The 72,089-nt window shown below is 38.6% G+C and overlaps 2 protein-coding genes across 2 annotated transcripts; both read right to left on the reverse strand.

Moving 5' to 3' along the window:
• Positions 1 to 5,388: 5,388 nt before the first annotated feature.
• LOC139742665 (peroxisomal acyl-coenzyme A oxidase 3-like) lies at positions 5,389 to 26,413 on the reverse strand. The gene is made up of 15 exons (XM_071653193.1): positions 25,987 to 26,413; positions 24,893 to 25,123; positions 23,794 to 23,868; positions 18,455 to 18,544; positions 16,348 to 16,580; positions 15,361 to 15,457; positions 14,450 to 14,632; positions 13,785 to 13,907; positions 13,040 to 13,160; positions 12,272 to 12,394; positions 10,935 to 11,045; positions 9,536 to 9,690; positions 8,283 to 8,418; positions 6,695 to 6,849; positions 5,389 to 5,784 (listed from the first exon to the last, which is right to left on the reverse strand). The coding sequence occupies exons 1-15, from the start codon at positions 26,251 to 26,253 to the stop codon at positions 5,665 to 5,667; spliced, it is 2,220 nt and encodes a 739-aa protein (XP_071509294.1). The 5' UTR covers positions 26,254 to 26,413; the 3' UTR covers positions 5,389 to 5,664.
• A 5,258-nt stretch (positions 26,414 to 31,671) lies between these two features.
• Positions 31,672 to 55,841, reverse strand: LOC139742659 (synaptic vesicle 2-related protein-like). Its single transcript, XM_071653187.1, has 16 exons — positions 55,607 to 55,841; positions 54,500 to 54,509; positions 54,439 to 54,454; positions 52,470 to 52,559; positions 48,124 to 48,294; positions 47,271 to 47,395; positions 46,089 to 46,152; positions 44,524 to 44,649; positions 43,310 to 43,441; positions 42,747 to 42,823; positions 37,842 to 37,918; positions 37,432 to 37,530; positions 36,563 to 36,674; positions 34,975 to 35,056; positions 32,927 to 33,016; positions 31,672 to 32,086 (listed from the first exon to the last, which is right to left on the reverse strand). Exons 1-16 carry the CDS (start codon positions 55,839 to 55,841, stop codon positions 31,970 to 31,972), a joined length of 1,623 nt encoding a protein of 540 aa, XP_071509288.1. The 3' UTR covers positions 31,672 to 31,969.
• Positions 55,842 to 72,089: the final 16,248 nt, after the last annotated feature.

Raw genomic sequence — 72,089 nt, forward strand, 5'->3', positions numbered from 1 at the left:
CTGGAAGATTTTGCATATAGATAGCACGAACTGCCCACAGTAGGGCCTATACAAACACTGCTTTTCCTCTGAGAATGGATAAAATAGTTATAAGTTTAGTCTGAAAATTTGTATATAAATGCATGCTTTCATATTCACTGATCATCTCGAATTTTATCATACAGTCATCAATCGTGTACTGTAAATCATTTGTAATTTTGTTTTGTTATGTTCTGTGGAAGAATGAAAATGAAAATGAATTGAACTGAATAATGCAAGATTTGAAACATGCACTGAAAACACCAACTGATGGTCTTTGACACCACATTTCATTTATCGCTTTGTTTTAATCTATTTTATTTTATTTTTTGTGTGTGTGCTTATCTTTCTAATATGAGCCTTGAGCATTCTGTGTAGAGTGGATTTGGTGCATCGATCATGAGTTACATGAGTTTTATTGTCATTATGATAGACTTCAAAAAAATCCTTTGTTAATTCTTCAGAGGTAATATATAGCTTTCATTTCAGCCTTTGGAATCTACAGATGTCAACTCATTTTCTTGGCAGATCCATTTAGCAATTATTTCTAGTTCAAAAAATATGGAATTGTATAGTCTTTTTAGGCTACCAGTGTTTCTAATATGTTGCCAAGTTTTGAAGAAAAAACAAACAAACAAACACAAATACAACTGCTAATAAAAGGAATTTAACTTTTACCTAATGTTTCGAAAAAGCAAAAATATGTGATCACATATAGCACCTGCTAAATTTTCTCCCAAGACAACGTGTACTAGAATAAGTCATCTTGGAAAATGGCTAACAGGAATATATTAATTCTTGTTCATGGATATTTTGAGAGTGACAGAATGATTTTCAAACTTTTCATATACTTGCCCGTCTTCCCCATTTTAGGCATCAATGTATGTTGGATATATATATATATATATATATGATTATATACATAATTATAACTCTGGATCTGGCTTTACAGAGACAGTGTGTGGGAAATGTACCGGTATACACGTACTAAGCAATGTCAGCAGTAAAGCATGCGAATGAGAGGATTCATAGTTGAAAACATTAAGGAGATACATATTATACACACACACATACACACACACACACACACACACACACACACACACACACACACACACACACACACACACACACATATATATATATATACACACACACATACATACACAGGCCTATATATGTATGGCTTGGTGAGCAAAGTCTGACAATTGTTTACACTTAGCCACCAAACATATATTGAATGTCTTTGACTATTAAAAATCATAAGACATCTATCATTTGCAATCAAGAGATGTGCACAGTGAGTCACAGCACATCAAACATACAGACTATCACATAAATCATTACTTGTAGCACTCTATTTTTCATTGCTTCACAACTTTATTAGTCGAGGGACAGTCAAGGCATTAATATTTAACATCTGCTATGCTCCTTTCTTGACAACACTTACTGTAAAACTAGAAACATTCACAGTATGAAACTTTCGCAAATCAGAGCTGACGTCCTTTTTCGCAGCATGAAACTTTCCCAAAATGTCACTGGCATTCAATGCATTGTGTGGACAGAACCTTTCACATCCACTTTACTTTTGCGAACCTTGGCTTCTCGCGAAATTTGTGAAAGTTTCATGCATGCCAGAAATCAATATATGAGGCATAGAGTATATGTACATTATCATACTAATATGAATTTAGGAAAATCAAGACTGAAATCCACACATAGCAAGCTTACATAAAAAAGGTAATTGAAAATACTTTGGTGCAAATTACATACAGTATTTAAACATAGAAGAAAGAGAAAAACTAAGAGCTGCAGTATGGAGGAACACATTCCTTTACGCAAATACATTGGCGAAACTTGGAATATGCATCAACTAATGGTGAGAACACACAAAAAATTAAAACACAACAAACTACTGATACAAATATTCAGCTTGATTGCTATCAAATATCTGACATTGATCTTTCAGCTGCATTACTGATATGACAAGATCATTTTGAGATAAAAACAGACATTTTTAATACTGAAGATTGTGAATGACATGCATACTAATATTAAGATGATGAACTTGAGAGACACCTTCGAAAGCCTGCTTTATCATCCAACATTAGATGGCTCTGGCTTAGGGTTAATTAATCTTCAGTAGCTGTTCACTAGCTTTAAGTCTAGCATCATACATCACTTACCCTCTGTAGACAATTTGTACAACAATGCAATGCTTCTACATTCTTTTCCTTTTCTGTATATTGCAAAGCCTTCGTAAAACAATAACCCTGGACCTCATCAGATACAGTGCTTGTGGTTAACCTTGGGGGGCATTTCATGAAGGTACTTGTCAGATAAAATATCTGACAAGTCAATTATATCCGACAAGTTTTGAGAAATTCTTTAGTCTGATTGGCTGATTTCTCTGAACTTGTCGGATATAATTGACTTGTTGGACATTTTATCCGACAAGTTCCTTCATGAAATGCCTCCCTGATAATACCACAAGCAACAATGCCACAAGCAACAATACCACAAGCAACAATGCCACAAGCAACAATGCTCGCAACAATCAGGGGCTTTTTCAAGCATTTTATTTAGTCTTTGGGACGGTTTAATAAAAGCAATGCACACACACCATTGCCATCCGTCAGTAAAAATATTACTTACTGGATTCAAAAGTTGCAAGAAGCCTGGACAAACTGAAAATCCACATAATCCATCTCTATTTGAAGTCAAAAGACACAGTTGGACATTAACCTGTTGAAGACGAGTTCCGAGCGGAGAATACTCGGGCAGGTGTCAATGGGAAATTTGTGTTATAGCAAAATCAGTCCGTCCTGAACAGTCTCTCATAGACCATTAACCCTAAAATATTATCAGTGCTTTATACAAATAAGTCCCTATAGGCAATAAGGGAGTATACGTTGTGCAATGACAGAAGTGTCATGTTAGCTCACACATACCCTTAAACAAGACCAGATAGCTTTCTTAACCCTGTGCGTGTCCCTGCACCTTGCTCATAACTTTCTGAGCTGTCGTAGTGATGGCACATTGCTCAATTCCTCTGGGGAACTTGGCCTCCATTGCAAAAGTAAGATGGCCCACTCCAGTACAGTATAAGAATGCAACAGTGCCACATATAAGTTTTACTGTGATACAAATTGGAGCATAACAATTACTGGTACATGATTCACATGCTTGCAACAGCTAGGATGTAAACACCTCATTATGATGTATCAGTAAAGACAGCACACTGGTTGCTTTGCTGATCTGAAAATAAAGCACAGTGAGGGACGAATAACACAGAACTGTAAGATATTCATAAATTGGGAGTATAATCTACCACACCTAAAATGTCACACTTATGCACAATCATATGCACACATTCATTTGCTATAACACCTGCATACTCTCCATTCTACAACATATTTCTTCATACCTGAAGAGCATTTTTGAAACTTGAATCTTCACAAGTGTAATTGAGCTGCATAACTGCAATGTTTGGCAAGATACAAGTGAAGAGTTTGGGAAATATTGAAAAGAGGAAAAGATCAAATCATAAGAATTAAAACAAAAGGAATGATTATAGCAGCCTGTGCACATTACTGTTATTGAAACACATAATTTGTGGTCTTTTCGATGCAATTATAAATACAACTACCTCATTTCAGTGCACTCTAAGATTCTACAAGCAAAACTTTCACAAATATATCCACATAATTATCTACTACCTGAAAGCTGCAAAACGTTGCCAGATCATCTGATAATGAGCTTGATTCTAATTTCTCATTGTCTATATTCCTACAGTACTTGCATATATGACAATAAATTGCACCAAAAGTTGGGCAAGAATTTAGGACAATACTGCAGAGTATCACAGCAAGTTTGTTGAGGTTCACGATGATCAATGACTAAGTGAGCATAATTATATCAAGATTGATCCGAAACAGTACCAAGGTACAGTGCACTCCCATTATGATGAACATCGTTATAACGAAATTCCTGTTACAACAAAGTATAAATTCAGGTCGCAACATTATCTGCTCTTTGCATTTCCGTTGTTTATTTGTTCAGTTATAACAAAATTTTGATATAATGCAAGAAAACTGCCGGTCCCCGAGAACTTTGTTTTAACGGGAATCCACTGCAACAGGAAGTTTGGAATCTTGAATTAAAAGACCCTATCATGGTATCTCGTACTGGGTCCTACGTCTCCAAGCAAATTAAGCAATGGCTCTGAATTTCACTTCTAAGCCCTATTAAAAGGCTTTGATGATTCTCCTCATTTAAATCTTTTGGTCTGTTATTCTAAATTTTATGTACATATTTTGGTGCCAAGTAGTGTGCCCAGTAAATATCATTAAATAATTACAGAAACAGCATGAGTTGTGCCTTTCTCACACACTTTGTAGGTATCACATCACTACCACATTGGTATATACATGTATATGAGAACATACTTCTACACTACATGATCATGTTCTTGAAGATGATTTGAGAAACAAGCAGTACAGAATGTGTTGTAGATAATTACAATGATATTAATTGGTTATTAAATATATCAAATATATTTCATAACCAATGAAATTGTCATTTTCAATGACTGATAATCCATTTCAGTAACATAATTACAACTAATACTACCAAGGAGCTTTATAAAACATCTTGATACTACAGTGTACCTATATCTTGTCCATTTTCAATCAACTGCATACATGATAGCTGGAAAACCTCAATACAGCTGACAGTGAACTGAAAATAAAACCATTATTGCATCTTAAAATACATGTAGTTTGAGAACTGTTCATTCAATTTTAGCAAGAATTAGAGTTGATTACATGTGTAAACAAAATACAAGAAACAAACAAATAAGGATTTGGCAAAAGGAATATTGTGGTATAAGATTACATCGCAAACATGCAAAATACTTCAATTTTCATACTTATTAAGCTTTACACTCATCACAAACTCATCAAACATCAAGTAATATTGAAGTTCCTAGAACATAATACAACTGATTCATTAGTAGCTCTGCCACTGTAGATGCCAACTGTCAACCCTGTAGATGTATTTTTACTGGGGTATACATGTCATCAATGTTGTCATCCATACCACGATTATTACTGAATAAGTCTCCATTGTCATCATCATCGTCACCATCACCACCATCATCACCATAATTACACCATTCCATCTGTCCTCTTCCAATGGCATCATTTTAATCATTAACCCATTGAGGACCAGTCCCGAGTATACTCGGGCAAGTGTCTATGGAAAATGCGTGTTGTAGCAAATCATACCGTCCTCAACGGGTTAATATCATTGTTAGATAAGCATCACGTTTGAGACGGTAAATTATTGTCATCTTCATTTTCACTATCGATGCTTCCCATTCCTCATCAACACAAAGCAAAATCATCTCTCCATCAGCAACACAACAGTATCATTTTTACCCCGTTGAGGACGAGTCCCAAGTATACTCAGGCAAGTGTCTATGGAAAATGCATATTGTAGCAAAATTAGCCCGTCCTCAACAGGTTAATCTTCAATACTGCCAATGCTGTTTAACCCTACAATCCCATCCATTTTATTTACACTCTCAACATCATGATCCATTTCAGTTGCATCTTGACCAGTCACACCATCCGCATGCAAAATTCAAAGCTTGGCGGTGGGCAGTGAGCCAATCACAGGCTTATCGAGGAACTCCTTCCACCAATCAGGTCGCTGCAGGCATTCCGGGGTTTGGAGGATAGCATTGTACAGCCGCTTGTAGATCTGTGGGTGAGAGTAACACAAATATATACTCCATCACATTACTGTTGATAGTGTTCAAACCAGAATGACTTCAAGACGCATGCTCACTTGGGATATTTAACCCGTTGAGGACAATTAAGTCCCGAGTATACTCGGGTAATTCATTGTCTATGGGAAATGCATGTTGTAGCAAAATCAGACCGTTCTCAACGGGTTAAAACGAACTCATGAATGCTCTCCCACCATCTGTGGTATTTGCAGTCTTACACAAAATGGATGCACAGTCCCCAGCAATGAAATAGCAATGGGAAAGATTTTTTTCGTGAGCTCATACTTATAAAGAATATCAAATACCATTTATGCTTGATGCTGACATGATATGCAAAACAAAACTTTGTTTCACATAAGAAACAAAGAATTCACAACATGTGATGGTTTATCGAAGTATACAGGCTATTGGTTTTTCTTCAACGCCGACTTTAAAGGGATAGTATAGTACCGGTATTGGTGGAGATGAGGATTGGGCTTTCAACTTTTTGCGAGATACCAAGAAATCACATATGAAATGATACAGAGCATACCATTCTAAAGGGAATTCAAAGTTTGTTAGATGAAAATCGGTTTGAAATGGCTGAAACATCAAAAAACAAAGTAAAACAAAATGATCCTAATAAATGGTGGATCCCACCTTTTAACATGATTTCTCTGTTTTGGTTATCTCAGCCATTTCAAAACCAATTTTCATCTAATAAGCATTGAATCCCTCTTAGAATTACATGCTTTTTAATATTTCACAAGATATTTCTCATTACCTAATGGAAAAATGTTAAAAACCTGAAGTTAGGTATCAACCAAACATATAGATCCCTTTAAGGATTGCACAGAAGACACATACGCGGTAAACACAAATGACACAAGAGCAGCTAATCACCTGTCCATCTGAAGAACCAATGGGAGAGTTGAGGATGAAATCAGTGGGGGCAAGGGCATCGACCAGGGAGACCGCATCGTTCTTCAGGTCACCACACAGCTGGAGGATGGCATCTCGAATGAGACGGGCGGTGGCCGCACCCGAAAAGTAACCACCTGTGAGGATCAAAGTATAGCAGCCAGAAGGGAGGGGTGAATTTGACTCATCTTTAAACCTTTGTGTGCTTTTATAAGCACTGATTGGTACAGAAAACCCTATTGCACTTCACATATTCTCCAAAGTCCCTGGCACAAAAAGGGTGAAGAGTGCTACATTACATCTTGAACTGTACTCCTTTATACTGCTATACAGAAATGAAATGGTTAAAAAACTAGCCATTAAAAAAAAAATAAAAAAATAAATTTCTATCCGAATCTGCATTACTGTTTTAGTTGTTTAGGCTTACTTGTTGCGCAATACTGCCCAAGGGTATACATTATTGACAAATTTAACGCTGACAGATTTTTCATGATTTCATTGCAAGAAACATGACTGAAATAAGATAAACTAAAAGAGCCAAAGAATCAAAAGAAAACAAGAAAGAATATGAAAAAAAAACCTTTCCCTGTAATTCACGTACGTAAGAAGACTTGTGAAGCACTGGCATTTCTCACCAAGTTTCAGTCAATGTACAGCATGTAAAGACAACTTAATTTTGTTATGACAGTTGATGATCTGTTTGCACAAACTGCCAATGAATGGTGCTTACAGATGGTGATGCTTGAAAGGTAACTAACAGGCAATATAATTGTGACCGTGCATCACAAAACGAACAAAAAGTCGCACCCCTTGATTTTACGTGAGACTCACAAAAGGTGAAATGGGTCAACCAAGTCAATCTTAAGTTTTTTCATCAATTCTGAAAGAGCTGCTCCTCTTCTACATAATTTCTAAGTTTGGGATCATAAAGTAAATGGTAAAGTGTGTGTTCAGCAGTTTTTGTACAACCTTTTTTTCATAGAGTAGTGTGATCAGGTATGCTATACAGAGGCCCCTTTTTCATTTCTTGAAAATCCTTGGCACACTATTCACTTTCAACTCTAATAACTTTTGAAGGGATAATGCTACTGCTTGAAAGTTGGTATTAATCATGGACAGAATTTGTTAATGGAGCATCCTTAATTTCAGCCCAATCCAATAATCCCTTCATCGTTAGTGCTCCTGTGATTTACATCCTGTTTGTTGTCCCAATCATTACACAGCAGGCATGGCTTGGTAAGGATAAAGTGCGTGAAGAGATTGACTCTGTAGTTCAGAGCCTCTTTTCTCAGTTCACACTTTTCCAGAGTGTGAGCTTTCTTTCCAATATTTAGATAGGTTAAGAGAGTCCATTTGTTTTGGGTTAAACATCATTTTAAAGCTTAGAGTCTGTTCTTTCAGAATCTGCCCTTAACTAAAAATCCATGTCTGGAGACTTTTTGTTGGTTTTGTGATGCAGGGTCACAATTGGAAAAAAACCCAAAAATGTCTGGATGTTTCCACATGACCTGCAATTCTTCAATGAGTGAAATCATCATGCATGGAGGCAAAATAATGCTAACATACAAACCTTGGTAGAGTGTGGACATGTGTTTCTCAAGGCTCCACAGACCAAACAGACTGCAGAGTTTGGTGAGGACAGCCCTCTGCTCCGGGAGTAGATCGGCGCCCTCAACGTACTGCCAGAACTGATCCAACAGTGTGTGCTACAGTCCAAATGGGGATAGGAAATCATTCATAAGTACTCATTCACATCAAAGTCCAGTGGGATAAAAGTGTTGGAAACCCTTCTCAGTATATAAAGTGTTATATAATGTTGTACTCAAAAGGAATAAAAAACCTCAAAAAGTTGTTGAGAATGTTATAGTATGGAAGTACATGAAATTCACTAAAGTTATCTTTGCACACTCACAAAGGCATAGCTCCTGCACACAAATGATAATGATACATCATCCAACATGAGTGCACTTTAATGGTTCAATTTGACAGGGTCATCCACCAGCTGATGTACACAAATTTAGATGACATTCAGCACAAGCTGGGCAGAGACTGGTCCTCTTGTTAACTTTAGACTCCTATCCAGCCATCTTCTCAGATGGAAAAATGAAACAAACAAACAAACAAACAAATGAACAAACTTCCATTTTGAAAGAGCTGTCATCCATTATGACAGCAAATCAGTGATAAATAAAGAAAACCTATCAGATAATTGATGAGCTTGATACTCTAAACCAATGTTCCATGGGGCTTGATGCTCACCTGAGCTTCAAAGAGGAGAAGAATTGAGCTTGGAATAAACCTCCTGTGTTGACTCACAAGGATGTCATTAACTGAAACAACTTTTGTCAAGCCTTACGAACAGATGTTCTTCACCACTTACAGTACTGGTATGCATTTCCAGCTCAGGGTTCATGTGCTACTTCTGAACATATACAAGATGACGTTCAAAATCTACAGTGTCTTAGCTCTCGTCGGGGTCCCCATGGGGAACACTGTACAGTCTGAATAAGTCTTGTATTCCCTACCCTCAACAGGATAACACTATCTGCATTTTGTATAGCAATTCTGATCACAAAGTTTTGATGGAAACGGTGTACAGGATTATTTTCCCTCAGGGTGAGTATAACAGTAAATAATAAACAGACATTGCCCAGTTTGGCTGCAATTTTATCCAGACCTGCACTTTGACAAAGATGAGGGACAAGGTTTAACTCATTTTCTTGGTGGACTAAATACAAGAATGTACTGCCTACAGCACAGACCCTAACTAACAGCATCTGGTCTAGGTCTTAGGAAGAACTGATGGGGAATATAGGAACAGACCTGCATGTAGACCAGGGCCAGGGAGCGGCAGAAGTAGACCTGAGAGTCGTTCCGGGCGGTGAAGGCATCCTTGCCATTCATCAGTTCATGCTGTACCTTGTGGGAGCTCTCCTGGAGCAGGTACACCACCAGCCAGCGATAGGCATCAATGATCACTGGTGGGGATTTGATTCAAAGAAACAACAATGAAATCAATGAAATATCAAGACTCCTGAAGAAGGCCTAGGACGCCAAAAATTTGAGTCGAGTAAACTCATGCTTTATTGGCCAAAAATGCATTACCAGTTTGTTTCTTCATTTCTTCATGGAGCCAATATGTGAAATCTCAACATGTTTGGACCTAGAATGAAATCAATGAAATATTCATAAAACAATGCTATCATCCACATTGATACACACAAAATCAAATACAGTGGAACATCGTTTTAAAGAGGTTGGATATGTCAAAACCCTCTCATACCACAGTGATTTTGCAGGTCTTGACTCTTCATATTTCATTGTTTTTGTATCCCGTTACAGTGAGAAACATTATAACAAGGTAATTGTTATGATTTTTAGGCACTTGTGCAACAATTTCTTCAGAGAAAAGTGGGCATGAGGGAAGAAGTTGGCACAAGATAAAACAAGGAAATTAGAGAGAGGGGAAAAAAAAACCACCTAGGGTCAACACCAGCCAGGCAAATTGGATTCAAGCAGGAATCAATTTGATAAAATATATATTTTAGCCATTATTAACATTCACAGTGATGTTTACAATGATTAAGATAAATTGTTCATGATTCACGATGAATTCAATTACTGTATACATACGCCAAATATTTCATGAGGTTTTTATTTTCGTAAATTTTGCAAGTCAGGTGCAATTTGTGAATTTAAAGACACACAAAAATTTTGACTCTGATCTCCCCAACATGAATGTGACGTGCACACACGATTCTGTTCAAGACAGCACTCCACAATCGCAAATTTAATCATTCGTGAAATTGTTGAGAAGTCTCCATTCGCAAAAAAATTGACTTGCTATTAAAACATATGGCGTATACCGTATAACCCTTGATTATGCTATCATTCGTGATGTAACCTGGAGTCCATCGTGTTAAGAGTCAAGAGAAAGGTAAACAAGACAGAAGATGATAAGGAGACAAAGTTCATGAGAACAACAGAAAACTAAAGAATCAAAGCAATATTGAGGGGGGAAAAACTCCAAAAATATATGAAGAAAAAGGAGACAAAAAAAAAAAAATTCATGATTACAAAGGGCCTGTAAAAATCTTACTAGACGTAAGGAACAAATAAAGGTTCCTTGCAGAAACTGCTTTTGTATGGTGTGAAAATTCCCCTCTGCTTCATTGAAACGCCCATACCACTACTCAACATCTGTCACTTTGAGGAGTCTCACCTTGGGGTCTGATAACCTCTTCAAGGGTACTTGCTGTGAACCTTTGTTTGATGATGTCAAACATATTGTCCAGAAAGTTCATGGTGCCAACAGGGGAAGAAATGGTCTCTCCTGCAAAAAGATTAAAGGCATGGTATAGTAATATTGTACAGAGATGGTATAAATACTCAATTCAGAGTGATACACACCATTAAAACCAAAACAACAACAACGTATTGGTGGAGATGAGGATTGGGCTTTTAACTTTGTGCGAGATATCAAGAAACCATGTGTGAATTAGTACAGAGCACACCATTCTAAGAGGAATTCAAAGTTTATTTGATGAAAATTGGTTTTGGAATGGCTGAGACATCAAAAACAAAGTAAAACAAAGCGACCGTAATAAACTGTCCCGTGGTCTCACCTTTTATCAGGATTACTCTGGGTATCTCAGCCATTTCAAAACAAATTTTCATCAAATCATCTCTGAATTCCTCTTGGAATTACATGCTCTTTCATATTTCATAACAGGTTTCTCATTATCTCACACAAAAATGTTAGAAACCTGAAGTTAGGTCTCAACCAAAATTATTTGATCCCTTTAAACAGAGAAGGATATAGTGAAGTGACAGAGCAATGCATAATTCAATGCTTCCATGATAGTCTGAAAAGTTACATTCATCGGTCCAACATGTACCATTTACCTTACAAGTGAATTGCAGATTTTTGTATTAAAAGTATAAAAAGCTGTAGGTTGCTGTGCCATCAAGATAATAAGAGGACAGCAAGCTTACTAGTAAAATCATCAGCGTGTCTGCCTTGCAGTCAAGAGGCTATAGGTTAAAGGTCAGGTGAATAGGGTCATGTTCCACTGACGTGTTCCCTCTAGTAAGGGGCAAAAATATCCTGTCCCTCTTATGGAACAGTGATTGCAGCAGGAGTTCTCGCATCTGAGAGAGAGAATTCACATAAACCATCCCACTTTACTCTTTGTGCACACCAGCATTCAAACCTGGAGGTGTTTCATAAAGCTGTTCTTAAGTTATGAACGACTTAAGAACAACTGGAACACATTCTGATGTTCCATACTTACCAGAATTTCAGTAATTCAGCACAAGAACTGATCACCATTCATTCTTAAGTCATTCGTAACTTTAAGAACAGCTTTATGAAACACCCCCTCATGTTATGATTGATTAGATACATTGGAACATGCCATTGGACAATGAAACAAATTCCTTGGTGTCTACATCACTGGGAAAGTAATGGTTAACAGTGAACAGTATAAACTTGGAACGATTTTTCAAAAGGGATAAGATGACTGGGTAATAAAAGAATAATATTAACTGTGAGCTCACCCCTCCGCTTCGCAGCTGACAGGGCGAGCAGGTGGTTGCTGGTCTGTTGCAGCAGGACGTTGTTGTCGCCCTCGTAGGTGCAGGTAGGGTCATTGTCATCACGCAACACTCCAAACCTGTTGACTGTTGATTAATGCACAAGGAACAGATGTCAACATACAGACAAGAAACAGAGAACTTCAAACTACTACAGAAACACACACACTATAAATTAGCAATGTTATTGGATTCATGACATCTGATGAATTATTGATGCATATTGTATTAACTAATAAACTTGAATCTCATGTGTTCATGTAAATGACAGTGCTTATTCACAGTATATCATTGACTGAAATTTTATCTCTGCTAATGGCTGTAGGTTTAAGCATTTAAAAAAGAGATGACCAAAATAGGAGCCTATTATTGATCTAAAAGGCATGATATAGCCCCGGCTTAGATGAGGATTCAGGTTTTAACATTTTGTGAGATAATTACAAATCACTTTAATGAAATATGAAAAAGCATACAATTCTAAGAGGAATTCAAAGTTATTTGATGAAAATAGACTTTGAAATGGCTGAGATATCTACAACAAAGTATTGAGTGGTTCTAAAGGTGGGACCCAATTTTTAATAGAACTTCTTTTTTTTCCGGATATTCCCTTTAATATCATCATAAGCACTTCATATCGCTATTATCATAATTCACCATTAACATCATTATTCCTACTGTTTTTCATATCTTTACTATTGCCATCATTGTCATCATCATCAATGTTTTAATTACCCCAGAGGTACCCATGACCCCCGCAGGCCTCCCTACACTCCTGGATACAGTCCCTGGCTAACCAGCTGCTCATGGGTTTGCTGGCACTGGATAAGGCATGTATCTCCTTTCCTAGCTCTGCCTACAGTCAAGACAATGCAAAACAAAGCAAGAAAAAGGAAAAACACATTTCAAAACCAAAAATATTGAGGCTGGAATAACAAACGTATGAATGGGAAAAAGAAGGACATAATGCCTCAACAAAGTGTGGCAATGTCTAAGATATAGGACAATTTGTTGATCAGTAGTAATAAAAGCAATTCAGTGCAATAATTTCATGAATTTGAAAAATATGCAGAACCCACATTGAATTAAAGAATTAGAACAAGCACTGCCTGTTGGGCGGAAGCTTGGTGGTCTGGTAGATAAAACACATTTTCTGTGAGCAGGAGGTTGTAAGTTCCAATCCTCCCTGAGTATGTATACCCACAATTTTTTCATGGTTACTACAAAAGACAATGCTTAATCTGATACTTATTAATTACATCAGAGAAGGGCAATTTGTCAATATGTTGCAATTTCTAAGAATTTCTGAGACCGCAAGGAATGTTTCTATCCCCCCCCCCCCCAAAAAAAAAAGAACAAACAAAAATGATTCTGAAGCTGAAAACCTCACAAGCCAATCTGGAATTTGAAGCCACAACCTTACACTTCACCCAGGCACTGAACCTGAAGACCTCAGCCCCCACCACACCCATGTTCTCACCTGTCGCTCACTCTGGTCCCCCATCATGAGGGCTACCTGGCACTCCACGAGACCCTCATACAGTCTGTCACAGAAGTAGTGGAGGATGTAGGCTGCTGCAACGTATGGGATGAGTCTCCATTGCTATGGTATACAACAAGTTTATAGAAAGTTGGCATACCATATAATCAGACTTGATCAATGGAAGGAGACACCAGTGTCATACCTGTCCATTTACTTCAGATACAAGCAGCACACTTGAGGCCACAATGCCACAAAGATTACATGGCATACTTTCGTAGACTTAGATTATGTTACTTTTTTCAAGTTTTAGATTTTTTGAGTGATCCACATCTTACAAGCTCCGCTTTCAGGGGATCACTCCTTTCCATCACTACATTTACTTATCGTCACCATTGCAAAGTATGCATTGTTACTATCTTTACATATTCATTCATTCATTTATTTTGTACCGAACTTATGATGCGTACTTCTTCAAATTGTCATCAATTTTATTAATCAAACGTAACTTTATCTTTGTAATACCTTTTGTTGGATTGGAATGAAGCACGATTGAATTGAATTGAATGAAACTAAATTGAACTTAACCCTTTCTTCGTCAGAAACTTTGGACAGTGTGTCCAAAGCTGCACACAAAGCAGACTAAGGGTTAATCCACAGCTCACCTGCATCTGGTACTCGAGCACCGGTAGCTCCTCATCAGGCGTAGGTCCAAACTGCTTGCGGGCGGCCGAGTACCGGACAGCGATAGTGATGGCCAGTTTGATGTTGCCCAGACCAATGGTGGTAATGCCCACACGGCCGGACGAGAGAGCACCAATGGATGCTCCAAATCTCTTGTTGGGATCCTGGGATAATTAAATGTGTACAATGGAAATATATCACATCACTTGCCTGTTTTATGGCCTGGGATTAGCATATCATGCCATATACCCTGTATATAATGATTAACACAAAGAGGAAATTAATGCTTATTATGTAATGGGTGAAGTACGGCAGAAGACACATCATCTACCCTTCATATAAATGAATGAACAAATATACCTCACATTACACAGCCCACTTTCTTGCCTTGGGAAATTCATTCCTATCAAAAAACAAAAAAACAAAAACAAAACAAAAGCATAAAAAAACTTTTGCCCTATTGAGTACATTGGGGAGTGTCTGGTACAACACTCTCACTCTAGGCGCACTCGTCTTTCATCATCCGTTACCTTTACTCAACCACACACGAAAAAACTAGCTGGTGATGCAGCTTTCTCTTCGTCTGCTCCTAGGCTGTGGAATAAGCTCCCTCCTCTTCTCAAATCTTCCCACACTTGATCATTTCAAACAAAACTTGAAGACTTATTTATTTTGATGTCCCTCTATGTGCACTGGACTTATACTGTCACTGCCTGGTATTTTGTATATATTTTATCTCCTATGGCGACCAGGGATGACATGTCATAGCGCTTTGCATCCAGTAGAAAAGGCGCTCTATAAATGTCTATTATTATTATTATTATTATTGTCAGAAGAGTCCATATGAGCTATTAATACCTATATATTTGTAGTTCGCTGCTAGCCATCTTACCTTGAATGGAGTGACGTACTGACCACCCTCCGTAACATCTCCAGTACGATTGATCAGATTCTTCCTGGGGATGCGGACTTTGTGGAAGGAAACAAACCTGCAGCAGAGAATAATAATGATAATTAGACAAATTTCTATAGCGCAGCTACTATGTAAATATACTCTACTGCACTGTGATGTTACAGAGCTCCTGACATTGTCACTGATTTGACACACGAAAAATAGATAACAAATTAATCAAAGGCTTCTGAAAAAAAGATAAGTCTTCAATAAAGATTTGAAGTGATGATGCCTTCCTCAGTTTCTCGGGTAATTTATTCCAAAGTTTTGGAGCAGCACAGCTGAAGGCAGAGGGGGAGTTATCAAGGCATGCAAAGGTCAAGCAAATTCTGAGTGTTTGGTTTAATCAAAATTGAGAGCAAGGACTGATGATTTTCCTGCTAAGCAAGTTAAAATGATTATTAAAGCAAAATAGTTGCCACATAATGTTACAAAAAAGGTGGACAATTTAGAGAGGAGTTGTGACTGGGAAGGATCATGGAAGATTAGAAGCTCCTAATTTCAAGAACAAAATGAGAACAATGAATTATTGCTCGAAAATGCATATCATAAATAAAAACCTTAATCTATCATTTAATCATATGTTATATTGATAGCTTTACTGTGTTCTAAATTTCATCCAGAATAGTCATAACAGTGACAATCTTAACTTCAAACTCCATAAAAAGTAGAGTCGATGAGTCCATATTATTGTACTCAACATCATGAAAAACATCATTCATGTTCAGTCTGCCCCAACTACATAAATCTACCTAACCCGTTGTGGACGGACTGATTTTGCTACAACACTCATTTCCCATAGACACCCGTTGAGGATTCATCCTCAACGGGTTAATGATGACATCAATGGACTCTGAATATGATCACAAAACTTAATACACAAACACACAAACAAACAAACACACACACACACAAGCAAATCATTACCCGTTATCCAATCCATGCAGCCCAATTTTCTCCCCCAGGTCCCCCACAAAGACGCCAGGGAGGGGCAGGAGGGTCTTGGGGTCCCGGAGGGGGACCACAAAGGAGTTGAGTCCGTGACAGGTGCCATCGTGGGTGTAGAGCTGGGCGTATAGGATGCAGTGGGTGGCCTGTTTACCCAACAGCCCCACCCACACCTTAGCTGCCTCAATGTCTGGTGTGTTAATTACAAACTCCTGCCAGGTTGGATGAGGGGGTAAGGTAAGAAAGAAGGGGAGGTTGGTGGGATCAGAAAGAAGGGTAGGGGAACAAACATAGACGGTATAAATTCATCAATCCACTGGGGTAATCCCTGAGTTTTGGCACTATTTACAGTCAATCTAGATGGAATAACAAGGTTAAAAGCATGCAAGATTACCAGGCTCTAACTTTTACCATATTGCGATCTAAGCATTATACGTAAATCATAACACAGCTGTGGTATCTGGTCTAAAGGCTGGAGGAAATGCTGCAAATTCAATAACAATTTTCTGCAGCATTCTTACTGAATGTGTTGTGTATTATGTGATCATGTTGCAAATACAATGGACTAATTTAGGGACCTATTGAAAGAGAGGCCATTTTATTACAAATCAGAGTACTACTCTTATGTGGCAATATATTTATATATACACACACACAAAGAAAAAAAAAACACATTAGGTATCTACATCAGAATACTGTATGTTTAATCACAAGGTAAATATAGAAGTGAGAAACTAAACATGTGATTGTGGGTCTACACATATTTTAAACAGATGAACTTGTTAAAGCTTTAAACAGGGCATCTTTATTCCAAACTCTGTCTTGAAAACATAGGAGTACTTCTTAACAAGGATTGCTAATTAACCAAACTATATTTCTTTACTGTACATAATGTGTTATGTACAGTGTGCCTGTACCAGGGGCGGATCCAGGAATTCTGTAAAGGGGGGGCGTGACTAATATTTCTGGTGCCACTTCCGAGTTTCATTTCATTGTTTTTCTTTTTATTTCTTTTGTTTTTTACGAAAAATAAAGGGGGGGGGGGCGTGCGCCGGTTGCGCCCCCCTCTGGATCCGCCACTGCTGTACCGATATGAAGGTTTAGATTTCATCAATATCGGATCTAGCTAAATATGCACCACATGTCAAGTTCAAATTTCAAATCAAACTTGGGAGCAGTTGTAAGATCTTTTCAACTCCTGAGGCGAATGTTCTTTCAAAATAACTGACGAACTCTGAGCATCAAACAGTGCTGCAAATATGTTAATAGCCATCCAGTGTTTGAAGTTGTGATAACCTTGTTGGATAAAAAAAAAAAAAAACGGCCTTTATGCTTACACTGCTGGAACAGAACTGATATAAACACATAATTATACTTTGTACTCTGAGCATGATAGACACCTTCCCAAGATAATGGCCTGACTTGTCTCTCAAACTTTATTCAATCTGAAGGTCTTTTATGCTCGCACAAGCAGTCTAAGAAATGACTTATGTTCAGCATCCTCTTGTTTTGCAAGTCAAATTTAAACTTTTCTCGCAAGACGTTTCATGTAACATATGGAAATTTATACAAACTTGAGGGTACTGGTATTCTACATTCTTCAAAAAAAAAAAAATGTTGTATGAGACATTTTCAAATCCAAATGTTCAGCTTGTCAGCATGAAGGACAGATAAAGCTCACTGTGTATTATTACATGAATTCCCCAACAATTTATTTCATTTAATAAATGATTTTGCAGACATAAAGTCACTGGAAAAGTAAACCCCTCACAATCACAAACTCAATCAAAGTACAGCTGCTAAAACATGGCCTAAAAATTATCAGTCACTGGTGCTATCAAAGTATTCAAACTACCTGGACGCAACTTCAGAAAAGAGAATTTTGAAAAAAACAAACAAACAAAAAACATTCGACATGATAGAATGCTTACAAAATTGTGAAAACTTTAATTCCATCTTTCGGTATCTAGCTGGAAGTAACTTATCATTCCATATCTAAAACTGAGATGCCATGGGTAGCAGTGCAAACTAAGAGTAGTAAAAAAAAAACAGCAACACTTGACTTGATCTCTGTTTTCAATCTTACCTGAGTACTGGGGTCATAGGTCGCGGTTGTCCTCATGGCACGAGTGTTGGAGCCATGGGCCAGCTCAGTGAGAGCGAAGCAGCCCATAATCTGGTCAAAGGTCACACACGTACATGTATGATGTGGGATTAGATCAGTGTTAATCTCAATGAATGCTTTTTCATTTGTTAGAGGACTGTGATCAGAACTGGATCTAGTAATTCACCATTATTACCTTGTTCTTTCTACTGCAGACTCTGTTCATTGCTTGATTCAATGCCCATCTAACTCACAGAGGTAATTCCAGGAGCAAGTGGACATATAGTTCTTATCTGTTTGTTTGTTTGTTTATGCTTTTTACAGGAGAAGCCGTCAGATATCAGTTCTAGGACAGGCTGATCATTCAATTCCCAGGATATTTTTTGGTCTCTGCATCAGTGAAATTATGAAAGCATAAAATCACTGTGTAACCAGAATATTCTAGGTGAAAGAACAACAGCTTTGATATAAAATCTTAAATTGTGAGACAGTTCTTGAAACAATATCTCATTTTTCTTGATTACCTGCTTTTGACACAAACTATGATACAAACATACCTTCTCTCAGCAGATCTTGAACAGAAAATTCATCTAGACAGCTTTAAGGTGGATTTACATGTATAAATCTTTAAGAGGCTTTAGCAGCCCAAGCCCCCAACTCCCAAAACAAAATATCAGAAAAGAGAATGAGGTGTTTAGAGAGAGTGAAGACAATTTTGGAGAGACAGATCAAACACAGGCATCAAACATGATAGATCACAAAAGGCCTTATTCGCAGTTTTGTCAAGAATTATTAAAATTTCTGAACATTCTTGTTCAAATATTGTGAAATTTAGCCATCTAATATAAATCATATGCATATACTACTTACTAGCTTTGTGCAATCCTAATATATTTCAGTGAATGTATCACACATCTTTTTGTTTAATGTTTGTCATACCAATGTCTGTTTACATGAATTGTCTTATAAATCAAAGTTCATTCGAGTAAACATTCAAGAAACTGTAAACATCCAAATCTTTTGGGACAAACAATGCCCAATTTACCACTATCTCAGAAAGGCTCATCATAAGTAGTATTTTTTTAATACATATACACCAAATATGGTCATCGAAACATTTTGGGCTGACTCTCACATACTCACTAAAATTCGCATGATATTTGGTGATTACATGTCCAAAAGTATGAGAGTTAAAAAGAAAAAGCCATGAAATGCCACTAAGGTAACTTTTTAATTTAAGGTAATCTATTCTTGTTTAATGGGATGGAGGGAAACAACAACAACAACAACAACAAAGACCTGGGGAATGCTACATGAATCTGGTTGCGTAATCAATAATGCATTGCTACTCTATTAAAGAGATTTCTGAAGTATATCAAGTCCTTCTGCTCTTCAAACACGCATGACTAGAAAGATTGTCAACCCTTAAAAAGATACCTAGATAGATGAATTCACTCTGATTTGTTTTCATATTCTTGTATGTATCATAGTACGTAAACTACAGCAGCCATTCGTCTTACAAAAAAGTTCACTATCATATATGTATTGGACTATAAAAACCCTGGAAAACAAGGAAAAAAGTTCACCAATATAAATGTACACACTGTATGTCTGGCAAGGTCACAGAACTTACAACGTAAAACTCAATTGAATGAAAAGTTTGAGTAAACAATGGTGACGTTATGCCACAGACAAGCTCTGGTAACAACCAGTCTCTGGGATAAAAATGGGATGTTCATATCATATTCCCTTATTGACATGTGACATCAGTGAGTTATACACCGACAGCAGTCTGCATCATAAGTCACTAAGTACCGACAGATGCATCTCAAACTGAGGTTAAGGAACTCTCAAAAGTTTATTCATTGCAGAGAGCGGGGAGGTGTGACAGAGAAGAGTATGTATTGTATGACGAAAGCACACACTATTAGGTAAAACTTCCCTCCTCTTCCTCCTCCTCCTCCCCCATACTTCCATTGTAAACTCTATTTCAAAAGATGACAGTATTTTGCAATATAATAAAGATTCTAAAAATACTCATATTTAGGAAAAAAATTCTTTCGCATGATTACAAGAAAATATTGCATAATCTACTTTGATTAATGCATAATCATTATTTTTTTGGGTGGAGGTGGGTTCAGTTTCAGTTTGGAAATTAAAGAGATGCTTCAAGACAGTGGTTTCAATGCCTGGAAATGTAGTTGATATTACAAGTTGGTAAGTTCTCATAATAAGGCATGGGTTCAAATGCACATTCTGTCAAGTACACAAAATGCCCCTTTACCCTGAAAATACAAAATGAAGAAAAGAAAAACACAATCTTTCAAGAACAACAACCCTTTTGAAAGTCTAAGTGTACTGTCGGACAATGAACAACCTTTTTATATCACAAATCTTTGACAAAAAAGAAGAAGATCAAGTCAAAGATCAAAGATCAAATCTACTGTATATCCAAGTCATTGACTATTCAATTAGTCTAGCTGCTTGCATGAGCCCTTCATAAATTAACCAAATTTCATGATGACTGATCAATCTACCAGGACAGAAAGGAAAACAAGGCAAGTGCCATAATGTGTCTCGCCCATTCGCGTACAAGAAATTGTATGCGAATGGGATATAACAGGGAAAAAAAAGATAATCAGATAAAAAGAGATATGAAAGGGAAAAAATTTATGGAAAAAGAAATGTGCCATAAAAACATAACATTGGGCCCTTAAAGTTCTTTGACCCCTGCCTGTGACCATTGACCTTGTGGTGATCATCCACTCCCCAAGGGACATCTACCATCCAAGTTTGGTCACAAATGGAGTTATGGATCAAAAGTTATGACCCATAATAGAAACGTGCCACAAAAACTTAACATTGGGCTCTGAAAGTTCATTGACCCCTGCCTGTGAGCCTTGACCTTGAGGTGACCTTCATATGTGGTAAAATGTGAAACTTTGTATGACCCCTCTTTCCTCAAAGTTTGATTGCAATTGAAGCTCAGAGTAAAGAGTTATTGAAGTTTTTGTAGCGTTACGAACAGACGACGGACGGACGGACGGACGGACGGACAGACGACGGACGGACAGGCGATCTCTTAGTCTCTCCTCATCTCCGGTGGGCTCGACAATAAACAAAAAATCCTGAAATAAAATGTCAGGTACCTTCAACAATAACACTAACCACTAAATGACCCACAGAGTCTTTCACAGATTATGTGTTTCTGAATGAGTGGAAGAAAGGTACATAGCAGCTCATTTAGAAAAACAGATGCAGGACATGTCATCAGAAAGTGAGAAATTTCTACGTGGTTTCTGACTTCGACATTACACACTTCCTTTCAGATGGTACTTGCTCTTTTCCCTACGCAGGAAATGAACTCTTATGACTCTCTGCATAATTAATCCCGTTTGCGCTGGAGCATTTCCTGAAGAGAAAACTGCTTCAAACAAGAAGTCCACAGAAGAAATTTGGAGCACCAAATTACAATTGATGAAGATTTCATATGTCAGTGAATGCTATAAGACTGAATAATGGAACCATCTGTACGTGCTAAGCTTGAATTACCATTTGCACATACATTGTAGCATGTTGTATGCGCATTGCAATACGCATTCAGCGATTGTGTGAGAATTGTGAGTAAATTTAACTTGATAAATTTACAAGGATCACATGTGACTACTGCTCAGGTATCAGATGATCAAAATGAAAGGGATAACAACGATTATTTCTCTGAAGCTGTTTAAGGGCAGCAAAGGGATTTGAACCAGGGACTTTGGGATCAAGATAGTTTGTAGTCTTATACACTGAGTGATAACAGTTCCACTGGATCTCCTACCAGTAAGAATTTGCGACAGTGTTTCAAGATCAGGTCCCTAACTAAGTATTCACCCTTGCTGCATCTTCGTGGGTACCTGCCTAATTTCATTACATTGGATGGGTATTTTAGGTTCAATTCCATTTTGAAAAGTATTCAGCCTAGTTTTTAAAGGGTGTTAACATCTGACTTTTAAGCTCCATGGTGGGAAATTGCTAGCTTTGCTTCATGTTCCTGTAAAGGGCTAATACAAATTTCTCATTCTGTTACTGAGGTTTTCTATGGCATTTTTTTCCCCTCAAAATCCTGAATCATGAAAATGATCCAAAAAAAAAAATATTGTCTTAGATACAACATTCTACGTCAGGAATATGAAAGACAACCCATAATTCCTCGTCAAAACCCTTGCAAGTTCAAAATGATTTGGTAAAATTTCATTCATTTGTAAACAAAACAACAAGGTCTTCTACTATGAAAGTACAGACAGACTAATTTTTTCTTTTGAATCAAAATAATATCAAAGTTGAGGATGATACTGACTACTAAAATATTTAGTCAAATCAGCATGCACAATAAGCATAACAAAAAATAAAACATCTTGTAACAACAAGGCTTTGGGGTAAACTGACTTGAGCTTGTTCAGCCAAATTTTGCTATCATCAGTAAAATCCTTTAACATCTTATCTTTTATCTTTTTACTTTTTTTTTTTACAAGACGCTTAGTATTATTGATTTGGAGGCTACATATGCAATTGTTTGAACAGTCATTTCACACTTTGTCCAAAGGATTACTCATTACCTCCGCCAAGGGAGGAGGTTATGTTTTCACTGGCTTTAGTTTGTTGGTTGTTTGTTAATAGCTTGTTAGTTTGTTTGTTCCTTTCTTTGTCTGTGTGCAAAATATTTCAAAAAGTTGTGCAAGGATTTGGATGAAACTTGCAGGAAAGGTTGAGAATGACACAAGGAACAGATGATTAAATTCTAGTAGTGATCCGGAAATTTCTATGAATTTTATAATCAGAAGGATTTTCAATATTTTGGCAGGCAGGGTCAATGAACTTGGGAGTTCATGCTGCACATTTTTGAGGTTTTCATACGCACAAGGTGCGCGCTCTAGTTTCAGCTAGGGCGAGGTGTGCCACACAGCTGAGGGTTTATCACATAACAAAGGCTTCTATACAGTGCACTCCCGGTTTATTATGATAACGAAATTCCGGTTACAACGAAACAAAAATTCAGGCCGCAATGCTACCCACACTATCTATTTTTATCGTTTATTTGTTCGGTTATAACAAAATTTTGATATTACGATATAAAACTGCCGGTCCCGAGGACTTTTTTATAACGGGAGTCCACTGTATTGGGAAATCGGGCGATTTTTCAGCATGCACACGTACATGTATGGGTGGAAATCACTGATCTCTATGGAAGAGCAAGATCATCAGTGGAAAGTAGCTGCTCGGCGGAGGTCTGCGCTCTCAGAGTGCTTTTCTAGTTTAAAAAGGTGTACTACACCTACCTCTAATCTTTCGCTCTGTTCAATGATGTCCTCATAGCGTCCAGCACCACTGGCCCTTAGTGTCTGTCCAAACAGCTACATGAGGAGGAGAAAATTGATAATAGATCTTTTGTCTCATTATCATTATTGGATTCACATCTAGTTGTCCTCTGAGAAATAAGGGACAATAAACATGGATATTACTCTGCATCACAGCCTAATAATCCATGAAGCACAAAGTTCTTATATTATATTATTACTCTCTGTTATTAATACTCAGTTTTAGATATAATTTGACAATCAGCTGAAATCCTGTCAGAGCTGCAATTCCTAGAATATTTACTTCAAATCCCCTTTCTCTTTACTCCCAATAGTTTTGTCTCTAGATTCAATTAGGGATGACAAAGTACTGCACCAGCCTCAAAGTATGCATCAATATCTCAAAAGAAAAACACTGGCATTAACTTGAATATCTGCAGATAATATTAGATGATAATAATAATGATAATAATAATAATGATGATAATAATAATAATAATAATAATAATAACAATGATAATAATAATGATAATAATAATAATGATGATGATGATGATGATAATAATTGATAACAAATAACACGTAATACTGATGTTTCTAAGCACATTAGTATGGACAAATATTAAATCAAAATACAGCATTAGGTAAATGTTCAACAACATCAACAAAAATTAGGATAACATTTGATAATGATAATGTTTCCATTCATTTATTTCAACTTTAGATAAAAAACAAACAAACAAAAATATGTGGTATAGAAACACCACTGGATAAACACTACTGGCCTCACAACAACCTTGTTCAATTCATTCCATTATATAACTTGAAAATGATGCAATAATACCTTGAGAATATGAGGAATAATTGATCTTTTAGGGTATCAAAGCATCCATTTCAGTTTCGCTGTTAGTAAGAGGACCTGGAGTGAGCTCTGCCAGCTTATTATCATCACAATAATTTAAAGAATATATGCAGACAGAGTACTAGTAGTTCATGGATCCATCTACACTCTAGCAGAGCAAAGATATGTACAGTACAGATCTTCACTGATCTGCCATATAGAGTGCAGGTTTATACCCACATTTTTGTTGAGGTTGAACTTGGTGGCAAGAGCCGGCTCATACAGCATCATGGCGTTGTTGAACCAGTGGATGATGTTGGGGTTCTCAATGATGCTCTCCATGGAGATGAAGTTGTAGCGATTCAGCTGCTTGAGCTGCCGGAAGACGAGGGCTCTTGCCTCCTTCATCGTCAGTGGACGCTCGCTGTGCTGGAACAGGGGATCATTCTCCAATGTTCTCCAGATTTTGTACTGAGATGAGGATATCATCACATTGAAAAATAATATTTGATGTTACAAAATAAATTCCAAATATCTGGATGTTTTCCTTCTTTTCTTAATTTCATGCAAACGAATTTCCATCATACATTGTGGTGTGCGCATCATACAAATGATTTTGACCCTATCACACCTCTCTATGGTCTTCCTGCCATGCTATGGCCTGACATCACAAGCTTTACAATGTATAGCATTTTAGTACTCCAATTGAGTCTGACTCGAGGGTTGATTTCCCTAAACTTTGACTCACTGAGTTTTACAAATTGTCTTTACTGACTTTAGCTTTAAAAATTAGCCTTTTCTTTGGCATTCTAGAAACCCTTCTAGTCATATTCTAGACACCATGCATGCTTGTAAACATTGTTGATCTGCCCCTGATTACAGTTAAACTGCAATAAAAAGTAAGTAAATAGTACTACAGATTCAACAGTAATTAGACGTCTAGCCATAGGCTCTTAAGTTAAAGTAGTAGCTGGTACCCGGTACACTACAATGACAATGTAGAAAATATTTCCCTAACTGGATCTGGATAGTCCAACGTTTGCAAGCAATGCTTCCAATGCATGCACTATTGTATTTGGAATCAATATTCTGCAACCTGTAATTAAATTAAATCTTCTGGCTACCATCTACACTAGGCACAGGCACAGGCCACTGTAAATAACAAAAAAAAAATTTAATGGTCATTTATCATGATAGTAACTATAGTTAGACCTCTAGTCTTACTAATCTAACGTTAAAGTAAACATTTACTAATGCTAGAAGTAGAACTGATTAGTCTAAACACCTAACGACAACGTTAGAATTCTAGTACAGTAGGCCTACTATTGACGTACGTGGTATCGGATGGAATCCTCCCCTTCGAAGGCAACTTTCAACAATTTCCAGTCGAAACTGGCATTCTCACGGTAGCGATCGAGAGGTCCTGCGGGCATATCAGGCAAGACGTTCAGAATATCTTTTTCCTCTTCCACGGCAGCCGCTGCCGCCGTGTCCGCACCGTCATTCCGTGCCGCTACGCCCGGCGTACTCGACGACCCGATTCCAGCAGCGCTCGCGTGAGCCGCAAGCTTCTCGAGGATGTTGTTTTTCACGTTAGACATGACTTTTGCGTCCTTTACCTGGAGTTGTGAATCTCCTACAGGTATCTGGGCAATGACTGAGACTCCTAAAGTAGGCCCTTATCTTCGGTGATGATAGATGTGACGCGAAGTAGGTCTAGTTACATGCCGATATTGTCTCCCCTCCTAGGCAATCTAGCCGGTAACGGGCTCCATTTCTATTGTACAACCGGCACTTTGACCTTATGTCAACAGACGGCCACGTGATAGTATTTGGGGTCACCGCACTTATAGTAAACGGCCCCGTGTAACTCGTCCTGGGAGGTGTTGATCCGCCTTCCTGTCTCCAAAAGTTTTTGCTTATCGAAAATGTTTCTTGTTTTCGTTGTCTCTACAATTATTCATTTTCTTTTCTTTCTTTCTTTTTTTCACTGGGCTTTATCGTAAACTTTTGTTTACTATGATTCCCAGGTAGGAGCCCTACCAAGGAGGTATCTCAAGAGATGGATCAAGTTCCAACTGCCTACTGGTTCACTACTAGTATTCAATAAGCTATTTTCTATGAATGGACAATTTAAGAATTCCACAGGTGCTTCTGTGCCTTTGATGTTCAATGCTTGAAGCTGCAATCTTCCTGAACAATCTGAATATTCATTTTAATTACGCTAACATAATATTGGGTATACATGCTGCTCTATTCCTATCAATTGATATACGCGGTAATAATTAAATGGAATGAAATTTCACTTATAATTACGATAATGCATATATAAAACAAAGTTAATCCTGTCCAAAAATAAGTGCAAAAGTGTAAATCTGATCCAGCTGTATATTGTGAAAGTGTTTGAAATTTTACCCTCGTAGATATAGCCTGTTTTATCACTTAATTCTCTGATTATTGCCAGCAAATGAAACTATAATATGGTATCATCTTCAAATACAGTTCTATATAAATAGATATGTCAGATTAGTGTCCAGACATGTCCAGTTGAATAATTTGTATGTCTATTTCAGCAATATATGAGCAATTTCTGTTTGCGCAACCCTGTGTCTTTACCATTCTCTACTGCCCACTGTTTATAAGTATAGGGATAAAGTAATTACCACAATAAAAACATATATACTTCCATAGAGAGTGGCTGGTTATTATATGCAATGAGACATGAATTCATCATCTTCCTGTCTGTGAGGAAGATGGAGTTAACATACATGTACCAAGTAGTTCAAATATCTTGAGTAGTGGCTAATTAGCACTGGATCAAAGTGAATAAGACTGTGGGTGACTCAATTACAATCTCTGGAACGTACCTCATGGGCCCTATTAATAGATATAGTATACACTCATCTTGTTTGCAGTAATCCCAATCACAGCACCTTAATTGGAAGCTATACCAGGACATACATGTAGGCAACTACATCTGGAGAGTGATGAGAAAAAAAGAGTGAAAAATGCTAGTATTTTTAGCATATTTTAGCAATTTTCCCTGACACATATTCAAAATATGCCTTTGTTTCATTGTTTGTCTGTTCAGCAGCAATAATCTCCAGGCTGACACGCTCACAAAACACAGAACAAATAAAAAACACAAAGATCATACTTTCCCATGATTTAAAGAAAATTTATTTGATGATGAATGTTCTTGAGTTGCATGATTCTCAAAGAATATTTCCTTGTATGTTGACATTTTATATTTCAACAAAATAGAGAGAATCAGTGAAAGACAAAAAATATGACCACGTAAAGACGGCACATATAATAATACCCAGTACATGAAGAGAGCACACATCACCATTCTCAGTACCGGTAGCAGAAAAACAAACAAACAAACAAACAAAAAATAAATAAATAAACCTAAAAGCACAATTTGGCATTGGTACAGGCTGATATCATCTTGACATTACCAGTTTAGTTTCTTTTAAAAACACTGAAAAAACCCCACAAATTATAGCTGAGAAGTAACAAGCCCTCTGAAGAGGTGTCCATTTCACATAATACAGGTTTGCAAAGATCCAAAGTTTTTAAACTTGTTGTTACCATGGTAATGACTCCAAGACTCCCATCTGATTGGTTGTGCATGGCTGTTGTCATAGAAACTGGAGTTTTGACATCATGATGTAAATGGAAACCTATTTGTCATACTACAGAAAAAAAAACTGTCACATTGCATATCATGAATACTCTGTTTTCACTGTGCGCAATGAGTCTATCTTTTTATTCTTTCCTTTACATTGCGATAAAAAGATGAATGACTGCTTTAATATGTACCAAACATAAATCAAAACAACTGAAAATTGCCAATCAGCATCAATTCATCTAAACCTTGCTTGAAGTGTGAAACAAAATATTTGGATTTACAAGATTTTAAGGCAAAATATTTCTTTATGGGGGGGGGGGGGGGAGTTGGCAAAACCAGGATAATATAATTTACAAATTTTCATAAATCCCATATACAAGAAATTCAAAATAATCAATCTCCCACTACAACACAACAATAAAGAATGTTGAGAATCCTGACAGTGTCTGAATAATAATGCATCCTAAGCCTGAGAAATCAAAACAAACCTACAAACTACTTACTCCCATACACAGAAAATGCATTTGATGAGCAGATATGATAAAAGCACATCTCAGCCATTTACCCCATTCATTGGGGGCACTGAGTATTGCAGTATGAAGGTGACTGGCTGAGAAAGAAATCATCATGCAATAATACGTACTGTCAAAAAAAGATGAAATGTTCCCATGTATTTCAATTTCACAAATTTCCCCGAGAGCCAAGATTCGCAAAATTAAAATGCACATGAAAGTTCTTGTCAACACTTTGTTGTACTGAATGCCAGCAGCAATTCGCAAATATTCAATACCATGAAAAAAGGCAGCGAGCTCGAATTTGCGAAAATTTAATGCCAGGAAATATCTTGGTTTACATTACTTTACCTTGTACCAGACAAACCTACTTGTGTACCCTGTGATCTGTAATCAATTTCTACTGATGACATGATTACAATACTGCATATTTTTAAATACAATTTCATATCAATGACATCACATAAAGTCATGATTTTGATATGATACTGGCACAAGATAGTACATTTTAAAGACAAAAGATATGGAGTCATGTAACACTGTCCACATTAAGTATAAATGTTTCATGTGCAAATGCATACAATCACTTAACTGGAAGCACTTGAACAGAGTCAGAGCAAGAGATTTTACCAATCAAAGCAATATAAAAAATAAAAAATAAATCAGTGGAACCTTGTGACATGTACACGTATGTATAATGAGGCCAGATATAGCAAGACAACCGATTAATGGCGTGATTTTGCCTTTTATTTTATCTCTATCCAGTATGAGTAGATTTTTTCCCCCAAGAAGCTCATTATATCAGGGCTCTCCTGTATAAAGATTCTGATGTTGTAGGTGTCAGGTACTCTTTCACTGTGACTGTGCATCACAAAACGAACAAAAAGTCGCACACACTGATTTTGTGCGAGGACTGAAAATAGGTGAAATGGGTCAACCTAGTCGATCTTGACATTTTCATATTTTCTGAAAGAGCAAGTCTACTTTATGCTAAAATTTGGGATCCTAAAACGGGCAGGAAAGTGTGTTTTTTCGCAGTTTATCTCGAACATTTTTTTGGTAGAATAGTGTGATTAGGTGTGTCTTTAGAATCCCTTTTTCATTTCTTAAAAATCTTGTACACACTCCTCACTTTCAACTCTAATAACTTTTGAAAGGATAGTGCTACTGCCTTGAAAGTTGGCATTAATTATTGACAGAATGTGTTAATAAGGCATGCTCAATTTCAGTTTAATCTGATAATCCCTTCATGGTTATTACTCCGGTGGTTTACATCATGTTTTTTGTCCCATTCATCGCACAGCCAGCACGGCTTGGTACAGATTTAGCGCTTGAATAGACACTGTACTTCAGAGCCTCTTTTCTCAGTTCACACTTTTCCTGAGTGTGTGCTTTCTTTCCAATATTCAGATAGGTAAGGAGAGTCCATTTGATTTGAGTTATACATCATTTTAAAGCTTATAGTCTGCTCTTTCAGAATATGCTCTTAACTAAAATTTCATGTCTGGCAACTTTCTGTTCATTTTGTGATGCAGGGTCACTTATAGTCAAACAAATACTTCAACAACTTTCTGCCATGTTCATGTGACAATAATATCCCACTCCAGCTTTTGTTTTCTCTCTTTAAATTATGAGGCTATGCAAAAAATAAAACAGAATGACAGAAAAGTGCTGAAGAAACCTCGATAAAAGATACTTATACATGTGTGGCTCTATAAAAGTGGCAGAATCAAGGTAGGAATTTCACTGTAAACCAATATGATTTGTATGTACTGTATTAGAGGTGTTTAATTTTTTTTTTTCACAACAGAGTTCACTGAGCTGTATTCATTTGTATTCATGACCAAAGGAATGCTCTAAAAATTATCTCATTCACATATTTCCCCAATTGGAAAAATACAACATTGAGCATCAGCCAAAACATATATTACTAGTCTTCCATAAGTAAGAAAGCGTATATATTGAGGTATATTTCATATTGATGAATATTACACATATATCTCAATGTTCATTGCACCACAAACATGCATACATCACACCAGACTGTTTTCTGACAGCTCCTGAGCCACAGGGAAGTGCAATGGCTGCAAGAAAGTTTGTTAAGCATATATCAACACAATTCAAGATTGATCTTTAATGCCAAGTTCATGATCATTCATCTGTCCACTCACAATATACATGAATTGTTTGGTCTCTGCACACAAGAGTTGTTCCTAAGCAAAATGCAGATCAAGGTATTGAGGGTAACGATAGTGCTATAAAAGCTGTCCTGAAATCACAAAACAGCATAGATGCATGAATATTTCATTGTTTTCACATCAATCTATGATGATGATAAATAATTTTTTCCCCTATGACAATGATAGATCACAGTGTGACTGTCAGTACATATCAAGTCTATGTCTATGAGATCTTTAATTGAAGAGATTCTAACAAGAAATCGATAAATACCTCATCTTCTCTTGCTTTAATGTTAAAACAAAGTTCTGAGAAGGGCTCAAAATTCACCCTCCACTATTTGGAATCCCCTCGCAATGTATCAGAAAGCTACACCAAGAAACTTGTCTGGCTGACATGAATTGCTGGGATAATGAGTTGTTTTGTTGCATTTTGAGATAAAAGATGTGGAATAATAAAAGTTGGTGTACCCGACTTTCATTCCTGAAGCACCCTCCCTGTTCAGTAGAAGGTATGTAGAATGTCACTTGGACATAATGATCGGATCATGCCCTAGCACTAGTATGGCATTTCATGCAGCTAAGCATGATTGATACTGCAACAGCCAGATATAGTGTAATTGATAATAACTATAACTGAATGTGATACATCATGTAACAACTGCGATAGGGTAAGCTTTGAAATTGCAGTACCACCACTGTACAATGTTCTTCAACTTCTTTCTTGGCCAATATGTTGCCATCACCTAATAAAATTGTGTTATTTCAGCATTATTTCACACGATTTATAAGCATTTGTGTACATCTTAGGGCAAAAATCTACAGTTCTGTAGGCATTATAGAGAATGATGTTTTCACTTTAAAAAGGAAAGAAAGATGGCAGTAGTTTAGGCACATAAACAATGATTGCAAAAACACTTCAGCCCAAGCATCATGCATTCAGAGAAGCAAATTAGGAATGATTTGAATATCTCCCTTTCCCACATCATCCTCACTAGTGTAGAATTCTACCCTTAGTCTCCACTGGGAGAATGACGGATACTATGCTGGCAAGAAGACAGAAGACTCCATACGTACAGATGGTGATCATCACGGAGTGCTTAATCATCACCTGCGGAGGAAAGGACATAGGGTTCATAAAGCATCTGTTTCCATGGAGATTTCCTCACACTCGATGCCAAGGGCATCATTTGTAGAATTACTCAAAGCAAAATTCACGGGAAAACTTTGGATCCAGTGACAATCTAAATCTAATTGTCACAGTAACAAGTATACACCTACAAACTATGAATACACTTATGTATTAAAGGGATAGTACAGTTTTGGTGGAGATGAGAATTGGGTTTTTAACTTTTTGCGAGATACCAAGAAAACACTTATGATATAGTACAGAACATACCGTTTTAAGAGGAATTCAAAGTTTATTTGATGAAAATCGGATTTGGAATGACTGAAACATCAAAAAACAAAGTAAAACAAAGTGATCGTAATAAAATGTGGGTCCCACACTTTATAAGAATCGCTCTTTTTTGATATCTCAGCCATTTCAAAACCAATTTTCATCAAATAAACGTTGAATTCCTCATAGAATTACATGCTCTTTCACATTTTATAAGAGGTTTCTCATTATCTCACCAAAGAATGTTAGAAACCTGAAATTAGGTCTCAACCATAACTGTGCAATCCCTTTAACTATTATTATTAATTATTATCATAATAATATAATGTAATACAATATAATATTATTATCATTATAAATATCATTCTTTTTCTTTCCCCCTCCCACCCCCTTTTTTTTAGGTGGGGGGAGGTGAGGGGGGTGAGGGCTGCATAAGAGAACTGTGAACCAAAATTTGTTACAAGCTAATCAGTTTGACAATGAGAAGTGAAACCCATTCTTCAAACTCGGTGCACTCTCACCAACTCCCATCCAGCCTCCCTCCTGACTCACCTGAGCAATGAATGGTGTTAGAATGGCCCCCATTCGAGAAGCCGCCACACACAAACCCATTCCTATAGATCTCACGTGTGTAGGAAAGACCTAGACAAAGAAACAACAACAACAACAACAAAAAGCTGACATTTGCAAATGAACTCATCACAACATGGAAGATAATGTTTACTTTTTTTCCATCATCATCACAGCTGCAGCTAAACAATACATACACACAGACAGGACCTGTTGGAACAAATTTTTTTCCTCTTTGAACAGAAAAGTGTGAATTTCTGATTTTCACAACACAAAGTCAGTGCTATTTTGCTGAAAAACTATCAGGACATCATTCATCAACCTTTTATGTTTAATATTTTGTAGGAAACATAACATTCATAAATCCAGAGTATCATTCTTTGCCGCGCCCAGCTTTGATTTTCCAATATTTGACATAATCCACACGAAATGTTCTGACAAAAAAAAAAAAAAATTGACAGGGATACATCAATTTACAAAAAGTAAATGGTCATGAGTACTGTAAAACTAGGAATATTCACGTGCACTTCAATTTTGCGAATTTTGCGAGAGCCAAGTTTGGCAAAATTAAAATGTACACTAAAGATCTTGTCTACACTATATGCACTGAATGTTAGAGGCAACTTGCGAAAATTTCAAGCTGCGAATAAGCCGTCGGCTCCCATTCGCAAAAATTTCATGCTGCGAAAATATTGTGTTTTACAGTACCATTGTCAAGACTTCACATGAGGTTTACCATGAGAAGCTCCATTCATGAGGTTTTGCCTTGTCAAATAGACTCAGCAGGGTGCTACAAAACTTTATTTTTACACATGCCCGATCGGGCAAGCAGATTTTCAAATTTGCTGCAAAACACTTGCCCAAACATTAATTTTACTTGCCCGAAAGAAAGTCCAAAATGTTAGAAAATAATATAGAAAATCATGTGTAAGTCAAGGGCTTAATAAAACAGAATCATTTGAATAAATGGCACACATTGATTTGCATGCTTAAACACAGTGTAGTAAAAAAACTCTGTCTGATCAAGTGTTGCTGTTGCATTGCACTGGGGCTTCTACACGCAAGTGTTGGAAAGTTGCTGAAATGAAACATAAAGTGTGTTGCATCACCCATTATCTTTGGGCTTCTGTATGGTTGACTCTGTGGGTTTGTTGACGGAATAAGTGAAAAAAGGTGGCTCTTTGCTTGCCCTATTCGGGCAAGCATTTGTTTTCATTGTTCAAAAACACTTGATGAACTTAATTTTCACTTGCCCCGGGTAATCGGGCAAGTGCTTATGTAGCACCCTCTAGAGCTCCCCATCTTTCACCAAATGTAAAATCTTGTAACAATGTAAGAATAAAGACCATTCATAATTTGGATATTCATAAGAGGAATGGTCCTGACCCACTCTTCTCAACCTTTTTCAACCCGAGACCCACTTTAACTCCTTCAAACATTTTTTTGAGGCTCAGAGTTAGATCAGAGATGAATATTTTTATCTTATGTTCGGTTGACATTGCTGCTTACTGGTTGAGAAGCGGGTTCTAGACCAAGGCGTGTTTACAATGATCATTTCTTAGGCCAAGGTGAAAGGGGAAACTGTAAGATGAATGGAGAGCCCATTGTGCCCTATCCTAACTGTTCAACGGCATTTGACTGCATCGACAGCAAACAGTACAATGGTATTTTTTACCAAATATAACATGATGAGTAGTCAATCAACTCAGCAGCAGGAAACATTCTAAGTGTGGTATAATGCTCACTCATGTGTGCACTTTTGACAATTATGAGCATAATGCATTCCCACATTAACACATACCCACACGTTTACACACAAATAACGAACAAGACATATTTACACATACACACATACAGATATACACATACAATGTAAGAGTATATTTACACATACACACATAAACATATCCACACATAGATATACTCATAGAAACATAAACTCACACATACAGACATTAGTTGTACAGTATATGCAGTATTAGCTTTAAATGTGGTTTATAGATAGTGGAAAGACTGTTGCCACATCTCACCTCTGGAGTATACACATAAAGGGCCTGAAAAGCTCCCGAAATAGTAGCTCTCGCAACAAAGATTATCGCCAGCTGTACGTTGCTGCATTGGGACAAAGCATAGAACATAAATGGCATGAAAAGGTTAATAGAAAGAAAGGGTAAATATCTTACGTATTCAACACACAAAATATATACACATGCACACACATTAAGAACACATTTTGTCAGTTATGGGAAGCTCTTTAAAGATTTTGAAGAATGGGTTGTGAAAATCCTGCAATCTTATCAGTGGAAAGCAGTGCACTAGTTCTCTTCATTCGATATCAAATAATCAATGGTATCACTTGTGAAAGACACTGTAAACATGCTATCACGCACTTGTAGCAAAAGAGTTCACACACTTTATTCGCAAGAGGTGGCTAACCAAGCATTACGGTGCATCCAGTAATTACCAACGCATGGTTCCAAGTATGGCAGGTCAAAAAAGAAATGCATCCAGTGAATTTGCTAGGAGTTATTTATTATCAGAAATGCGATAAAAACAAACAATTTAGGGTAAAATTTGGTCCACTGTTCTAATGCAGATGATCAACACATCTTTTCGTGAGTCAGTAGGAATAGAGTTCATGCAGCAACTATGGAATCTAGTCCAATCCCCTCGGCTGCACCATGTGGGTTACAAAACAATTCCATAGTTACCCTGTTCACACAATTCCTACTGACATACACAGACCTTAAAGGACAAGTTCACCTTCATATACATGTGGATGGAGTGAGGGCAACAATATTAGTAGAACACATCAGTGAAAGTTTGGGGAAAATGCGACAATCCATTCAAAAGTTATGAATTTTTAAAGTATCTGTGCAATCACTGCTGGAGGAGAAGACTACTACAGTGCATGATGTCACATGTGTACAACAATATAAGAAAAATAAAAAGAGAATTTCACAAAACTTGACTTTTTGAATAAAGTGCACATTTCTTCAACATGTTACTGACTTATGTTAGAGGTAATATCATTTCCCCTGACTTCTGAAAGAGAGAAGTCGAGTGTTCTTTTATTATGTGAGAAAAGTGAGAATATCTTGAATTTTCTTTATACTTTCTTCATATAGTTGTACTCATATGACATCACAAGCTATAGTAGTCTTCTCATCCAGCCGTGACTGAGCAGAAACTTCAAAAATTCATAACTTTTGAACGGATTGTCCGATTTTCCTCAAACTCTCATTGATGTGTTCTACTAATATTGCTGCATTCACTCAACCCATTTGTCTATGAAGGTGAACTTGTCCTTTAATGGTTAGTGTGACTTGCACATTTCTCTTACAATGTGCACAAACTACACTGTACTAATGGGTGAGTGTGTTGCATTCTTTTTTTCTGGTACTGATGACAGATTTCCTTAAAAATGAGCAACTGCTCGTTTCGTTGACATTTGAACTTTCTTAACTCCATGCATAATCCAAGCAATACCATTTGGAAACATTCTTCCATATCAAAACACAGAACTTGAGGGCCCAATATGTAGAAGGCAGTACAGCTGTACTTCAGTGTAGGCATATGGCTACCAGCAGTTTGACACAGGATAAATGAGAAACTCACGAAGTTGAGCAAATGAGAAGTAGAAAGACGAACAGCGTCGCTATGAGCATTTCCACTCCCATGGTCCACTTCCTACCCAGCACTTCAATAGCAACAAGTGTCAGGAAGATACCTGCATTAGAAAGACACAAAGTCCTGTTACAATGCCATCTGTTCAAGATGTGCATCTGAAGTATTAAAAAAATAAAAAAGGAAAAAAGAAAAAAAAAAGCTAGCTCTCATACAAGAAAAGTAGGTATAAGGTGCCGTTTTGTGAGCACTTCCACCATCTTCTAGATTTTGTCCAATGGCATTTGGTATTGGAGTAGCTTAACTCAAAGTTCAGCACAAACCACACATTATGCACAGGTATTCTGGATCATATATAAAAGTATGTTCTTTGAAAGTTAACCCATTGAAGAGTAGACTCGGGCAGGTGTCTATGGGAGATGCGTGTTGTAGCAAAATCAGTCCGTCCTCAAAGGGTTAAGATATCCCTCAATTATCCTAAGTGGATTTCCTCTTCTATAAGATAATAATGGTGTAAAGAGGTATCGAGGTGTAAAATTTACAAATGCATCATGACCAAGATATCATAATCTTTATATATGGCTATTGTGGTTCCTCATACACCATCATTATGAGGTACAGTTGAGCCCAATTCTAGTTCCTTTCTCATTTCATTTACTCCCTCCCTATGTTTATCTCTCATCATCACCATCATCACCATTACCATCACCATCATCATCACCACCATCACCACCATTGCCACCATCACCACCATCATCATCATATCATTATCATCATCATCATCATCATCATCATCATCATCATCATCATCATCATCATCTCAGGGGAAAGGAGGTCACTGAATGTATGAACATCTCTACCTGGAAATTCAGCAAAGGAACTTTCCAGAAGCTTCAAGTATCCATGAGAGTCCAGAGATTTGCATGCCGCTTGGCACTCCAATTCCGGTTCAGGTTCGGCTGCAATGACCAATCGTGGAAGAAATATGAGCACGTTTTGGATCCAGCTGATAGCATGCACAGAGACTGGTAATTACAACCACATCACTGGCTTATCCTCTTGAAAGATGTGAAAGGTCACATCCCTGTCCTAACCCACCAAATTCCAAATATGGTTTATATCTTAACTTCTTCTCTTTCTTGTCACTGGCTCAAATCTAATAATTGCTCATTTAACATCATGCCAAAAGTAGACCAATGTGTATTGTCCACAAATGCACAAGTATATTTGATCTAGAGTGAAAATGTAAAAGCAAACCAAAACTACTTACCAGCACAAGAATTTCCAGATGAGAAAATCTCTGTTGACATTAGAACTATTCCATAGTACAGGAATGCATTACAAAACCTGAAATGTGAAAAATGAAATTGTTGTAAGCCGGGTTAATGATGACGCTGACAGTCTCCATTTGACGTTGCATAGATTTATTTGAACAAATCGAACAGTCTCAGTCTGCCGATACATGTATAAACTCCGCATTATCCTCGTACAGCTACATGTCGAATACAGATACAGGCCTATTAACTATTCAACATAGCAGAGCTCGTAGAGAATATATTTGTATGTCCATTCTCTTTCAAGTGAAAGTGAAGAATCCAGAATCAATCAAATCTGCGTCATTATATTCACATGAAAAATAAAAGTTGCATTGTGCCCATGCCAACCACACGCACACTGCGCCATTATGGCATGGACACAACGCGCCTCAACGCATTGACGCAACAATAACAGACTGCATATTTCCATTTACCACAAACTTCCCCGCGATTATATAACACAACCATGGGTTATATAATCCCAATTACATCATATCATTTTCATAACATTATACATAATAATACATAACAAAAAATTCCTCGCTCTTCATGTCAAATCATTACACTTTACAGCAATTTCATATAAGAGCGGATTAATAGCACATAATGCTATACAAAAATATACTTCAGGAAAGCGTGTGTTCCCCGCTTTTCCAGTCAAATATACAAACGTCGAAATACTACAAAATTGAACTTTACACATAAAATCTGCCAAGAGCTGAAACTCTTGAATCTTCCAAATTTACAGTAAATCATACAAACTCATATTTGATACATGGCATAAATGTTCCGCGACAAGAGAATAACACATCAATATGTTACAATTTTCTTCAGTTCCGTTTCGATGTAGAACTCAGCCGTCCCACATTGTCAGTTATGTACAGAATATCCGGGAAGACAAAGCATAAAAACCCGTCAAACATGCCGTAACAGAACATGTTCTATACATTGTATATAAAACCATACAACAATGTGTATACTTCAAATTTATCGAGACGCATAGACAAGTCTCTTAATACACATGCCAAATGCATACAACAACACAACTTCCCCGCGATTATATCATACGACCCGTATGATAATAATCGATTTTCTAAAAGTAACGTATTTCTCAATGAATCAATATAACACATATCACGAAATTCACAGTTGAAACAAAGTGAAGTCACAGAATGTTAGAATTCACAACTAACAAAAATAAGCTTCTCCGCTTTGATATACGGTAACTTCCCCGCTTTATGTGTCATATCGTCACAGTCAGCGATTTGCTCATTTACAAAACTTCACACAAATTAAGGGATCATTCAAAGCATGAATTCTCGACCAACTATTCTCATTATCATAAGTTTCTGACTCACTGAACAACCACTCATATTGTCAGAATGCCGTATGTTGTTCAACTTCCAACAAAACAATGAAAACAATGGCTATAGTTCCTTCATTTTTTTACGTAGTAGCGATTTCAAATACTTTCTTATCACTATTCCAATATCTCATTAAAAACTTCTTATCAATCACATATCAATTAAAACAACCATATCTTGATAATCATTAACTTTTCTCGCATTGATATTGCATCTTTAAATGCGTATAGTTCCTAAATCCATTGCTACTTGAGATGTACACAAGTTTCAGCTGCAGTCATGAACGTATACACTGTAAGCGAATCAACTTACAACAAATTCCATGAAAGTACAGCGGATTTCTAACCTGCAGCGACCAACCCCAAATCCGGTCTCCAATTTGACTCCCAGGGCCCCCATACTGTTCCCTGAACATGACATCCATGCTTCCACATGTTACAGTTGGGTATGCATGCCTCCCTTGTTGTTACACTATTGACAACAATGTCACCATGAGAAATATTCTCCCCTTTTGGAATTGACCGCTCCTTTGGCGCTAAGTGAGTGCTCAGTGGTTGCACTTTTGCATGCTTTTGAACATCCTGACCTTCATGTGATAATTCGGGACCCCTCTCGGTACCCTCTCCCACAGGTTTTGCAATTAGAAGCACCCCAGCATCTAAATCCTTTGCATCAACGTGTTCATCACATGACTCATGTCCATGTCCCCTAGCATCAATTTCTGCACCACCCTCATCTACATCAACGCAACCCAGAATCTGCGATCCCCCATCCAAAAGAGTAGATATCGCATCCTCCTTCTCCTGTCCAGCTGTATCTGAGGAAAGATCTAGCTGCTGAGCAACCAGGTCAGTGAACACTCCTTGTGTTCCAGCATCAGCACTCCCAGTTTTCAACCCATCCCCCTCTAGCATACAGTCTTCACGGAGAACTAACAGTGCTTCTCTCCTAAGCACTTCAAATCGGCCTCCCCTATTTTTCATGTGCAAACGCCTTAACAAAATTCGTTCTCTCTCATCCCGTGTTCCACTGACAAACTGATTTGACAGAGCTTCATCCCTGAGCTGCCTCAGAGCCGCAGCTTCCTTCTCATCGTCTGCAGCATCTACCAATTTGGCATAAAGACGCATGAGAGCCCTACTGAAGTCTGCCAAGTCTTCATTATCACGTTGAACACGTTTATAGAACAAACACCGCAAATAGTGAGAATTCTCTCGACTAAAACACAGACGGAGAGCTTTTACAATCTCTGTGAAACTCCTCCGCTTCGCGTCAGACAGACAATAAAGAATCTCCTCTCTTGCTGGCCCCGTAAGGTTGCTCACCAAAACCCAAGCCTTCTCCTCATCATTGAAATGGAAAGGTTCAATAATAAAATTGAATCCTTCCATCCAGTTAGAAAAAGGTGTTTCAGTGCCATCTTCATAATACCCACTAAACTTTTCAATCTGAGCATGGCCTAGAGCGAGATTTACACACAACCTTATTGCCTGTCGATATGATGACGAAGAGCAATTATCACTTTGCACATCCTTATAAACAAACTGTTCACACATGACTAACAACGCAGTTAAACTGACCAATTAAGACACGCCAAACATGGCATCATAGGTCAAAATCTGCCTGAAGTCCATTCGGTTTAAACGAAAGTTATCAAATACCGTCTTATTCAGTGCGTGAGATGCCATCGGCTCCAACTGTCACATCCTGATCGATGTCCTGCTGCTCCTGTGGTACACTCGCGCTGATAGACATCTACGGCAAACTCTCGATGCACCATTTGCTCCAGTCTTCAATCTGCTACCGACGAGCCTGATCATCTTGAAGTTGCCTCACAGAGTAGCGTTGCTCTACCAGGGCTGATCAACGTACACCATCAAGATCACTCCTGCATACTCCTGTCCGCTACCAAAGTGTCGTCAAAACAGCAGGTCTCCTCAGAGCGAAACGTGGATCGTTCTTCCGTCATACTCGAGGCTGTTATTCGGTGATCACGGTTCCTCAACTCGATGAACCGTCAGAACGTCTCAATCCGCCAGGCTGTCATCATCCCACTCCTGACACCATTTGTTGTAAGCCGGGTTAATGATGACGCTGACAGTCTCCATTTGACGTTGCATAGATTTATTTGAACAAATCGAACAGTCTCAGTCTGCCGATACATGTATAAACTCCGCATTATCCTCGTACAGCTACATGTCGAATACAGATACAGGCCTATTAACTATTCAACATAGCAGAGCTCGTAGAGAATATATTTGTATGTCCATTCTCTTTCAAGTGAAAGTGAAGAATCCAGAATCAATCAAATCTGCGTCATTATATTCACATGAAAAATAAAAGTTGCATTGTGCCCATGCCAACCACACGCACACTGCGCCATTATGGCATGGACACAACGCGCCTCAACGCATTGACGCAACAATAACAGACTGCATATTTCCATTTACCACAAAATAGACAGTTGCAAAAGGCGAGACCTGGTTGGTAATTCTTTCATGTTATCATCTGAAGACAGCGAAAAAAGTCACATGTGGGACTACAAAGGTTGAGCAAAATCATGTGACTTATGTTGGTCTACTTCCTTGCTTGCAAGAAATGTGAGATAGCTTTGAACAACACTCAACACCATACAAACAATTCAGTGAAATAAAGAGCACTAACAAAGGTTTCATGAATTATCAACAGCTGCCTAAACAGAAGAAGAAGGAATAATACCAGTGGTCCATCATGCTTAGCAAAACAAATGTTAGAGAATATTAAGTAGAGGGGTGAAGGTTGAGGTTTGAATTTTCTTCCAATTTGTCTCCCTCAAACAAATGAAATTTGTAAGATCGTAACTGTAAATCTGTAAATTAACAAACATGTCGGAAAATAGGAACAAGGGACAGCCTGGTGGTAGTCTCTGCCCGGAAAGCAGTAGATGACAGGTTTGAGTCCTGTAGTTCCTTTTTTCCAAACCTCAAAACAAATGTTTATTTAAAATTTGAAAAAAAAAAAGGTGTTCAAACCAAATAAGGATTCAACAAGTTGCACTAACTGGACTGTTTTGGGAGCACACAAACGCTGACTACAAGTGCCATTTTTCATGATTGAACAACAAATAGAAGCAGTGCATTACATCCACTACAAAACAATTTACTTAAGCTGATAGATTATCACTACTACAGTGTATGCATGTGTTCAAAAGCACATCAAACCCCTATGCAAGCTCAAGAAAACAGACAAAAATAACGAGCGGAAGTTTGGTTGGTACCTTTTTCACCGGTTATCCCCTTTTTCACTGGTTAACTAGACACATTTCTACCTCTTAGTAATCACCATGGTAACAGCCAAATCATAACCAATCAGCTACAAACATCTGTATATTGTTGTTGTTACAGTAGCTGCAATCAGCAATACTTTCCAATGACATGAGTTTCTTTGTGAAGCAGGACCCATAATCATGTTCACAATATACATACCACAGAATAATCACAGTTGCCTTATACATACCATAGAATTAAAAGAAGTATTGAAGTGATGGCAAGCTCCTTTGTCCTGAATAATTCGCGTACGGCGCCCTTGGGTTTCTGAAAGAAAAGACAGCATCAAAAGCACTTCAGAGTCATCTTGATCCATACAGTGTGAATATCATGTATAGATAGGAAAGTGGAACACATCACTTTACATTGTGAGAGACCAATTTACCAAACCTAAAAATGTCCATGACCATCATAAAATACAGCTTGTATGATTCTCAATTCTAATGTGTTACTTGTAAATCTGTCATTGGGCAAGCACATTTGTGTCAAATAAATTTTATTCAAAATATAGGTTTGTAGTCAAATACAGAGTAGACAGTATACAAGAAAAATATCAGGATGCACAATGCTAAATTTTCAGCCTTTGATACTCACTGGAGTGATTCATGTCTTCCCCTCCCTCCCCCACATCCCCCCTTCAAATAATGACACAAGAGCAAAAAGAATATCCTTTGTTTTGTTTGTTTTTCCTCTTTTCTTTTCCTTTTTGGTAAAATTAAAAACTCAGAATTTGATTGATGCCTGCTGACATACCAGCTCCACTTTCCTCCTCAGCCGACCAGGAGGGAGGGGTCTGGAGTTCATCCTTGAGATCCTCTTCAAGGTTTCCATGGCGCCCGACATGTCACCTGATACTTGCTGGTATAGGGTGCTCTCTGGTAGAAACTGTGTGACAGAACAAGGTCATGACTATCACATCCCACTGCTTTAAGAGTACTCAATTCACAGGTTTAAACAAAGAAATAACCTCTTAAAAAAAAAAAAAAAACATGTTCATCCCATAAAGCTTAGTGCCATCAGTCAACTTCTTTTCATTGCAGACACGGCACATATGGCACCTTTCAGAGAAAGTTTAGAGTGCTCACATTGTGTTTTTACAAAGAGCACTATATTTGTGCAGTGGAAAGGAACAGCAAGTTTGCATACTATCTACAGTTGAATAGCATACAGAATTCAGAAGATCTGCATATACAGGTGATTCCTGTTATAATAAAGTCCTCAGGACCAGCAGTTTACTTGTCTTATATCAAACTTTTGTTGTAGCAGAACGATAAAGAATAAAAAGATATATAGATAATAATTTTTGGGACCTGAATTTTTATTATGTTGCAGCAAGAGTTCCGTTATAACAGGGGTGCACTGTACATGTATATGCTGTATGCACGATACGAATAAACAAATACTTTTTCTACAAGCCAGAAAGCAAACATATTTCTCCATGCCTCTTAAGGAGCTTAAAAGTGAAATGATAAGCTGTGTAAGACTTGGTTGTTGTTGTTGTCACGACAGCATCTCTGCAGACACTTAGCTGTATCACTATTAAAATGTATCATCAAGTTACAGTTGTTCCTCATAGGCATTCAATACTCTGATAAATATATGATAGTGTTGTTGTTCTTTTTGCACCAGATACTGTAAAACATGATATATTCGCGGCATGAATTTTTCGCGAATTGGAGCCGACGGCTTTTTTTGCGGCATGAAATTTTCGCGAAATGCCACTGGCATTCAATGCATTAAGTGTAGACAAAAATGTTTGTGTGCATTTTAATTTCGCAAATCTTGGTGCTCGCGAAATTCACGAAATTAAAATGCACACGAACATTCCTAGTTTTACCGTATTTGAAGCAGACCCTAACTGGCAGCACTTTTTTTTTTCTCATGTAATACCAGCTGAAAATACTCTGATCTGAGGTTGAGCACTCAGAATACATGATTAACCAGCTCATAAAAGTTTGTTGACCTACCTTCATCATAAAGAGGAAAATAAGGAGGGGAGCTGACGAGAAGGCTAGGAGATAGCGCCATCCAAGCGTTGGCATGATAACCAGTGCTAAGAAAACCTCTAGACAAGCTCCAAGAACCCAGAAAACCTACATCATCAATAAAACAATACATAAAACATTAAAAAGATGATACAAACATATTAGATGAAATAATGGAATTCCTTCATATTAAAAGCAGGCAACATAAATCCCAAAGTTCTTGCATTGAATACTAAATGTACAATTCCTTTTGAGCAAACATTCAGCCACAGCTGGTATTGATGGACTACAGGTAGTAATATATAATGTAACATTTTGTTACAACTAGATTTTTTGAATGACATATTGCAAGAGAACAGCATGAGTGAACATCTACAAATGTACAGCCAAATTATGAGATGTAACAAGCCAATTTGATGCCTTGAACTGCATAAAATGATGTCTACTGTTTTAAACCCTTCTGTAGTTTTGTCTAGTTTTCTATGAGCCTTCACTTCATCTACAAGTAAAATTACATGACAGTTTGTTCCACAGACTGCTGTCCACACCAAAGTGGTTGCACAGATCACTGTCTTGATCTTGATCTTGATCTTGATATCCTTGATGTACAAACGCCTGGTGTGGCTATCCCGTACATGTAGGTAGCAATATATGCTTGAGTCGGAGGCATATCTTATTCAAACTTAATATTTTCAAGAAGGTGTTTAAATTTTTGGATTGTAGAAGTTTCTCTGACATTATCTGGGAGGTTGTTCCACTGGGGGATTGTCCTTGGGTATAGAGACTGCCGGTAGCAGCTCTTATTTGCTCTTATATGGTCGTACACAAATTTCTTGGAGGAGTGCCGTGTGGTTGGTTTTCTCTTGGTCGAATTGGAGCTTTGTAAATGTTTAATATTGCTGGGGATTAATCCTTGGGTCTCTTTATAGATGATGAGAAGGTGAGATTTGATTATACGTCTCTCGAGGCTTTCCCATTCCAGACGCTTCATCATATTTGTTACACTAGCTGATCTATCATAATTGTTGCATGCAAAATCTTGCAGCTCTTTTTTGGATCTTTTCGATTGCTTGTTTGTTGTTTTGTTGACTTGGGTCCCAAACTGCGTGACAGTATTCCAAGAGTTACTGTCGGACCAGTAACTTATTCAGGAATGGACCAGTAAAGAATGGAAAAACTGGATACCTACTGGTCCGACAAACGGGCCGGACCAGTAGAAAAAATGGGTTAGTGAGCAGCCCTGCTAATAATGTACAATCTTTTTATTTCGGGGGATGGTGTTTTTATTTATTTATTTATTTATTCATTCAGTATTCTTTACCCAGAGTAGCTCCATCAATGGTTTATACACTATTATTCTAGGGGGCCCTGCCACAGAATAGCTTAGACCTGACTTTTATGTGTAACACATTGTTCTCTTTATATCAAAATATGAAATTAAAACAGAAAATAGAGAAGTAACTAAAGTAGAGATGAAAATGTAAAAGAATCTAATATTCTGCTGAGTAGTTTCCACGACACAATGCAGCACAGGATTTTATACATACTTCCAGGAAAACGAGACACAGACCCCGTCTTTTGGCCGGTAGAAACTCCGCATAGATGACTGCCCTGAATGAATGAAGAAATGACCACACACAAACACACATCACCAGTCATGCGTGAGCACACATTTTCTACTTTATGGTACACATATTCTAGTACAGACACTCAGAAGATGATATGTACAAGGTAAAGCCTTTTGCATACATCAGTGTAGACATGTGACCAATATACTATATCTATGGATATTTTTCCCATATGGACTGAGTAACGAACTATTCTATTTATTTGTACACACTCATTGTACATCCATTTTAAGAATCCAGTTCGGATGCACTAGTTGTTGCTATGTCAGTCAAGTCTCTGACACGCTCTCTGGTTATCAGGAACAATCCTAGATATACAGGTATGCATAAAATTTGAACACGTCATAAATGTGTAATCATAAAGTACAATTATCAAGTTTGATTATGAACTACATGTAGTAAATTAATGGATGGTCAGGTTAAAGAAGGATACAATGCACCTCTGCATAAATTTACTCTTTTTTCTAGATTTTGGAAAAGCCCTTTCAACTAAGTTTACAAGAAAAACCACCTCACAGCTTCCACAGACCTGGGCCCTGTTTCATAAATCTGCTCGTAAAGTTACGAACAACTTACGAGCAACTGGTGATCAGTTTTGATGTGCTACTTAACTTATCAGAATTTCTATAATTCAGCACAAGAACTGATCACCAGTTGCTTGTAAGTCGTTCGTAACTTTACGAACAGCTTTATGAAACACCCCCCAGCTAGTGTATTTCCAAAGGTTGCCTACAAGATGAAGCTAATGCTGAGGCTTCGTGAGGTAGCCGATGTGGCACTGTCTGACAAAATGTTACTAGAATTTAGTTTATTTTGGCACTCTACTCTTGCCACCCTTCCCCCTCCCCCCCCCCAAAAAAAAAATAAACCTTTTAAAAAAATTAAACTGTTTTTAGATGCTATCAGGAATATATGCATACTCTGAAAACTAACTGTTGATATGTTAAAATCAGTGAGTGTAAATCCTTCACAGAAAAAAAAAAGAATCTCCCAGAAGCACATACACACAAATGTTTACTGCTGGTATCCAGCATTTTGTGTATCTATTCTTTAATACCAGTACAAGTTTTGAAATGACAGGACAGTTCCTGTTCAACTCACGACTGAGATGATCCTCCGAGAGAGACGCCAACGAGACCCCGAAGGATGAGAACCCAGGCAAAGGTTGGGGAGAAGGCGCTCAGGAAGCCATAGAGAAAGATGTAGAAGGATGACAACCCCAACGTCTGCAAGAATACACAAGAGTTTGTAAGAATGGGTGGCTCTACCATTTACAAGCACTAATTGAGAAATCAGGTATCAGTTTTTTCCCCGCTTTCTCTCTCCTTCTTGATCTCTTACACCCTATTTCTCGCTCTCCCTCTCTTACTTAAACACACATATGCACTCTCTCTCTCTCTGTCTCACACTTCCAGTGATTGTAACGATTCAGATTCAGATTCCGATTTCATTTTATTGTCCAATATAGGAAATTCTTTCTTTTGGCATTTATACAAAGAGGGATATCTACAAGCATACATACATGTATACATACATATACATGCATACATACATGTACATACATGCATATATACATAAAATACAATTTTCAATATCGGGTATACTCACAATAGAGTTAATGATCATTCTCTTGATTTTTTAACAATCATATTGCATGAATTACACTTCTCTTCATATATTCATTAATTTTATTGAAATGGGTTGATCCACCACTTACAAGAACTTAATGTAATAGAGAAATCTGCTCTCATTTCTTTTCTGTTTTATTCTAAATACAACAACCCCCCCCCCCCCTATTTACACTAATACTTTACCTCTATTTTACAGACTTCAAATACAGGCTGGATCATGAAAAGTATGCAAAATACAGCATTTGATATGACCGTCAATTGCAGATACCAATTTGATGATGCCTTTCTTCAGCAACATACTTGAAGTCCACTGTACTACTTACCCATCTCCGTCCATACTTGTCCCCGATCAGGCCCCAGACGGGAGCCCCGAGGAAGTAGCCACTGAAGACGAAGGTGGTGATGAGGGCTTGCTCCCAGGGGCCCAGATGCCACTCACACATCAGCTTGTCCGACAGTACACTGACCAGCATGATCTCAAAGGCATCCGCCATCTACCAGGAAGAACCAGAGTTTGATACTTCAAAATCACCTGATACGAAATTGACTCACGATTTGTTTTTGGGCAAGTCCAAGATAACGCGCACGTTACGTATGGGACATTCAGAGACTTTTATGACCTGAAAAATAGTGTTAATGGCCTTTGATCATATTGAACTTCATCATGGTGATTAATATCTAGAAGAAGTATAATCAGGTAAAAACTTGAGAAAAATGACCTTCTCAATTATATTTTAGAAGCGAAAATATGTGCCGTTACGTATGGGACCAGAAAACTTTTGTTTTTTTGAACATTTTTTTCAACCTCAAAACTCTCTGAAAGTATATCATTCTACAACTTGTAACTCACTGTGATGGAAGTCACAACACTCAAGATTGTTAATAGGTAAGTTTCATGTCATTAGGCAAAAAGCTCTAATTACAGGTTCTAATTAAAGACAGACATGACGTGTTACGTATGGGACAGTTACGTATGGGACAGTTTGTCCCCCATTCATTTAGTGTGTGAAGAACCATGTTTATGGGTATTTTGCATAATTATTGAAGTAGAATCAGCTGAAACTACTCAAATAGTGATCCAGATTGTCAAGGAAACAATATTCCCCAAATATTCACCATCATAATCATATTCAATCATATTTTTCTATTTTTATGACCAACCTGGGTATGCATGCCCTTTGTCCCCCATTCTTTTAGTGTGTGGAGAAGCATGTTTATGGGTATTTTGCAAAATAATTTTGCAAAATACCCATGAACAAATTTTTGCATAATCATTGAGGTGGAATCAGTTGAAATTACTCAAATACTGATCCAGATTGACAAGGGAACAATATTCCCCAGATATTTACCATCATAATCACATTCAATCATATTCTATACTTTTTACGACCAACCTCAGTATCTATGCCCTATTTTTATCAGGATAGTTACTACTGAAAAATTGAATACCTGGTAGTTTAAAGTGTTTACTTCCATTGATGACAGGCAGTTTGTCATTTAGTTTCAATAAAAAACAACTTGACACAAGAAATATTAAGTTTAATAGATAAGCAATACCTGCTGCGTGGAACCCCAGTGATCGAGTAGATATATGTCTGTCTAGTAGTCAGGTCATTGATTCGTGTCACACTTCAGTATGTATACCCATGAATTTTGTTGTGGACAATTTGTGTATCACTTGCAATTAAAAAAAAAATCATTTTACTCTTTTTTTCTAATATATCACAACCATTTCAAATTGGGTCTCCATCACATAAACTTTGAATTCCTCTAGTCTTAGGATTTTATGCTCTTAAGTAATTCATATAATTGGTTTCCAATCACCTCTTTAAATGTTGAAAACTGAATCCCCATTTCTACAAAAAAAAAACTATACCATCCCTTTAATCCTGATTTTTCATTGTGTATTTTGCCATTTTCCCCTCCCCCTTTCTGAAAATTGTTCAGTCAAGTTCATGTATTGTTTCAAGTGTCTATAACTCAAAAAGTAGCTACAATGTTGGGATGCTTTCTTCAGGATGATTGACCATTTGTGTACTGAGAGACCTTCCCAGCTAGCTAAATGCATTCACATGCAATATGTATGAGGATGTCCCATACGTAACGCATTTGTCCCATACGTAACATTATTTCAATGCCTAATAAAAAATATTTGTTTTACTTTTTCTTCTTTTTTCTCTGATATTTAATTTCTCTAAACAATAAATTAGAACTTTCCAAAAGGGCATTAAAATAACCATAGCAATTTCAGAAAAAACCTAAAAAAACGACCTCATTTTGTTACGTATGGGACATCTCATAATAGGACACGAGCTAATTTGCATAATCATTTGCATAATCCCTAAATTTTCATACCAAGTTAAACTATGTGATGAACTTCTTATGTCCACATATTAATCAAATATTATTTGCTTTCCTTTGAATTAATATGAATTTTTATAAATGTCCCATACGTAACGCTGTGTTTCACATATATGCAAATGAAGCCCTTGAAATTTGTATAAATTTACATAATATCATTTTTTCCTCCACGGAAATCAAAACTTCAACTCATAAGCTTCAAAATGATACCAAACATGTCAATATTGACCAAAGATGAAATTTTGCCTTCTGAGGGGACCTTATCTTGGACTTGCCCTTTATTGGTATAGACAAGGTTCTAAAGACATCATGAAGCCATGCTGAGGGGCAAAAACTTTGTGGAAAGGGGAGGGGGCATACACATGGGCAAGCACGTATTAAGCGTTACATCACACATCCCATGATAGGCAGGCTGGTGTGAGGTATGCATACCAAGCACTAGAGCTATGCGCTTAATACATACGTGATTTGCTTTTGCCCCTCAGGCAATGCGTCATTTGATGTCACGGAACCTCGTCTATATACATGTAGACAATTAAGAAGCAATGAATACTTGTAAGCAAACTACAAGGAATGACAAGTTCCCCGAAAGACACGGCAATGAGGATAAAGTGCCTTGCCAAGGGGCACACCTACTGCTGCCAGGGGACTTCAACTACATCACAAGGACATCATGATTGGTAGTTCACGGTCTTGTACGCCAAGCTTAAACAGCTCAACATCCATTGAAACTTGAATTTCATAATTCTTGAGTACCCTATAGCAATGCTGGCAGATGCTTTCGCTGCACTTGTTTGTCGATCACATTTCACAAGATGAAATCACTGTGTGAGGTGAACATGGTAGCAGATGAAATCTTTATACAGTACCTTATTCCAAGAAGCCGCAATTGTCGTGGCAGAATTAACACAAAAATGTGGCGAATATGGAGATTAATATTCACTAAAATTTTATCATCTCACAAAATGTCTCATCAGGCTCTAACTAAATACTTGGATGGACCTAAGTGCATAGAACAGGCTTTGGTATCGATATCTAAATGAGAAAAAGAAAATCAGTGAGCACCTTTCCATACAAATAGAAAGGTAACCATTTCCACAGTACAGAAACAAACAAAGTCATAGTTACAGCTTAACTTAAAGTGATTACTGAAACATTTGATAATATCATGTGATAGCTATAGAACTGGTAGAAATTGGAAGAACTTTAGAACGAAAGGTAATATTTGAAACATGTGCCCATTATCATACACAGTCACATGAGTGGTGTAGAACAACAAGAGACCCGCGGGTCTAGCGCTCACCTGAGTATGGCAAGTTCACCTTTCACGCAGTCACTAATCTATATCATTCACAGCTCTACCAAAATTTGACCAGGCATTCTCAAGTAGAAGATGAAAGTGTACAATAAGGGCCCAAATTTTTAAAGATTCCTTAATTTGGGGGGATTGGGGCCCCCTGGGGCCCTCTGGGTGGGGCATGGTGCCCATTTTGATAAATTGAGATCCTGACCCCCTAGGGATGCTACCTGCCAAGTTTGACGAAAATCCATCACGAGGTTTTCAGAAAGAAGATGAAAATGTACAATGAGGCCCCCATTTGGACCTTCCCAACCACCCCCCCCCCCCCACCCCTGCCCCCAAGTGGGGCACCCCTGGATCTCCTATGAACAAACTCGAAACTAAAGTCATTAATGTACTCACTCATAGTATTATCTTAGCTCTATAACTTCTGATTCTAGAGAAGATTTTTAAAGATTCCTTCATTTTGGGGGTTTGGGCCCCCTGGGGGCCCCCTGGGTGGGGCATGGTGCCCATTTTAAGAAATTGAGATCCTAACCCCTTAGGAATGCTACCTGCCAAGTTTGGTGAAAATAGGTCGCACGACGGACGCCGGACGAAGGGCGATCGCAATAGCTCACTTGAGCCTTTGGCTCAGGTGAGCTAAAAAGAGAAGAAATTTAAATATTTGATGAAGGTTTTCTAACACCCCATGGTAAAGATGAACAAATGAATAATTCTAGTCATGCTGAAATAACAACCAAAATTTTATCACCTGCTTTTGACGCAGGAAATATTCAGTCCAAATTTTTGTGAGATGACAAATAAGTGTTACATCATCATATTTCCCAATATTTTAGAACTATACACTTACAATGTATTATGGCTAAAGTAAGCAATGTCATCCATAATATAGATACTTTCTAAAAAGTGACAAGCAAATAGAACAAACACCAATAACAACCCCCAAAAAACAAAATACATGAAACATGCTCTTTCAGCAGGTTGATAAGATTGACATTGACCTACCCAATTGAAACCAACAATGCCAGAAATCATGATCTGGAACCAACCAAAACCCATGGCATCCACCGCTTCCTCCACTGTGTACTCGCCATCTTAGTCGAAAGACAAAAAAAAATACGAGAAAGAGAGAGATAACATTATGCATATCATACGTGAGAAAGAGAAGGGGGAAGAAGATTGAAAAGGAGACAGGGGTAGCAGGACAGCTGGGGTATTAAAGGAACAGAGTACAAAATGTAAGTGATGTAATTCCTCCACGATAATAAGCAGCGTATTGACTTTTTAAAGTCTCTTGTAAAGAAAGAAATTTATCACCATTAATGAGAATGGTGGCAGATATGAATGAGTGAAAACTATGCAGTGTTCTTTTTAAATTTCATAATGATAATTTTGATATCATAAAATTTGTAAAGTGATAATACAATCTTTTTAAAAAGTATGCATGACCAAGCACTGAAAAATGAAAAAGGTATGCAAGAGAAAAATCAATTGCAAATTTTCAGAAAGAAATGACATTAATGCAGTAAATCATTGACTGGTCAGTTCAGTGAAAAATCTAGATATTATTGTACAGTGTATGGATGCAACAAAATTGCATAGCAATGTAATTGATTACAAAAACCAAATTAATACTGAGATCTTGATGCGTGGGGGGGGGGGGGGGCAATTTACAAGAAAATACACCATCATACAGTAGATTACAATGTGCCTATTGGAGCTCACTTTCAGCGGCTTTTTCTTGTGCTGTTTGTTTTGAGCTCAGTTTATTAAACATCAAATAAGGGCTTGGACTCAGTTGCTATTTAAGCAGTTTTGCTTAGAAACTGCAAATGCCGATGAATCCATGCGGTAAAAATTTTCACAAATATTGTGCTCTGGAAAAGTAGAGCCAAAACACACATACACACACACACACACACACACACACACACACACACACACATTTAAAAAAAAAGAAATGGCAAGTTTACCAAAATTTTGGGCTTGTAACAAAACAGGAATGAAATATACTTTCACATCAAGTGTACAAACTGTTGTTCATCAAAATAGGCCCAGCACACACACACTGACACACAAACATTGTACACACAAACTTAATCACACAAAGATTTCCACAATGACTTTACATATAAGGGATGAGAACAATACTGTACATGGGGAACTTCATCTCAGGGCGGTGATTATATGTGTATGGTATGGATAGAAAGAAAATCAATGTTATATCGATCCCCAAACAAGTAATATGGAAGGAGAGCAAAATAATAAGTTGTGGGGAAAAGTGAGTGATTAGAATAGTCACATCAAAATAATAAGTTGTGGGAAAAAGTGAGCAATTAGAATAGTCACTTGTAGGAATCAGGAATACATTGGAAATTCATAAAGCTACAAGGAGCAGATGAAAGTGATAATTAAAATAATGTTTCTTCTTAGAGCTTTCATAATCAAAGAAAATGCCACACGGGCCACAGGAAGAAAACACCCAATTACAGTGTATACTTTTCAATACTTAATTACTTTGCAATATTCTTCTTCTTCTTCTGTGCAATCTTATGAGAAATAATATTACTCATCTATGATAGAAGAGGCTGCAAAAAAATAATCTCATATTACACATTAATGTATACATGCCATTATAATCTATATTTTAAAGCAAAATAAAACTGTCTGATCTTGTAATGATTGCTAAAAACTGCATTTGGCCTAGGTGGCAGCTATCAAGCACAAAGCAGTGGGAAGGGTGCTCAGAAAGAAGTTGACCAAATGTGCCTTGAACTTTGACCTTGTACAGTTTCCTTTGGTTCTATGATTTCACACTCATATGCATCCTGTGTTTTCTGCTGTCATACTGTGCACAGAAATAAGTTGAGAGATCCTGCACTTCCCTTGATATCAAAAGTTCTGAAATGCCTGGACACTCTGAAGCAAGCGGAACATCATTATACTACTATATGATAATAATATGGAAATGTATACATAATGTAATAGCGCTTAGGACAAATATTATATCCAGAACATATTCCTAAACTTATTACCTGATGCCATCTTCACATGAAAAAGCAAGTGAAAAGAACTCACTATCAAATAGGGGACCTTGATACCTAGCACTACAGTTGTTGTGATGTCCAACACTGTTTTGTGGAAACTATTTTGTTCCAGTATACTGTATTCAATCAAGCTAACATGAGAAGGTGTAAAATGGTTTCGAAAACAAGGTTGTAGGATAATTACTGAAGAATGCTGATATACTTGCAACATGGGCACACTCAACAAAATTTGAAGTGAAATATCCATTTGCATGATATGCATCCCTACAAAAGCTCAGCACAGATGGCAGAAATGAGACTTAACCCGTTGAGGACGGACTGATTTTGCTATAACACGCATTTCCCATAGATACTCGTTCGAGTATACTCGGGACTCGTCTTCAACAGGTTAAACAGTGAATTCCCAAATCCCAAGTTGAGAATCTGCCATAAATGCTTCTGAAGTTGAGGTGACTGACTTCCCACAAATCAATCATGTGTACTGATCAAAAATACATTTTTTATTATGTAAAATTTTTACCTGAACAATGAAGTGTGAATGAAAAAAATATATACCGGTAACTATGGCTAGTAGGGCCTACTTTGTATTCACACACAAAAATTCCTCCTCTACACGGTGTGACCCCAATTCGTAGGTTCTGATTCGTAACCTGCAGCTATTTCTCCAACTACATTGCAGATTTGCGCCATTAATAAACTGTACGTTATGTTCACACTGAGCCCAATTACTAAACTGCCTGTGCTGCCTATAGGTAGTTCAAAGAATCAATTTGACTAGCATTTGAATATTTTATTACTTTGTAAAGAAAACTGGTTCATAGTGAGTGTGGGCAAGACCTACTGCACTGGTAGAAAAGTGATACGCATATTTTTCTTCATTTCATATGAATAGTGCATTAGTAATGACATTAGTAATGACCAAACATTTGCATTCTTGAATGACAGTGTTATCGTGCCATGCATGACTGTAGATATAAGATGATGTTTCAATGCAAGAAACAAGGAAACATGCTTCTTTACCACAGGCCTCTTTATTCTCTCCAAATCCCAGAGATGAACTTGCATCGACCTCAAGTAGGCGATCATGTTCCTCACCTTCAAAGTCGCTGCTTGCATAGCCAGACGCTCTGGGGTCTTCTTCCAAGCGCGAATATGATAGAGAGGAGTCATTGTTGGCCGTCGTGGGAAAGTTAGGCTGGCTGTTCTGGTCCCAGTGTTCTGCTGCTATAGGGTCTGGGACCATGTGGTTACGGGGCTCCACTTTATCATTAATATCAGCATGGTCCTGGCCCTGGTTATTGTGAGAGTCCAGCTCATACAAATTTGCCATTGCTGGATGGATATCTGGGGATCACTCTATAAAACCAATGCAGCTGGGCTATGCAGAGTCTGTACACCTTCCTTGCAATGAAGTCCAGAAAGAGATTAGGCTTGATCCTTCTCCCGTGGCTGTGCATTGGAAAAAGAAGTTGCATTATCTTATTTCCAAGACTGAAGACAACTTTTGCCCTAAATCAAATTTACAGTAAATACCTCTCATTGAGCCAGGATCAACTTTAGCTTCCAGTCTCCATAATATAGTAAGATATCTTGGTATCAATCATACTTATAGTTCCAGTGGTAGATGTACAATTTGCAGACCACGTGATCACCATACCAGTTACTATTTTAAAAGCAGTACTCCCAGTAATTGCAAACTGCATAAAACGTGTCATAATTATTACCAGGTACAGTGTGTATGCAGTTAAATATCAACAGAAAAGCTGAAGGTGTATTGTACTAGGTCTTGCAAACAATAGGTTTAACCCTCAACGGTGTGGGACCTGCTTTCTACACACAATGGCACACACATGGTACATGTACATATGGAGCCCCAAAGACTTTGTACACAACCTACAATGTACCAGTACTGTAAATCATCTGTGAAGCTGTTGTAACTCATGCTGGTGTATTTTGATATCATTTTTCAAGGTCTTACCCAGCTCTAATTGAGCTGAATCAAAGACTGACAGAAAGAGCACACTAAACATGCTCTCAAAATGCCAATTTCAACATACATGTAGGTGGTGCCAGTGAAGTATCCTCTAGGACCCTGTTTACAGTGTGAGGTGAGGCCGCAGCCGAGCCGCAGCCAAGCCCACCTTCATTTCAGTGTAAACGCGCAAAAGGCCAAATGCGAGGCAAAAATTGGCCTCGATTTGGCCACGCTCTGGAGGTGGTCTCAGCCGCGGCCGAGCCGGGGCTGAGCCCGACCTTTTCTCAGTGTAAACACAAACTGGGCCAAATGCGCGACCAATTTTAGTCTGGCTTCCAAACCCTCTGCCTGTACTATTTCGCTATTCAGGATATTAACCCCCTCAACGTCGAAAACTATTATAGTCTAAGGTAGTTTTGTCCTGCAAAGGATTTTTTCCTTCGGCAAAGGCCTTTGCCCGAACAGCGACTTCGTCTCCACGGAATTCAGTTGGCAAAGGGTCTGAAAACCAGACAATACCAAATTGCGTTTTGTTTACTAGCAGAGTGCCACTAAGACAAAATATTGAAAGGTTTGAATTTAAAGCGCGGCAGAGCCCGGCAGTGCAAACGGACAAAATTGCGGGGCTCGGCCTCGCAACTGAGGCTGGGCTCGGCCGCGGCTCGGCCCAGCCCCGCACTGTAAACGGGGTCTAATTATCTAGGTCCTTGAAAAGAAGTTGTGCTGTATGAAGTTGTTGGCTTGCTTGTGTGCAGATTTGCTGTGTGAATACACTAGATAGTCATCAGAAGCACTTTTTAAAGTGATAGTAAAGTTTTGGTTGAGACAAGGCTTCAGTTTTCTACTTTTTTTAATGAGATAATGAGAAATATCTAGTGAAAAAAGAACATTGTAATTCCAAGAGGAATTCAATATTTATTTGATGAAAACTGGTTGTGGAATGGCTGAGATATTAAAAACAATGCGATCGTAATAAAAGGTGGGACCCACCTCTTACTAGGATCACATTGTTTCACTTTGTTTTTGGATATCTCAGCCATTTCGAAACCAATTTTCATCAAATAAACTTTGAATACCTCTTAGAATGGTATGCTCTGTAACATTTCATAAGTGGTCTCTTTAAATGTATCTCGCAAAAAGTTCAGATCAATTCAATTTTCATCTCCACCAACATACTTTTACAAGTACTGTACTTCCATCCCTTTTAAACTATCAAAATGGCCTCAAAGTCAAACGACCTATCAGACGGTGAAATCTCCTCAGAACGCAAATATTGTACAGATTTAAATAGGTGATTCTTTTGCTATCCTCTTTCCAAAGTTTGTCAGAAAAAGATGCTGACTTCTCAAGTAGCAACAGTTCCACTGATGATAGTCCCACTCATAGTGATTCCAGTCAGTGGGAACAATCATCTCAGATGAAAACAAAAGGGCTATCCTGGGGTATAGGGGGGCTAAATCATTTATTTAGACTTCTAACTTCAGCACAGCCATTCAGTTTGGAAAAGAAGGTGATATCTCCAGTTCTGAGGAGGAAGAGCAGAGGATGGATCATACAATGAATGTCCATGAACATACATTACAAGATCTAGCTAGGCCTACATTGTATAACTTTATTGAACAATGAAAAAAAGTGAAGCCAGCGCCAGAATAAGAAGTTGTGGATGAATACCACACAGACTGCAGAATATTCAGATAGAGCTTAGAGGGCTGGGGAAAGAAAGAAAACTAAAGTGAATACATTCTGTACAGTACCATTAACGCTGTCCTCCGTAATACGGAAGGAGGGGATCCGTGAAGCCAGACGTAGTCTCCGCGGAACATTCCCCGACGGACAGGTACAGACCGATCTTTCGGTCAAGTACACTTAGTACAGAAGTGTGGACTTGGGGAGGGACGTAGTGAGGCCGAGGACGAGCGTTCAGCTGGCTGGTACTTGGCAAGTAGATGTGACTGTACATGGACTGTACACGTAAACACCGATGTGCACAAGAATCACGTGACACGCTTTTCAGCGGAGTGATCAGCTGATCGCTGTGGTATACGCAATCCACATGATCAAATCAAGAGATTTTAAAAGGAATAGAGTGATGAGTACCTGCACAGGCCTAGTTTTCTATTATGTTTACTACAATCCACGATTATTCCTTGCTGACAACGTGAAAATAAAAGTTTTGTATGCACTATTAGGTGAAGTCGTATTCATGTTCACATGCTATGACATTCAATTGTACCGCAATGTTGAAAGGTGATAGTGTGAAAAAAAAAGAGTTGATAGCAAATGAATATTTTTTTTTCGACGGTATAGGCCTACATTTTACAAATCTCTCGGACTGTTCTGTTGTATGCTTATCTACAGTATGTCCCCCCCCCAAAAAAAAAAAAAAAAAAAAAAATTACAACCAAATTTTCGCATTGATAACTTCCAAATATGATTAAACTGTCTATATGCTATTTCAGGGTCTTAAAATACAACGTCTTAGCTATATTGTGCCGAAAACCCCATTCAATTTGACCCAGTGGTGACAGAGAAATGTGGATCGTTGTAAAGCATGTCATGCGTGGGTCTGATTCTTCCAAGTTTATCACGTGGATGCTCTTGGAGCAGCAGAACTTGGAGGGTGATTCCTGTTGGCATGCTCTACAAAACTCCTCATTTCTCTTTGACCACTGAAGCAAATCGGATGGGATTTTGCGTAAGATGTAGGTAGAAAGTTATAGTTTTTTTTACCCTGAAATTGTATTCAAATTTATTCCTTATTTTTAAAGTTATCATTGCGGGGGGGGGGGGGGGGTTACACACGGTATGTATTTCTTGTATTATTTACGACGGATATTATGGTAAATCTATCAGTTTTCGTGCAGCGATTAGGATTGACCAAGACCCGTCGTTTACTAGTAAACGATTTATTTGTTCATTTAAAAATTGCGGCTTCTTGCTATACCAACGAACGTTTAAACATCTAACATTGTTCATTCTGAAATGAAATGAGAGCAAAATGTATCAGTTATGATGCAATCAGTACTGACGAAGAAGTTTTTTTTTGTATTCTTTTTCCATCAGGGGTACGTAATTATCTTGTACGTTAATTTGTGTGGTTTTTTTTAGTGCATATGTGCATAATGCATATTGCATAATGTACATGCAGTGAAATACAGAAAAAAAGGTGTGCTTGTATTGTCCATTGAGTCTCGAGTGTATCGGTACAGTTAAAGGTAATTAAATTCAAATCAAATTCAATTCAATTAATCCAAAACTTATTAAGTCTCTGAGTTTGATAGGGCCTACCTTCAGCAAAAATATTTACACATGTATAGAGTCAAAAGGTTGTGCGGAGAGGTATAGCGTACACGTGACCTACTAATCAACCATTATGTTGCATTCATCGCGCATAAAAACAAATGTTTATGACGGATATTGATGTTGGAACCATATTTCATATTTTGCAATACTGTTTTACAGGTGCATCAACTTTCCCCATAAACTGACTTAAAATATGAAAGTATAATTGGCTGTTTAGGGAAAGGCTATATATTATGAGCAGCCCCCATCAGTTACGGCACATTTTGGTAAATTGCACATTTTAGTAAATTACCGAAATGTGCAGTTACCAAAATGTGCAGGACATTGACCGCACATTTTGGTAACTTTCTGCTCCTCCACAATCATCAAAGAAACAAATGAAGAGTTTGTTCGCAAAAACCGATAGGTCCATTTTTGAAGATTTTGAAGTACGGTCTCTGTCATAAAGTACAAATGATATCTTAAATGACATATTGGTCACTACATATAAAGGTACATTTTGAAGCTATGGTCAAAAGAAGCAAAAATGTTCTTATTATTCTCTTTATTTTTCTTGACCTTCAATCGCAAATATCTCCATTTGGCAAATATATGCTACTCTTCAAATTGTAAGTGCGGTTGGTTTTTGTCCCCATGCACCGAATGAGTTCGGTAGCCTAAAGGCCGTGTCAAACTTTTCCGGGCAAGCTACGAGGGCTTGTTGCGAGTAAGGTTTTTCCAGCACGCAGGAAAATTAATTATCTCGCCCATGGTTGCCCGGAGCTGCGCACGCAAGTCCGATTTACCCGCAGCCAAGTTTTGAGCAGCACCTCGCAGGCAACTCCCACGCAGGTACTTCGCAGTCCCAAGATAATGACATTCTGTCATTTCTGTTGGACTTCTGCCATTCCTTCAGATGAATTTCTGAGTTGTCAGCCCCCATGCGCCTGGCACTCAGGTCATACAGAATACCCGCAAGAAGAACATAACTAGCACGCATCCAGCAAGTAAGACACATGCACAACTCGCCCAAATCCTTGTACGCCCTCAGAAATTGTCCGGTACGCTGGAAAATCCTCACACGCAACAAGCCCGCGTATAGCTTGCCTGAAAAGGTGTGACAAGGCCTGATTATGGTTACGGGTAAAAAGGATTTGCGTGCCCACCTCCGGGCGACTACGAGTATTATAACCTTAGTATATGTGTGTAGTATATAGCTAGGTTATATGCACGCAAAAGAAAGTAGACGTTGACTCAGTGGCTGCAATTACCGGACTGGCTTTATTTCAGTCTATGTACATCTTTTATACAGTGAGTTCCATGGGAACGGAAGGGGCTGTGGTCAGCAGTGGTCAGTAAGGAATGCATCCAGTCTAACCACTGGCGTCTTACAGCAGATAAGAGAAAGATGATAGATAGTGTGGCATCGGAAGAACAGAGAGTTACTGTTATCAGAGAGGAGAGAAAACAGGGCTGGAAGTAGAGAGGGTGAGAGCAAGAGCGGAAATAATAATACAGTAGTCTCAACCTCAGACTTACATAAGATCAGTTTATCACACTCCTCCCCCTTAGAATTGTTTTTGGTTTTTCCAAAAATGGTTCTCATCAATTATTAACACAACATTATTCAACCAAAAAGTGAAACCTTAACTTCTTTTGAATAACACTATCTTATTTGAACATTATCCCAAAACTGTCAAATGTCCAAAATTTCCATCTAATACATTATCTTATTAAATCGGTGTGCTCAACTTATTTTGCAATTTGTTATATTTCTTAAGTCACCTTTCTTATATTCTGGGAGGTACAAGTATATGTGTGTACCATGTCAAATGTATCAACACACAAAAACTAAAATTATAATGTCCAATTGAACTGTCCATTGAGTTCAGCTGTGAAACAATGAAGATTTATCCTTAACTTTGAACTTAATTTCGACCATGAATTGTCCAAAGTGTCCGGCATATTTACAAGTGTTATTTACAACTGCCTCCTCAATGTGGTATTGGCTCCCCATAGCGTTCAGGGTATTTTCGCTGGCGGTTGGACCTGCGAAGTGCTGGTGCTTCGTCATCATGGTCTTGCTGTGCATTGTTGTTCCCCTCCCCACGTGGATGAGGAAGGAACACATCCGCGGCCACATCGTCGTTGTCATAGCGACGTCGTATGTGCTCGATGTGTCGCCTGCATATACGATCATCTGCCAGCCTCAGCGTATATTGGACGCCGTCGATGGAAATGACTTCGCCTGGCATCCACTGTGGACCGCTGGCGAAGTTTCTCACATACACGCGATCTCCAATACAAAAATCGCGAGCTTTAGCACGCTGATCGTGCTTCTGCTTCTGATCATGCTGCTTTCGCTGAACGCGCTCCTCCATGTTTGGTTTCACACAATCAAATCGCGAACGCGGGATGCGATTGAAGAGAAGTTGCGCAGGAGGTGTTCCAGTTGTTGGATGAGGTGTGATGCGGTATGCCATCAGAAATCGCGACAACTTCGTTTCGATTGTGCCATTGGTCATGAGCTTCATTGCAGCTTTGAAGGACTGCACTGCCCTTTCTGCCAGCCCATTTGATGATGGATGAAAAGGTGCAGTGCGAACATGACGGATTCCATTCAGCTGTAGGAATTGCTGAAATTCGTCGCTTGTGAACACGCTTCCATTGTCGGTGACAATAAGCTCTGGCAGGCCATGTATCGCGAAGGTTTCGCGTAGCTTCTCAATTGTGATTGAGCTGGTTGCCTTGTAGACTGGAAAGATATCCATCCATTTCGAATGCGAATCTACCAACACGAGAAACATACGGCCCATGAATGGCCCTGCATAATCCAAGTGGATTCGCGACCATGGCTTTCGTGGCCACTCCCATGGATGAAGTGGTGCTGCTGGCGGCAACTTTCGAGATTGCTGACACTCCTTGCAATTTTTCACTTTGCTCTCCAAGTCACCATCCATCCCAGGCCACCAGAAATAACTGCGAGCGAGCGATTTCATTCGCGAGATCCCGGGGTGAGCTTCATGCAGCTCCTCAGTGAGCTGATTTCTCCCTTGTGGAGGTATGACCACACGTGCTCCCCACATGATGCAGCCATCATACACACACAGCTCATCCCGCCTCCTGAAATAAGGCGAAATTTCCTCATCACACTTCGAAGGCCATCCACGAAGAACATATTCGCGCACTCGCGACAAAATTGGATCCTTCGCGGTCCACTGCCTGATCGATGTCGGTGTGACGGGTGTCGACTCCAGGTGTTGCATAACTAGCACGTAGTCTGCTGGTTTGGGGATGCGCATGCTCGGTATCGTCACAGGTAGTCGGCTGAGTGCATCTGCGTTGCCATTGCTCTGTCCTGGTTTATAGACAAGCTCGTAGTCGTATGCGCTCAGCGTGAGTGCCCACCGTTGAATACGCGATGACGCCATCGTCGGTATCGCTCGTGTGGCACCAAATAGCCCCAGTAAAGGCTTATGATCCGTCGCAATCACAAATTTCCGTCCATACAGGTACTGGTGAAATTTACGCACCCCAAAAACGATTGCGAGACCCTCTCGGTCGATTTGTGCATAGTTCTTTTCTGCTTGTGTCAGCGAGCGTGATGCATAAGCGATCGGTCTCTCACTGCCATCTGCCAGTTTGTGAGCAAGGACCACGCCCACTCCATATGGGCTCGCATCACAATTTAGGACGAGTGGTTTCTTTGCATCATAGTGGATTAACACCTTGTCTGACGTCAGCAGCGTTTTCGATGCCTCAAATGCACGCTGCTGCTCGGCTCCCCAGACCCATTTGGTATTCTTTTGAAGCAATACATGCAGGGGTGCCAGGACGGTCGACAAATTTGGCATGAATTTCCCATAGTAATTGAGAATGCCAAGGTAAGACTTTAACTCTGACACGTTCGTAGGTGTAGGCGCCTCTTTGACCGCTGCCACCTTCTCCTCCGTCGGATGGATGCCGGTCTGCGAGATGCGATGGCCCAAGTACGTCACTTCCGGTGCGAAGAACACACATTTCTCACGTTTCAATCTCAGGCCAGCATCGTTGAGGCGATTGAGAACCTTGTCGAGGTTCTCCAGGTGCTCCTTCTCGGTAGCTCCGGTCACGAGTACGTCATCCAAGAAGGCCACAGTGTGAGGGATGTCGGCCAGCAATCCCTCAATTGTACGCTGGAATATGGCTGGAGCAGCTGATACACCAAAGGGCAGGCGTGTATACTGGAACAAGCCCTTGTGCGTGTTGATGGTCACCAGCTCACGTGATCGCCCATCCAGCTCCAGCTGCAGATAAGCGTGGCTCAAATCTAGCTTACTGAACGACGTACCGCCAGATAGCGATGTGAATAACTCCTCCACTCTTGGCAAGGGGTAAATGTCAGTCTTGGAGACGCGATTGACTGTTGTTTTGTAGTCCCCGCAAATTCGTAATGCGCCCGACTCTTTCAAAACTGGCACAATGGGGGCTGCCCATCTCGAGAATCTCACCGGTTGAATCACTCCCTCCTCTTGTAGACGGTCTAGCTCATCTTCAACACGCTTTTTCAACGAAAACGGAACAGGCCGCGCCTTACAAAACTTGGGCTGGGCATCCTCCTGAATGGCAATCTGAATTGTTTGCCCCTTCAGTTTGCCCAGTCCATCATGAAAAAGGTCGTTGTAATTTGCGAGCACACTGTCGAGGGAGTTGGTCTGCTTTACCACTGCGATGGTGTTCCAATCCAGCTTTAGCCGTGCTAGCCAGTTCCTCCCCAGTAAATTTGGCCCATCACCTTCGACAACTAGCAAGGGAAGTTCCAGGTCCTGGGCATTATGCCTCACATTCACATTGCATGCGCCCACTACTGGTATTTGGTCCCCTGTGTAAGTTCTTAACACCACATCAGACTGTGACAGCTGGGGTTGATGTTTCCATGCACGATAAGTTGCCTCGCTCACTATCGATAGTGTAGCTCCTGTATCGATCTCCATCACAGTGTTATTATGGGAAATCCCCAACTCGAGCAACATCGGAGCCTCCTTTGTAGGTGATGCCTGCGCATTGTGCATGAAATACTCTAGCTCCTCCATGTTGTCCCTGGATGGTGTGGACTCTTCCGCGCTAGTCTCTGCCATAAACTTTGTGTGGACCTCCTTCCTCTGCCCGGAATTTGTCTTACTCCGGCAGACTTTTGCGAAGTGTCCACGCTTCCCACAATTGTGACAAGTGGCGTCGACTGCTTTGCACTTGCCCTTCTCGTGCCCCTGTCCACAGCGATAGCACGAGATGCGATGTTGAGCTCCGGTTTTGCCCTTTTTGTGTCCTGCCTGCTGCTTGAACACTTTGTTAGTCGCACCATTTCCGCGTGGAGCCTGTGTTGATTGACGATCACACACATTTCTCTCTGCCATCTCCACACTTGTCGCAATGTCAACGGCCTTGGCGAGATCGAGCTTCTTCTCAGCTAGAAGAATACGTTGGATCCGATCATGTCTGATGCCGCAGACTAATCGATCGCGAATCATCTCCCCTAGAGTAGAACCATAACTGCAGTGCTCTGCCATTGACTTTAGTGCAGCTATGAATTCACTGATTGTTTCTGAGTCTTTTCGGAAACGGCTGTTGAACTTGCACCGTTCAACAATCTCACTTGGTGCTGGGGTGTAATGCTCCGTCATTACCTGGACAAGTTCAGCATACTTCTTGTCCGCTGGCTTGGCTGGAGAAACAAGACTGCGAAGAAGACTGTAAGCTGCTGGCCCGATGACAGTCAGCAGTGTAGCTTGCCTCTTCTCCTCTGCTTCAATTCCGTTGGCTTTGAAGTACAGGTCCAATCTTTCTATGTATTGGCACCAGTCGATTCCCTCACGGAATTCTTCTATATTTCCTACCAGACCAGCCATTTTACAGAAGTTTAATCCTCGTCGCCAGTATTATAACCTTAGTATATGTGTGATGTATATAGCTAGGTTATATGCACGCAAAAGAAAGTAGACGTTGACTCAGTGGCTGCAATTACAGGACTGACTTTATTTCAGTCTATGTACATCTTTTATACAGTGAATTCCATGGGAATGGAAAGGGTTGTGGTCAGCAGTGGTCAGTAAGGAATGCATCCAGTCTAACCACTGGCGTCTTACAGCAGATAAGAGAAAGATGATAGATGGTGTGGCATCGGAAGAACAGAGATTTACTGTTATCAGAGAGGAGAGAAAACAGGGCTGGAAGTAGAGAGGGTGAGAGCAAGAGCGGAAATAATAATACAGTAGTCTCAACCTCAGACTTGCATAAGATCAGTATATCACAACGAGTGAGCTACGTGCTAGGTACTGTGCAGGTCATCTGCGGGGACCTCCGGGTAGTAAAAATTGTTCTTCGCAAGTCGCACGCAAGGCTCCGCTTGCCCAGAAAGATGTGACACGGCCTTACAGGCCGTGTCACACCTTTCCGGGCAAGCTACGCGGGCTTGTTGCGAGCAGAGATTTTTCAGCACACAGGAAAATTTTCTGCGGGCGGACAAGAATGTTTATGAGTTTCGCACTTGTGTCTTATTTGCTAGACGCGTGCTACTTACCTTCTACTGGCGTGTATTCCGTTTGACCTGCGTGAGAACTTTGAAACTGATCCGTTTTCTGTTACGAGCGACTTATGGGTACTGGGAAGTACATGCGTTGGAGTTGTCTGCAAGGTGCTGCCGGTAATGGTCTTAGTACTTGTGTTCTGCGTGTTCCCCCGCGACTCACTCGGAACATATTTTTAACATGCTCAAGGCCTTGTCATACCATATCTCTGGGGAAGTTTGACTTGCGGGGAAGCAAATTTGCTACCCGGAGCTCTCCGCAGTTGGTCCGCATGTGCACCTGACAGTACCTAGCGCGTATCTCGCCCGTATTTGCCCGGAGGTGTGCACGCAAGTCTGATTTACCCGCAGCTAAGTTTACAGCATGACCAAAACTTTTTCCGGGTGAGTCGTGGGAATTGCCCGAAAAGGTACACGCAAAACGCCAGTAGGAGGCCCTTAGCGACAGCACCTCGCAGGCAACTCCCACGCTGGTATTTCGCAGTCCCCGTATTTCGGCCAAATTAATGACATTCTGTGGTACTTCTGCCATTCCTTCAGAGGAATTCCTTCACTGAGTTGTCAGCCCCACGCACCTGGCACGCAGGTCACACAGCATACCCGCACGAAAAGCAATCGCAATAGCTCACTCGAGCCTTCAGCTCGGGTGAGCTAAATAAGTGTCTTGCCTGTCTTTACTGCAGGACCATATCACCTTAACTCCTTAACTCCATAAATCTCAAGCCCATCTATGAGTTTTTAGATCAGTTACCAAAATGTGCAGATTGTTCAAAATGTGCAGGCAAATCCACTTTAAACTAGAGATTGTAATTTGTCATCACTGACAAATTAAGGTGATCCGATTTTTTTTATCAATGATTCGAGTCCTGATACTGCAAAGTCTCAGCTACAACATATTAAAATCTGAGAGAAATTCACCGAAGCATAAGTAAGATAGTGCTTGATAAAGAGAGTCATGTCAATTTTCACATCTAAAAAATTCCCTCCCATAGAGATAACGTCATAGCGAAGATAGAAAAAGAAGTACATATGACCTTTGACCCCACATTGCACAGACAAGATGGCATCAGGGCAAAAAGTGATTATTTTATGAAATGATCCTTGTAACATGGTCTTTACGTGTGCAAAATATGGGGAAGATAAGACATGTATTCACCAAGATACAGGATGAAACATCTATGACCTTTGACCCTAATTTACATACCCAAGATGGCGTCTGATCAAGTAGTTGTTATTTTATGAAATAATGTTCGTGACATGAACTAAACATGTGCAAAATATGGTGGAGATAGGGTATGTTTTTCTTGAGTTATTGCACATAAAGTTGCAAAAAGAAAGAAATATTTCAATACATCGAAGATAAATTTTAATTTCAACCAAGTTTTTTCACGTGATCTCGACAACGTATGAAAAAACAAAGGGCACACTTACGATAGTGCTACGTCTCAGCTACAACATATTAAAATCTTAGAGAAATTCACCGAAGCATAAGTGAGCTAGTGCTCGATAAAGATAGTCATGTCAATTTTCATTTCCATAAAAATTGCACTCCCATAGAGATTACACGTAAACTGGTCAAATTTGACAAGGTTACTTTCAATCCGTTTTTTCGAGGTGATGTCGTTATCTAATCAAAATTGTGTAATTATATGTCTGAAAGAGCATTTCATAAGCTTAAACATATTGAAATTTAGATGAAAATTGGCAAAGGATAAGTGAGATACACTCGAGTGAACTTGAAATTTGATGACGTCATTTTGAAAATTTACTTTTTTTACTTTATTAAGAAATTCGATATCTTGTAATCATTTTGTCAGCATAGCCAGCCCATGAAATGACATGTAAAACTCATCAGCTTTCAGAATATGTAAAGAAAATGGGGGGTCACCGTCCATCCTGACGAGTAAAATCCGATTTAAAATTGGCGGTTTTTTGGCATAGTTGCACTGTGTATCCCCATTGACGCACGCGCGGAATTTTGAATTTGACGGGCCCGTATGACGTCATATTGAATCGGATCGACTTGAAACTTGGTAGAAATATTCCTTGACATTTCAGACATCCGATCCGTGTGAAAAAATTGAAAATTTCTATTTCATATTAGCTGTGCGTGCGAATATGTGCGCGCGCGTACGCGTCCGTCCAATTTTGTCAATTTTTCAAAAAATGCTCCAAATGGTCTGAAACGTGTGCAAAAAAAATTTGAGCTCGATTTGAGCATACAAATATTTCAACGCGCGCGTACGCGCGCGTTTTGAGATAAATATGAATTTTGAGAACATGAGTAGAATCCGCTTGACTTGAAATATATGTGACGTAAATTTCATTGAAATATTCCATTCCATTAATGAGATATGCATGAAAATGTGTTTTCATATAATGACGTCATAGTGACGTCACGGTCAACTGATCACTATGATTTTACTTGCGCTGTCGTCTTTGCGACATGATACATCAATGGTATAAGTTTGACATTGAGAGGCAATGCACTTTCTGAGCTAACCTCTGCACAACTTTTGCGGAGAAATAACAAAGAATCAGTACAGATCTGTAATTTGTCATTACTGACAAATTAAGGTGATCCGATTTTTTTTTTCATCAATGATTCCAGTCCTGATCGCAATAGGCATGACCATACAGGTTTCGTCTGTTGTTAAAAACGTTGGCCGTGTGATGTTTGAATTCTCGTTTAGAAAAGGGAGTCATATCTGCCATCTTTGGTACCAAATTCCGCATACACTAGATAACGAAGATACAACAAATACATATGACCTTTGACCCACCTTTACACTCGCAAGATGGCATCTGAGGAAAAAGTGGTTATTTTGTGAAATGATTCTTGCGACATCGTCTATACGTGTGCAAAATATGGGAAAGATAGGACAGGTATTCGCCAAGATACAAGATGAAACATTTATGACCTTTGACCCTAATTTACATACCCAAGATGGTGTCCGATCAAGTAGTTGTTATTTTATGAAGTAATGTACGTGACATGAACTAAACATGTGCAGAATATGGGGGTGATAGGGCGTGTTTTTCTTGAGTTATTGCAAAGAAAGTTGCAGAAAGAAAGAAATATCTCAATACATAGAAGATAAGCTTTAATTTCAACCAAGTTTTTTATCGTGATCCCGACATCGTATGAAAAAACAAAATAAATTTAACGATAGCGCAAAGTCTCAGCTACAACATATTAAAATCTGAGAGAAATTCACCGAAGGGTAAGTGAGCTAGTGCTCGATAAAGACAATCATGTCAATATTCACATTTAAAAAAATTCCCTCCCATAGAGATAACACGTCATAACGACGAAGTACATATGACCTTTGACCTCAATTTGGACAGACAAGATGGCATCTGAGTAAAAAGTGGTTATTTTGTGAAATGATCCTTGTAACATGGTCTTTGTGTTTGCAAAATATGGGAAAGATAGGACATGTATTCACTAAGATACAGGATGAAACACTTATGACCTTTGACCCTAATTTGCATACCCAAGATGGTGTCCGATCAAGTAGTTGTTATTTTATGAAATAATGTACGTGACATGAACTAAACATGTGCGAAATATAGAAGTGATAGGGCGTGTTTTTCTTGAGTTATTGCAAAGAAAGTTGCAGAAAGAAAGAAATATCTCAATACATCGAAGATAAGCCTGAATTTCAACCAAAATTTTTGACGGGATCCCGACATCGTATGAAAAACGAAGGGCACATTAACGGTAGCGTAAAGTCTCAGCTACAACATATCAAAATCTGGGAGAAATTCACCGAAGGGTAAGTGAGCTAGTGCTCGATAAAGACAATCATGTCAATTTTCACATTTAAAAAAATTCCCTCCCATAGAGATAACACGTCATAACGAAGAAGTACATATGACCTTTGACCTCAATTTGCACAGACAAGATGGCATCTGAGTAAAAAGTGGTTATTTTGTGAAATGATCCTTATAACATGGTCTTTGTGTTTGCAAAATATGGGAAAGATAGGACATGTATTCACTAAGATACAGGATGAAACACTTATGACCTTTGACCCTAATTTACATACCCAAGATGGTGTCCGATCAAGTAGTTGTTATTTTATGAAGTAATGTACGTGACATGAACTAAACATGTGCAGAATATGGGGTGATAGGGCGTGTTTTTCTTGAGTTATTGCAAAGAAAGTTGCAGAAAGAAAGAAATATCTCAATACATCGAAGATAAGCCTGAAATTCAACCAAAATTTTTGACGTGATCCCGACATCGTATGAAAAAATGAAGGGCACACTTACGGTAGCGTAAAGTCTCAGCTACAACTTATCAAAATCTGGGAGAAATTCACCGAAGGGTAAGTGAGCTAGTGCTCGATAAAGATAGTCATGTCAATTTTCATTTCCAGAAAAACTGCACTCCCATAGAGATAACACGTAAACTGGTCAAATTTGACTAGGTTACTTTCAATCCATTTTTACGAGGTGATACCGTTATCCAATCAAAATTTTGTAATTTTATGTTTGAAAGAACATTAAATAAGCTACAACATAGTGAAATCTGGGTGAAAATTGACAAAGGACTAGTGAGATACGCTCGAATGAACTTGAAATTTGATGACGTCATTTTGAAAATTTACTTTTTTTACTTTATTAAGAAATTTGCTATCTTTTAATCATTTTGTCAGCATTGCCACCCCATGAAATGACATGTACAACTCATCAGGTTTTAAAATATGTAAAGAAAATGGGGGGTCACCGTCCATCCTGACGTGTAAAATCGAATTTAAAATTAGCAGTTTTTTGGCATAGTTGCACTGTATATCGCCATTGACGCGCGCGCGGAATTTCAACTTTGACGGGCCCGTATGACGTCATATTGAGTCGCATTGATTTGAAACTTGGTATAAATATTCCTTAACATTTCAGACATCCGATCAAAGTGAAAAAACTGGAAATTTCAATTGCACATGAGCTGTGCGTGCGTATATGCGCGCGCGCGTACGCGTCCGTCCGATTTTTTCAATTTTTCAAAAAACGCTCCAAATGGTCTGAAACGTGTGCAAAAAAATTTGAGCTCGATTTGAGCATACAAATATTTCAACGCGCGCGTACGCGCACATATCAAGAGAAAATGTGAATTTTGAGAATATGAGTAGAATGCGCATAACTTGAAATAAATGTGACGTAAATTTCATTGAAAAACTTCATTCCATTAATGAGATATGATTGAGAATGTGTTTTCATATAATGACGTCATAGTGACGTGAAGGTCGACTGATCACTTTGATATTAGTTCGATTGCCGTCTTTGGGACACGATACATACATGGTATAAGTTTGAACTTGATAGGCATAGCACTTTCTGAGCTAACCTCTGCACAACTTTTGGGGAGAAATAAAGAAAGAAGAAGAAGAAAGAATCCGTACAGATACAGAAGGTGATCCGAGAGGATACTCGGATCACCTAACTACACATTTTGGTAACAGTTGAAGGCCCCATGTCACAATGGAAATTGACAAAAGTTGCCAAAAATTGACAAAATTGACAAAGATTGCGCAACATTATGCAAAGTTGACATGCAAGTTTAGGCAACTTTGCATTTGCTTGCGCAACTTTGCGCCATTTCCGGCAATTTTGCGCCCATTTCTGGCAATTTTCCGCAACTTCCGGCAATTTTGCGCAACCTTGCACCATTTCCGGCAATTTTGCGCAACCTTGCGCCATTTCCGGCAATTTTGCGCAACCTTGCGCCATTTCCGGCAATTTTGCGCAACCTTGCG

This window comes from Diadema antillarum, unplaced genomic scaffold, assembly GCF_040938485.1.
Source record: "Diadema antillarum isolate AM-2024a unplaced genomic scaffold, OU_Dant_1.0 seq00001012_RagTag, whole genome shotgun sequence".
Classification (NCBI taxonomy): domain Eukaryota; kingdom Metazoa; phylum Echinodermata; class Echinoidea; order Diadematoida; family Diadematidae; genus Diadema; species Diadema antillarum.

Excerpts from the sequence above, each read along its gene's own strand:
- LOC139742665 (XM_071653193.1), bottom strand. The coding sequence starts at position 26,253 with ATGTCTAACGTGAAAAACAACATCCTCGAGAAGCTTGCGGCTCACGCG. Across the intron at positions 16,581-18,454 it reads CCTATGACCCCAGTACTCAG|GAGTTTGTAATTAACACACC; the intron begins GTAAGATTGAAA and ends CCAACCTGGCAG. Across the intron at positions 6,850-8,282 it reads CATGTCCACACTCTACCAAG|GTGGTTACTTTTCGGGTGCG; the intron begins GTTTGTATGTTA and ends TGATCCTCACAG.
- LOC139742659 (XM_071653187.1), bottom strand. The coding sequence starts at position 55,841 with ATGGCAAATTTGTATGAGCTGGACTCTCACAATAACCAGGGCCAGGAC. Across the intron at positions 44,650-46,088 it reads TGTGTCTCGTTTTCCTGGAA|GTTTTCTGGGTTCTTGGAGC; the intron begins GTATGTATAAAA and ends TTGATGATGTAG. Across the intron at positions 33,017-34,974 it reads TTTATGTGTATACTCCAGAG|GTCTTTCCTACACACGTGAG; the intron begins GTGAGATGTGGC and ends TTCTTTGTCTAG.